At 42.1% G+C, this 53,695-nt stretch overlaps 1 protein-coding gene across 1 annotated transcript; it reads left to right on the forward strand.

Annotated features, from left to right (window-relative positions):
• The first annotated feature begins 2,176 nt into the window (after positions 1–2,176).
• C6 (complement C6) lies at positions 2,177–40,314 on the forward strand. Its single transcript, XM_054033094.1, has 18 exons — positions 2,177–2,304; positions 3,497–3,656; positions 4,641–4,797; positions 7,173–7,317; positions 8,070–8,211; positions 9,059–9,197; positions 11,279–11,479; positions 17,030–17,270; positions 18,179–18,301; positions 19,595–19,761; positions 21,008–21,233; positions 23,350–23,521; positions 25,206–25,317; positions 26,544–26,676; positions 27,785–27,976; positions 31,653–31,743; positions 33,995–34,236; positions 39,303–40,314. Exons 2-18 carry the CDS (start codon positions 3,514–3,516, stop codon positions 39,482–39,484), a joined length of 2,808 nt encoding a protein of 935 aa, XP_053889069.1. The 5' UTR covers positions 2,177–2,304; positions 3,497–3,513; the 3' UTR covers positions 39,485–40,314.
• The last annotated feature ends 13,381 nt before the right edge of the window (positions 40,315–53,695 follow it).

Below are 53,695 nucleotides of genomic sequence, written 5' to 3' on the forward strand. Positions count from 1 at the left end.
GTGCCTAACACAATGGAGCCTCAATCTCAACTAGGGCATCTAGGCATTACTGTAATATAAAAAACAACAAAGGGGTTGTAGCAATAAAATTACACTTTTCTCTAGTTAACTGCTCAATTCCAGAGATTAACTTGGATTGGCAAGAAAGGGAGCCATGGAAAATGAGCAATTGGTGGTGATGGGACACGTTCACCTCAACTATTCAACACCTCTTCTATATTAGTTCTATTATCCAGGCACCTATGAGCCCCAGTCATGAACCAGGACCCCTAGTGCTGTACAATACAGGACAAAAGGACTGTCCCTGCCCAAAATTGTTTACAATCTAGTGCAGTCCTAGGACCCGGAAGGAGCTAGTCTGTGATAACCAGGATTACAAAGGTACTAAGGCCCCTAAAGATGCAGATAGGCACTCGATGGGATTTACAAAAGTGCCTAAACAGGTTAAGCACCTAAAGTCACGGGCATTAAGCACCTAGGGAGGCTATTGAAAATCCCACTAGGTATGAGTGCATCTTTCAGTGCCTTTGTAAATCTGGCCCTAAGTGACTGCTAGAGTGTGATGGTTCTACTAGGGAGGATGTAGCTATTGTTTCTGGTGTCTGGAATGAAGGTTACTGGTGGTTCACTAGCAGCAATCCCTATCTCTTCGGTGTGTTCAGAGCAGCCATCACACCCTCCCTCAGGAAATTGTGCTTTAAACAAACCAGATAGAGAGCTCCATCACAAAACTCATCAGTCTACCCTTCCCTTGGATGTAGTCATGAAGGAGAATTACCCATGCCTCATACTTCCCTCATTAGTCTTTGTGTCCACCGAAGGTCCAGTGGAAGCAGTTCAAGACCAGATGCAAAGAGGCAGTTTAAATAATCTCAATCCTGGAGTAGTCTGCCTGTTTGGTCTTTGACTTCTTTGGGAGATCAACTTTCCCTCCACGGCCTTCTGGAGAATATACAGGATTTGATATTCTTTGTTGGATTGGACCCTTATGTATTATAGTTTGTGTTTACTAATACAATTTATTATGGAACTTGTCACGCCTTAGTGGAATTTCACTAGCTTTCTACCTAAACCAATTGTTCTCAAATTGGGGGCTGAATTGTATGGAGATATCATCAGGCATATCAAGGAGATCTGCAACACTTGGCATTAACTTGACTTAAGTAGGAATCAGGAACTGACATCCTCATGACAGAAGTAGCAGTCCAGGAATACCAAAAAAGAGTAGTAGCTATTCTGTCATGTATGGGCAGGAGCATTAGTTGCTGCCCCGTTTCTACACAGTGGGATATTTTTCTGAGATGTGGAGGTTGATTGTTTCATTTCATAACTCTGTGTAAAGAAAAGAGCAGACTTTAACTTCCAGTAATGCTGTCACCGTATTTATTTAATGGATGACAGTCTCTTTATGGGAAGAGAGATGGGGAAGGATGTGTCTTGCTAACTTTAATTTTCAATGCTTCTTTATCAAAATCCAGAGAAGAGTGCACGTAGTAGGCTTTATTTTGTTACTGGTGAAATATAACAGTTTTACCAAATCTGCCTAAAAATATCTCACTATAAACTATGAAGGACCAGATTCTCAGCTGGTGTAAACTGACATAATTGGTATTAGGCTTATGCCAGTTTAGAGCAGCTGAGAACCTAACCAGACAGGTTTAAAGTGATTCTTTAAAGGAAAATATATATATTCACATGTGGCCATATTTTCTTCCTTGTTATGTTTGACTATCTGTTTAAATAAATCATCCTATGTCTGCTTTTCCCTGGGTTTTGCTATTAATATTAAAGATGGCCATGCCCCATCAGCCTTCCCACAACCATGGTAATGTATCAATACTGCAAGATAAAGTTCATTCCTTTCTGTATATGCACAGTGTTATGCAAATAAGTATTACTCAGCCTCCTACATTGTAGGAAAAGTGTGTGTGTGTATCCATGGGCATATGTATGTTTCTGAACAACCACTTTAAAATAATTGCATATTCCCAAAGGTCTACATAGTATAAAGAGAAATTCCTAGCACAACACCAAAGCATAAGATACATTTTTAAAGGTAATCACAGAGGTGCTGACAGTCAGCTGGCTTGTCTGAAAGCTATAATACCACCAGCGGATCTTTGATTAAAATGTAACTACAACAAACAGAACCTCTGCACCTCTTGAAAAGGCTTTGAAAAACCTTTCAAACCTGGCTGAGGTTACATAAAACTGAAACTGACTGACTTTGCAGCCAACCATCCTGTGGTAAATTAGCCAAGTGGGCTTTTTTGCTTTTGATTTCAGTGTATTTGAAGCACCAGGGTAAGTCTACTTCTTTTAAACGGATTAATTCACTTTTATAGTGTGCATAAACTGTATATAACTTTGGTAATTGTCAGCATATTTATTATAGATACTCTAGCAGATCAGAACAAGTAAGCCTTTATCTGCACACAGGTAAGGCATGAACAAAGTAACATGAAAAGAATTTCAGTAGAGTTTGGTCGTTTTTAGGTGGGAAGTACCATAACTGGATTTAGTAGGGGACTGGGAAGCAGGGATTCAGGAAAGCCAGAATTTCTAATCTCTGCTTTGCTACTTACGCACTAGCAAATCACTTCTGTGTTCAGTTGTTCCATCTGTTAAATGTGAATAATACTTTTATCAAAAATCAATCTTCCTTCCAGGGATTAGTCGTCGATGTAACACTTTGAAGAGCTTTGTATATTTTCTAAATATTATTTTCCAAGGACCATTCTGTAATCTGATCACTCATCAAATACATATTAATTGATATGTAGGAATTAGTAGTGGGCCAGCATTCATCCCTGGCTTCCTTCTTTGCTGAGCCTGGCATAGTGGGAGTTTGTAGCAGCCCAGTGAAATAAAACAGGAATTGAAATGTATCTGATGGTGCTCAAGGTAGCAAGGAAAAGCTGTAGAAACAGTGGCCCCATACAGCAAGGCACTTAAGCAAAATGGTTCATTTTAAGCCTGTGACTAGTCCCATCGAAGGATTAGGGTCAAAATGTATCTGATCTTGGTTCGTTAGGGGATAGTGTTCTATTGTTTCAGGCTTAATTTGAAACAACCATTGTTCCTAATCCTGTTTTTATTCAAGCAAAATACCGATTGGGAATACCCCTGAGTAAGGATAGCAGGATCAAATTATTATTGGTCACATACATGAAGATTTAGACAATTTCTTAATCAGAAATGGTGTTATAAATATTCATTTAGGGCTCAATCCTACTCCCATTCTAGTCAATGGCAAAACTCCTATTGACTTGTGTGACACAGGATTGGTTCTTAAAATATTAACAGATAAATCTCTTGAACAATAATCGCTTTCCAGAAGTCTCAGTCAGTTACATGGTATTTTGAATGAGATCTCTGCCTTACTGCACTTTCAAAATTAAGATAATGAAAAACAAATTCTTATTAAGAGATGGGCACAAAAATGTGTATGTTCCAATGTATATTGCTCTTGCGCTGTATGTTCATTTTTGTGTAGCTGGACACCTTCAAACTATGGACAAGAGTATATTCGTGTGCTTTATCCTCCTGGGCATGGCGATTCAGAGCAGCCAGGGATGCTACTGTGAACATTACCCCTGGGGTTCATGGTCAAGCTGTTCAAAAACTTGCAATTATGGAACCCAGACCAGGCAAAGGTAGGTGTGAACTACCATATTGATTTTACCTCTTCACTTTTCTGTTTCAGGTAGACTGTTAGGAAAATATCACTTTGGGGTTGGCAAATCTAAAAATACCCAAGGACTTGCAGTATGCTGTGTAAAAAAATCCTTATTTTTCTTTTGGAAGTTGTTGCATCCATAACCTATAAGGAAAAAAGAACAGTTGGCCTGTCCCAGTCTTTAGATGATGAATAGATATGAAAAGTTTAAAATCTCATCACAAAGTACATTTAAAAAAAATTGAGATGTCTCCAAGTGAATCTTTCTTGCTCACGAACCTTGTAGTGAGGACATAGAACAGCCCAATATTAATTTATTCTGGTAATGATGGGTTCAGTCCTGCATTGCTCCAGTAAGCAGTATATATGTGACTGACCCACCATCATCCAAGCCAACTCCGGAGTGATACTGATGAGCTTCACAGAGTGCTGCGCTCCTTGGCTGGAAGGTCCGGCCATTGCAATGCACTGCCTTTGAACAGATATAAAGGAGTCAAACTTGGCAGTCTCAAAAAAGCTTGTCCCGTAAATATTGAATTCTGCATCAGTGTTTTAATTCTGCAACAGAAGGTAAATCGTGCCTAACTTCAGAGGTACAGGTTTCCTTGTTACATTGGTATATCATCCAACTGGATTCTTCTCTTTCTTTCCTGCACAGAAGCCGCTCCTTATCTCTGGGTATTAAAATCTGATCTTTTTCTGTTCGCATCTGCTGGCACCTTGCCATAGAGATGGACCTGTTCCATTAAACTCCTGAACACTGAGGAAGTTTGGATGGGTTGGATCCAAATTCACAATTGTCCCTAATCATTATAGTGATCGGAACCCAAAAACCTCAGATGTGAACATCTCCCACCCCAAAGTTGGAAGAAGCTTGCCCCTGGATCCAAACTTTGAAGCCAGTTCCCACTTTTTAAAAGGGCTCTAACTAAATTAATCATTTTAACTTTTTACATTTTAGGCAAATAAAAGTGGATGATTATTATAGAAAAAACTTCTGTGACCAAGTGTGCACAAAGCAGGAATCCCGGGCATGTAACGAGCAGGCATGTCCTATCAACTGTCAGCTTGGAGACTTTGGTCCTTGGTCGGAATGTGACCCGTGTGTTAAAAAACAAGTAGGTGAAAAATAAATTTGATGGGTGAGTGTGAGGAAATGACTGTTTGATTTGCATTTCAGATACTGAACCACATGGCAAACTGATTTGCACAGTCCAAGGGAACAGAGGAAATCAATAATAAATTGGCATCAGGGCAGGAATAGGAGGGAGTCAGTTAAAAGAAACAGCTCAGAATAGAGAGAGAGGTAACATGTTGGGATAACACAAATCATTGTTACACACATGTTGCTACAAAAAGGCATCAAATCTGCCAAGTCTCCTTTCTCAAGGGGTAGCATCATTATTAGGAACAAGTCTCCCACAGATTTAGTAAATTCTGCCATCAAATTAACAAGTCTCTTTGGGTCACCCCAAAATGGCAGAGCTGTATGAATATTCCACAGTATTTGTCAATACATTTTAAAATGGGGAATAATTATATTGATGGGGTCAGATCATCCACTCTAATGGGATTTAAAAAAAAGATAAAAAGAGTGCAAATACTGTCCTAGTCTGGCAGTGGGAATTAAGACTGCTTCTTTCAACATTCATTCCAACTCTGCTTCTAAAGGGAAGATTTTCAAAAGTATTTAGGCATCTAATTAAATCTTTAAGGTCAGATTTTCAAAGGTATTTCAGAATCTGATGAGACCAATCCAGGTAGCTAATTCTTAAGAGAGCCATGCTGCCGAAATGCAGTGTGAGTCCAGAAAGCATATAATGGCTTGCCCATCTCATGGATGCCCTGAGTCATGTAGGATTTCCCTCACGGAGGGCAGATTATCCCATTCAGGGCCGGCTCTGGCTTTTTTGCTGCCCTAGGCAAAAAAGCCACCCGCTGCCCCCGCCTCCCGCCCCCCTGAGCACGGCAGGGGAGGGCGCCAAGCCCGGCTGTGGGTCCGCTCTCCCCGGCGACCAGAGTGCCGAGAGCAGGGCGGAGAGCCCGGCCGGGGCTCTCCACTCTCCCTGGCGGCCAGAGCGTCGGGGGGAGGGCGGAGAGCCCTAGGCGGACAGAGCACTGTGGGGAGGGCGGCAAGCCCGGACGGGGCCCCGCTCTCCCCGGCGGCTGGAGCGCTGCGGGGAGGGCGGCAAGCCCAGTCGCGGCCCCGCTCTCAGGCCAGAGCACCCTGCCGCGCTGCCCCCCTCCAGGCGCCGCCCCAAGCAGATGCTTGGTGGGCTGGTGCCTGGAGCCGGCCCTGATCCCATTGTGGCATTTTACACCTTCCTCTGAAGTATCTGGTGCTGCCATTGTCTGAGACAGGATATTGGGTTAGATGGGCCATGGGGCTAGTCCAGTTAGGCAATTGGTATGCTCTATGGAACTTCAGACATCTATGTGCTTAGATAGTCATGATTCCTGCAGCTCCTCAGGCTACCAAACTGCTCTGCCCAAGTGGGATGTGTGGGGAAGCAGGGATGTTTTCCTTAGGAGATGATTTAGCTCATGTGGCATTTGTGTGGAGAAGGTGCTCTGCCATCAGTCTGCCCCCATCTTCTCTCTAGAGCCAGGCAGAGCTGGTACAGAGAGGGACAGCAGGAATTGAGAAACGCAGCAGCAGCCCCACATACAAACACCAAGAGCTTCAGGGAGCAATAACTCATATCTTCACTGTGCATTTTTTTAAACTGTACAGAAAAGGGGTACTGGAATAATTTGTAGAGTGGGGGTGTTCAGAACCACTGAACCAAGCTGTAAAGCCAGTATATGTTGGAAACCACTTCAAGCCAGGGGGTGCAGCAGCACCCCTAGTATCCCTAGTTCCAGCACCTATGGTACAGAACCCTCAGCCTCTCTTGTTTACTCAGTTTTTGTTTAGAAACATGTATATGAAATACTGCCTTGTTTTTAATCACATAGATATTGACGGAGTGTATTTTTCTGTTACAAGCTAAAAAATTGGCTTGCATTGATAATCTACTCCACCCCACCCCCATCCACGTTCCCCTCCAGCCTTGTACAAATCTCTCTCTCATCTCTGGATGATGCTTGGCAGCTTTATATAAATGACCTTGAAGACAGAAGGGTGTGATTTCCAAAACAAATACAAAGATAAGACTAATTAAATTCCAAATGATTGGAAAAGATGACCTGGGCAGAGAGATGGTGCATAGAACTCGGCCTAGTTAATATAGTAATGCAGTTATGGATCACAAATAATCACAAACAATGAAGCCTAGAAGGAAACATAATCTTGACCGCAGACAAAGATACATAGTGGGTCTGATTCTGCTCTGCCTAACCTTGGAGTTACACCCATGCAATTCATGCAACTCCAGTTCTAGTCAGCAGCAACCAGCTGTGTATAGCTCTGCCCACTGCTCATTAATACTATCTAGCTAGTGAATAGGTAAACACAAAAATAACCCTTTGTTTTTCCTCTGTTTCCTTTCAGTTTCGTGTGAGGTCCTTGCGGCGCCCATCTCAGTTCAGGGGACAGGCCTGTACTGAACAATTGGTGGATTCCCGGAGATGCTTCCCAACTAAACTTTGCAACATAGAGGAAGTTGACTGCAGGACTAAGTTCCAGTGTGAAAATGGTAATGGTGCTATTCACTCCATAACCACTAAATCAGAGGTTCAAATCAAAATAATAAAGGTAATAGGCTACTTATTTGAAAAATGACATGCTGTATGTACTCTCCAAATCCTTCATATGCATTTGTGGATTTTTGGAAAGAAGTTAAAGAGAACGGATTGCCAAGGCATTTGTGTGCAAAATAGGAGCTTTATATCTTTGTGCTGCTTCCTTCTGTCTTCATTGTGTTTGCAAGAAACTTGAGCCAGGGCAGATTGTGGGCGTGAGCTCTGTTTACTGAAGAACAGCAATGCTCTAACAAGAAGAGATTCTTTGCATGGGTTCCTCTGTATGTGTACATGGCTCTTTAGAGTTTTAAGACTTGTTTTGTACCAGTTTAACTGAACTAGTGCAAAGTTCTGGGTGGACACTCTTAAGTAGATTTAAAGGTGGCTTGTGTAGGTTTAGCTTTGGCCTGTTCCTCAATTAAAATAAGCCCAAGTTAAACCAAAGACAATATGTTCACATAGGCTTTTGGCAAATCTTAAATTAAACCAGGGCAATTCTGCATGTGGACAACCATTAGAACAAGAAAAGCTGCTCCCAACTAGAACAACGAAGGCATTTCTGTTATTTCCTTAGAGTTCTTTTCTCCCTGCAGACTCATACCCCCTAATTATTGAAGCATTAGAAACATCTCTGTCTTACCCTCATTCTAATGGACAGAGCTATAGTACGAAAAATATTTTTGCTTCTGCGGTTTCTCTGGAACAGGTCGCTGCATTGCCAAAAGTTTGGAGTGCAATGGAGAGAACGACTGCGGGGACAACTCAGATGAAAGGGACTGTCGGCGGATAAAGACCGTGTGCAACAGGAGATATGAGAGCATCCCCAGTGTACAGTTAATGGGCAATGGGTATATTGCTTTTGCTTGCCTTTTTAGGGTTATGGTGTTTTTATCTCATTAACATTTACATAAATGAGGTAGTTACTATCTGAAGGCTGCACTGGTACTTTAGTGAATCCAACTGCACCAAATACCTGGTATCTTTTTATTAAGAATATCAAAAAATTATAAGAATATAATTAAGCACAGAGGCACAGCATTCCCTTGTTTCTTATACAGGATGCAATAGAGAGAGCACTAGTCTCTGGGGGGTCGGGGCCCACCCATGGGTCCTCTTGACAGCCTCACATCAGAAATGTGCAGTTACATTGTGTCTGAGCTCTTTTGTCGGTTGGAGAATGTTTCCCTAAACATCTCTTGTTCTGCACTACATGTGAATTTCTTTGATTAGATTTTTACCCAACATCATTTAAAGTTATGTTTTGTTTGCTACTGTCAGCTGAAAAGAACAATTTTACTGGGTGACTGTATGCAACTCACTCTTCTGCCATAGAGTGCTTCTAATCCAGAATTGAATCCAAAGACCCAGAGCATAGCACAGAGGGGATATATGTGCAGCCTCTTCAAACATTACAGCCCTAGGTATTCCAGTTCCCCAGTGATGGGTGTGACATAGGGTCCTGGATCAACAGAGAGAGAGAAGCGGGAAAGTATAGGTGCATTTTTGAGATGCATTCTTCATGAGTTCAGAACTCTTGTAGGAAGAATTTCTTTCAAAGCATCAACATAAAATCCATTGATTAGATCCTTAGTTGATGTAAACCTACATTCTCTTCAGCTATGTTGATTTACACCAGGTTTTAGCCCTATTATTTTTCCATGTCTTTTTAACTTCTGAAAATTACTTGCTTTCTAGTTTTCATCTTCTGGCTGGAGAGAGCCGAGGAGAAATCCTTGATAACTCATTCAATGGAGGAAAATGCACAACTGTAAAAGGCAATGACACAAGGAAATCATTTCGTGTTCCTGCAAATCTTGAGACTATCCGCTTTCAGGTACTGTCTGAGGAGTAAAGCCACTAAACAACAGCTCTGCTATGAGATGTCCATATGAGATATATGGGTGTGTTAAGTAGTGATATATTCTAGATTATGACTCAAGAAAAGTATCTAAGGGCTATGACCAGGGTACAGTAACTCTTCACTTAACGTTGTAGTTATGTTCCTGAAAAACTTTAAGTGAAACAATGTTAAACTAATCCAATTTTCCCTTAATATTTAATGTAAATACAGGGGGTCAGGTTCCAAGGAAAATTTTGGGGGGCAGACAAAAGGCATTATATACTGTACAGTACTGTTGGGAAGTGCCCCTGGCTTACTCCACACAGGCACAGCTCGCTACAGGCAAGGACACTAGGAAGCACCTTCGCAGCGGCAGCTTCCCCAGAGAAGAACAGGCGCCGACTTTGCCGGGGGATGCTCCAGGCCTGCCTCTTCCTGTCCCCACTCCACTCCTGGCCCACCTCTTCCCACCCCTGCTCCACCTCCTCTCCGGAACAGCCGCATCCCCACTCCTTACCTCCCCCCCAAAGTCCTTAGCACCGTCAAACAGCTGTTTGGCGGTGCTTAGGACTTTCTGGGAGGGAAAGAGGGAGGGAGAGGAGCGGGGAAGCACCGCATCTCCACTCCTTCCCCTCCCTCCCAGAAAGCCCTAAGTGGGGGAAGTGCTGGGAAAGAGGCAGAGGAGGCAGAGAAGAGGAACTTGTGCAATGTTCCTTGTAAAGTCACTGCTCTTCCACAGAATCTTACAAGCAGTAGACAGAGCAGGCAGCCAAACAACGTTATAAGGGAGCATTGCACAACTTTAAACGAGCATGTTCCCTAATTGAGCAGCGATGTAACTTTGAAACGACGTTAAGCAGGAGGATGTTAAGTGAGGAGTTACTTTACATCACTTTGGAGACAGATCACTACAGATCTTTATTGATATCAATGGCAGCTCTGTCGATGGAATAAGGGCAAAGTGTGCAACAAGGTCCACGCTATGGATGAGATCCACATTGCAGATTTTGTCCTAACTGCGGCCATATCTTTTATCAGTGACACAAGAGGTGTGATTGCACAAAGACCACACTTCCAAAGGCACTATGTAAAGAGTTTAACTGGATTTGCATGTACACAGCTTGTAGATTTAGTAGCCATCCAGGTTCAAGTGTAGAAGAGTGCAGAAATGTTTAATTATGGGAGAAGCAAATTGTTTTGCTCCATGTCTCTGCAAAGCTGTCCTCATGACATAGTGAGTTTTCATCCACCAATAGAGATTAGCAAATTAGAGAAGGTTTCGAGGATTGTGCTGTATGTATATCTGGATCTATATATACACGTATACAACATGCTTTGGGCTGGAAAGGTCATTGGACCAGAATCTCCCTCTTAGGTTCCAGTGCTTTGTAGTTTGAAATAGGCTAGAGATTCTATGAGAATAACCTTGCTCATAGTACTCCAGTTCTTTCCCTCATGCTCCCCGCTTAAATCAGAGAGCGGAGCAGTGTGCAGAACAAGAAATGGACAAAAACCCAACCAACTAACGTGAACTGAACTTTTTCCCATTTCCCAAAATGTTTTATTTTGGATTTGCTTGAGTTTGGGCTGAAAATGTGGATCATTTCTTATTTTACGCAAATCAGTTGTCTCATCCCTTTTATGTACGAAGTGACTTGCAACTGCAGAAGGTCTGAGCTCCTTTGAATAGCAACAGCTTTGAAAAGCATGTTGAAAGTGGGAAATAGTGTTAAGGCTTTTCAGACACATTTTCAAATTCTGACATGTCAGTTGCACTTGAAACCTTGTACATTCAAATATGTATTTGATATATAAATGAATAACTGCATGCAAAAACACCCATTTGACCTATTTTCATATCCAAATGCCTTTCTATGCATATACCTTTTGCACATTTTAACCATCAACTTCTAAAAGCAGTCCCTGGTGTAATGAATGGACTTTTTTTTTGTCATTTTGTCAATTGTTAAACATTCAAATGTGTTGCTCCCAGAAAATTTTAGAACTTCATGATTTAATAATAATCTAATGAACAACCCTTTGGGTGAGCTTGTTTTGCATTTCTGCCTCTCTAGGTGGAAAATGAAGAGGATGATGTGGCATCGGATTTCTATAAGGATATAATTCCTCTACACACTGAATCTGCTAGTGATAGTTCATACACTGGTTCTGGAAGAAGCTCTTCTGGGATCCCAGGTCTCTTCTCAAGAAAGAGACGTGTAAAAATCACATCATCTTCCTCCTTCAGGGAAGCCATTGAAGCCTCATATAAAAAGGTATAATAAACTAGATCTCATATTCTATTATTTCTTTCACTCTCCATCTGTTCAATTCCAGGATTGGCAGATCTTCAAAAGATTACATTTTATAATCAAGCTAGCACAAAAAACTTTTCTATGCTAATGAGAGAGAGGAAAATGGGTACTCAGGGATTAAATGATTGTCAAACCCAGATTACCTCTTAGTTTAAGAATAGGCAATTTTGTTCACTTGAGTGAAATATAAACATTGTTTTTTCACACATGGGTTATCACCTTGCCCTTTAAATGACTTCTAGAAGATAGATCCACATTTTATACCCATAAAATTCCATTGGACTTACATATAAATAAGAATTTTTTCTTCCTTATGCCACAAGAGATACCTATAATATACCTTTAAACACATACAATTGTGTGGAAAAGTACCGTGTCAAACATCATAGGATACCTCTCTTCTAAGAGTATATCAGAGTTGAGACTAACAGGTCAGGTAACCCAACCCCTCGCTCCAAGCCTGCACAGTTGGTTGAGAAAATGGCCCAGAGGAAATAAAGTTCAAACAGGATTTGTGATTTTATAAATATGGGAATAAATCCACATTATTTTTCACCTCTGGTTACTCTCGCCTTATAATACCAGAGCCTTGGAACTGTCAAGTTATTGGTAGTCTATCCAATAGTTATTGAACTAGAGCATACCTTGATTCAAAGATTTCCAGTGATACAGAATCCCTGGTAAATTGTCCAATGGTTAATTACCCTCACAGTTTTTTTAAAAATAGCACTTTATATCTAATCTGAATTTGTCTAGCTTCAGTTTCTAGCAAGTGGATCTTGTTATATATTTGTTGGCTAAACTGAAGAGCCTGCTACTATCAAATTTCTATTTCCTGTGAATACACTTATAGACAGCAATAAAGTCACCCCTTGACCTTCTTGTTGATAAATTAACTAGATTAAGCTCCTGGAGGGTCTTTCTATAAAGCATTTTTCAAATCTTTTAATCATATTCATGACTCTTCTCTGACCCCTCTCAAATTATATAACATTTATTACTTGTCCTATTCTGTATGTTAAATTTAGGGAGAGCCATGGCAAAGTTATCTAGCTTTCAAAGGCAAAAGCAGAATATCTTTAAGACCATTCCTTGTGAATTAATTGGTTAATAACTGCACAGCTCTTTGCATGTTCAAAATGCTATACAATGCTAAGTATTTCCATTATTTTTTTATCACTGAACTCCTACCCTGCCAATGAAAAGGAACATTGCTTTGAGACCAATTGATTGTCAGGATGTACCAGAAGTATTTCGCAGGTCAATAACTGCTTGTTCTAAAGTCCATTGAAATCAACAGAGAGACTCGTTCTGATTTTAATGGATTTTGGATTAAGCCCGTTTGCTTTGACAGGTGATCCTGGTACACTGGGCAGCCATTAACTGGTTAAGATTGAGTTTGAACTACTTAATTCAAGAAACCATTCTCCACAAATACAGGGTAGTTATCAATGTGTAGCAATTTTCTTTGCTACTTATATATGTATTTGAATCCAAAATGAATGAACACAAAATCACAAAAATACTGACATTAGCATATCAAATAAAACATGTGGCTTATGATGTTTTTAATAAAAGGATAATTTCCCCCCCAAAATGAAAAAAAATATTCATAGTTGTTTTTAATGTCTGCAGTGAAGTGATAAGCTTCTTCCAAAAATTATTATTTTTTCATAACTTAACAGCTGCCAAGAATCTTATTGAGTGGCGAGGGAAGAGTTTAATAAGAATGTATCTGTATGGTTTTTCATGCATAAAGAGTAAACAAGCACTTCTTTTCAGCCAGAATGTCTGTAATCTTAGGTTAAGAACCACAGACCAAGAAAGAACAGAAGTAAAGTCCCCACCAGAGAATACACAGTGTGTGTTTGCCATCTCTGACAGTCTGTATTGAACTGAATGCAAAATGACTGCTGGCCTCTGCAGATCAGAGACACCTTAGAAATTTAACAGGACAGTACACAACAGAGAAAACAGAGAGCATAGTTAAATATGCCACAGTGGTTGCTGCTTCTAATCATGATTAGAGTGGTGCAAAATGCTAGCAATGGATCCAGAAACCTACCTGGCTTTCTGGTTTCCTTACAAGATTGTCAGAAGATTGTCTAAGATTCATGAGTGTTAACATAAGTTTTAAAATTTAACCTAGTTTGAGAAATCCTAGCCAGTTTGTTTCACAATGGAATCTTTTTTTTTTTTATTTATTTAACATTGTATGGTAGTTCCTAAGGGTCGGTCAAGAGTGGGGCCTCATTGTACAGAGCAGTAGACAGTCCCCGTCCCAAGAAGCTTGCAGTCTAATAGATAAAACAGACATAGGGGGAGGAAAGGGGTAAAGCACACAAGCACAGTGAACAATGTGATGGTGGCAACTGTGTCATGTTAATTCCAGGATATTTGGAAGGGGGGTTACTTAAGAGGGGAGCAGCTAAATGGAAAGGAAAGGAATTAGGGCAGGGGAGAAGAGCATATGAGGGGCAGTAGTGGAGTGAAGCTCTGGTGAATAGACTGGGAGGGGAGTAGAAGGTTTGGAGTGATGAAAGGGAGCAGGGGGGTTGGAGTAAACAGCCAGTCAGGTACGGGACACAGAAAGCCCAGTCAAAACTGTAGAAAGTTCTCTGGATGTCTGAAGGTTCCTGCTTTGGCTGCTTCTGCTCCTACCAGATGGAGTCTCTGGCCAGCTCCTCTCTGCAGTTTTCTCCTATGCCCAAACTGGGAATGGGGGGGAGGGAGAGGCACCACCTGGGTCCTAGTGCCCCCAGAGTGCAGGGGATCACCTCTGCACTATTGTTGATCCAAAGCAAGTAATGGGGACAGCGGTGGCCCCAACTTGGACCCATTTCCCCCCCCCCCCCCCCACCAGGGCAGCAGTCCCTGTTTTGGTTGCTTCTGCTCCTACCGGCTGGAGTCTCTGGCTGAAATCATGTGAATCTCATGGGTTCAATGTACAAACAGGTGAAATGCAGTCGTTTTGACTTCACTTTGAGTTTGTCCTTATTTAAAACTCAGGGGGATGAAACAGTATTGCTTGAAATCAGAGAAAATATCCACATGTAAATTGTATATCCCTTTCTCAATCAAAACTGCCGAGTTTCACACTGGCCAATTGTGCTTGCCTGGGGTTACACCACAGTCAAGTAAGTAGATTGTGTATACTTTAATTGAAGTCATTGAAGTTTTATTCATGTAACTGAGCAGAATTTGGCACAATATCTTATTAAATAGTCTACCCCGACCAAGACAAATATTTGTAATAATATTTAGTGCTGATATTTAGTACTCTAAGGGATAAGTTTACTACTGGCATAAGTAGGTTTTACTGATGTCATGAGGATCTCTACAGTTTTATAGGGGAAGCATCTGCCCAAAGATAATTAGATTTAAGATTTCCAAGTTGCTAGAATGATTAAATATCTTATAGTGCCAAAAATTCTGAGCCTTTCTATGTCTGAATGTAGTAATTATTGGGCAGATATTAAATTTCTGGGAAATTGTTCTGCAAATAATTACTTGTCATAGACATTTAGAAATACATTTTCGAGTAGAAAATGCAGATACGTGATACACATGTACAATACAAAAGACAGCTGAATTGGACACAATTAGAAAAAATATGCTTTCTGAGCCAAGTGAAGGTAAGAACAAGGATGCAAACATTCAGTGGAAACATGTGGAAAGTACCTATGCCGGATAGGTACAAAGCCATAGACAAAGTCCAAGAAAAGTCCTAAGAAATATTAGGGAAATGAAACTTTTGGCTAAATCCTGATGTTCTAAATCATGCAAAATTCCCATTGAAATTAATGCACATTTGGCCTGACTAAGCATTTAGGCCAAAATTTTCAGAAGTGGCCATTCATTTTGGGTGCCCTGCTTGAGACATCTTATTATCAGAAAAAAGAACAGGAGTACTTGTGGCACCTTAGAGACTAACAGATTTATTAGAGCATAAGCTTTCATGGGCTACAGCCCACTTCTTCGGATGCATATAGAGTGGAACATATATTGAGGAGGTATATATACACACATACAGAGAGCATGAACCGGTGTGAGTTGTCTTACCAACTCTGAGAGGCCAATTAAGTAAGAGAAAAAAACTTTTGAAGTGATAATCAAGATATCCCAGTACAGACAGTTTGATAAGAAGTGTGAGAATACTTACAAGGGGAGATAGATTCAATGTTTGTAATGGCTCAGCCATTCCCAGTCCTTATTCAATCCTGAGTTGATTGTATCTAGTTTGCATATCAATTCCTGCTCAGCAGTCTCTCATTGGAGTCTGTTTTTGAAGTTTTTCTGTTGTAAGATAGCCACCCGCAGGTCTGTCATTGAATGGCCGTTGCTGACTTTGAGTTCCCATTGAATTCAGTGGGTACAGGATCAGTTCCAACTTCAATAGGAACTTGTGCTACCAAGGGTCAGTTTGAGTATCTCAATATGTCCTTAGGGACAAAAGAAACTACTGGGAGGAAAATAAGCAGCAGACAGAAACAGCTGAAGCAGGAATCTGCAGCTTCTGATGATGTCATCAGTGCCACTTTTCATATATATATATATATATATATATATAATTTTTTTTTACTCTGGACATTCTCTCCCATCTACTGATTTGTTGTTTGCTCCAACATCATCCTGCGCCCCCCCTCAGTCTCTTTTTTTCAGCCTCATCCACCTGCTTTCCTCTCCCTCCCTTTGTCTTTCTATTTAGCGAACAAAATCCCAAGCATGCAGAAACTGTAAGTCAGGCGCCCCGAGATCGTGAGACTGGTTTCGGAATCATGAAATTTTCAAAACAGAGTTTTTTTTTTTTTTCTTTGCCTTCTGGTTTCTGATCCCTATGGGTGCCCTTGCTTTGTGGTTTCAAGCTTTTCTCTGCCACCCTACGGGCTAGAAACTTAAAAGTCGAGATTCTGACGCAATGTCTTGATTCCAGCTGTGGCTGTAAAAAAAAACACCAAATACTGTGAGACCCATGATAAAATCATGGGAATTGGCAACACTGACCGAATCCCCTACCTCCCCAAACCACCCTGAAAAAATTAAAATTAAAATGAATCACAGAACTAACATGATAGTTGCAAACCATGGCACCTACCACTCTGCTTGCATGTTACATTCCTTCCTCCCAGCTCTGTTTGCCACGTCTATGGGCTGTACAGTCTTCAGAACACGGACTGTCACTTATTCTGTGTTTGTACAGAATGAATGAAAGGGTCCTGAGCTCAGCTGTGGTCCACACTAACATCATACAAGTAATAATTAATAAGAATACTTTTTGTCTATCATGCAATGAGACATATCCTCTAGAATGTAACCAAGTGCTTGTAATCTCAAGTGGATTGATCTCAGGTTTCATTTGTGCTAGTTTACCCATGACCAAAGAAACATAAAATATAATGTATTTGACCCTTTTTACAATATACAAAGGGAAATGAATATATTCTCAGCCTTTTTGCTTCTTGTTGTCAGAGAATAAGGGTATTTAGTGTCTCATTTTTTTTTTCTTTCTAGAATTCCAACTTTATTAGGGTCCATAAAGTGATTGCAGTTTCAAACTTCACAATGAAACAGTCAGATCTGCAGCTTTCAACTATCTTTCTAAAGGCACTTAACCACCTGCCTTTGGAGTACAACTATGCTTTATATAGCAGAATTTTTGATGACTTTGGGACTCATTACTACGCTTCTGGATCAATGGGTGGCACATATGACCTTCTTTATCAATACAGTGCTGAAGAACTGAAAAATTCAGGTATGTAACCTTTGTGAGAAAAAAAGCCATATGATCTATTTAGTAGCATATATATATATATATATATATATACACCTATCATTCTGCTAATAGTGCCTGTGAGAAAAGCACTGCCCCATATTTTCATGTTTTAGCGTACACAACTCAGTAATCCTATATGGCTCTCACACAAAATAATGTCTAACCTCACAAACTTACGTAGGTCTAGGCTTTACCAAGGGAAGTGATGGATTCTCCTCTTGATGTCTTCTAGAACAGATGCTTTAGTCAAACCCCACTTATTGTTCTCCATGCAGGGGTAAATGGGTAAAATTCTATGGCTTGTGTGCCTCAGGTCAGACCAGATGAACTAATGGTTCCTTCTAGCCCTAAAAGCTATAAACCTATGAAAATTATTAGCAATTACTGTTGGAAGTAAATTCTTTAGAAATATAATCAAATCATTAAAATGGAGAGAGCATTCTACAAAAGCTGAAAACCTAACTTCTCAGGTTAAAGGCTGTGCTCCTGAGTTATGGTACTGTTAACTTGCCTGGCCACTGCTGGTTAATAAAACAAAGTGTAGTCGGGTGCGTCAAGGAACTACCAGCAACATCAGTACATACTTAGACAGGTATGGTAAATATGGCTCTGTCTAACATTGTTGGTACATGGGGGAATAGCCGGATGTCTCATGAAACAACAATGAGGTGAAGGAAGAAATCCACAATACCTAAATCGTCTTCAGGATGTAACTGGTGGGGATGAGAATCTCAGACATGGAGGAAACTAGTGAGGTGTTCTAGGTGAGGAATGCCATGAAATAGATGTAGACAAAAGGGGCGCCATGTGGAAACAGGGATGCTGTTTAGTGTTTTGTGTATAATATTTGATGCTTAATGCCATCATTGCTGTTTAATATTTCCCAGGCTTGACACAGCAAGAATCGACGGAATGTGTCCGGGTAGAAACAACTAGGCGTGTGTTTTTCAGAAAGAAAAAGAAAGTACATACGACGTGCACCACAAATAAACTGACTGAACGCCATGAAGGTGATTGTGATGAGAACTAAGCACTGTGCACTGTTATTTACCATGGGGGATAGTATCTGACAGTTATTGGGGTGAAACCCTAACTTCATTGGAGTCAATGGCAAAACTCCCATCAATTTCAGTGGAGCCAGTTTTTCACCTTTTCCTGCCCAAAGTCAAGCATTATGGCATTGTGGCCCAGATCCTCGCCCCTGTTCCATCCTGGCACATTTTCCCAGCTGAGGAATCTGCTCTCACAAAACTATATAGCCATCTCCTATGCTACCTCTCTCCACATTTTCAATGTAAGGCCATGCTGGAGGTGGGAAGGCGACATGTCAGGACTGCTCTGGCAAACCCGCCTGGTGGATGATCATTTGAGGACTATTACCAGCTGTCAGAGATTAAAGCAGCCCCCAAGCTGTTCTCAACTTTTCCATGGCTGAAGGTGGCACAGAATCAGACAGAGAATCAGGAATCCATAACTAACTTCTCAACATCCCCCTCTTCTCTGGTGCAACAGAGACTCTACCCTATGCTTTTAGTGTACTTCAGGTATATTAAAAGAACAGTTTATTTTCTTCAAAGTGTCAGGTAGTCATGCATCCAGCATAAATGGAAAGAACTCTTTGATCATCTCAGGCCAGATATGCCTTCCCTCTCTCATGTGAGTAGTGCCATATGAAAGACAACCAAACTATTGAGATGTGTAAAGAAAGCAAGAGTTGACACTCCTGTCCTAGCCCATTCTCTAGCCAGCATGGATTGTTCCATATTATATATTTTCTACTCATATTGTACTATGTCCTATCTAGTTTTAAATGTCTCCAGGGAAGAGGCTTTCATCCCCTTCTTCTATGAGAAGTCCTCGAGATTATTCCACAATCTACTAAATTTCCCCATTGAGATATTTTCTTTGTGTTCAGACTACATTTTTCTTTCTTAATTTCATAACATTACTCCAGTTATGCTCCTTGGATCTGGATGAGTAGTTTCTCTGCACTGAGTTGTTTACACCTTCAAGTATTAGGAGAAAATTATGAAGGATCCCTTGGTCATTCTTGCCAGAGTCACATAAATGCCAGTCGGACTACCACTGTCAGTAGCAAACTTTCCCTTGACTTCAGTGGGCGTGGGATGGGAGAGAGAGCAGGAGGGATGACCATCTCCCTACCCTATAATTTGGTACCCCTGTGTCACCAGCAAATCCTATTGGCTCTTCTTAAAAAAACCCCAATCCTTGGAGTTTGCATTGTATGCAATAGAAAAGTTGTGGTTATGTTTTGAAAAACCTTAATTTTAATCTCATTTTAGGATCATTTTTGCAGTCATCTGAACGGTCTATTTCACTGGTAAAAGGTGGAAGGGCAGAATACGCTGCAGCTTTGGCCTGGGAGAAAAAGGGGTCTTTCCCAGAGCATACAGTATTCACAGACTGGGTGGAATCAACAAAGGACAATCCTATTGTGATTGATTTTGAGGTAAGAAAAAGAAAAATACTAGCAAGAAAATAAAGGCCATCATCCTTTAGGGGATCAAAGACTAGATCTGGGGTTCTCAAACTTCATTGCACCGTGATCCCTTCTGACAACAAAAATTACAGTAGGACCCCAGAAGGGGGGGGACCCAAGTCTGAGTCCACCCAAGCCCTGCTGCCCTGAGGGGATCGGGGGGAGGGGGGAGTGGCAAAACCAAAGCCTGAACTCCACCACCCCAGGAGTGGGGGCCAAAGCCCAAGGGTTTCAGCCCCAGGCAGTAGGCTTGTAACCTGACTCCTGCTGCCCCTCAGGCTTCGGCCCAGGGTGGTGGGGCACGGGCTGCGGCCCCAGGCCCCAGCAAGTGTAAGCCAGCCCTGCAACCCACAGTTTGTGAACTGCTGGACTAAGACCCTTCGTTCTTTTTCATCTTGTTCCCTGGAATGAGACTGGGGATTATTTCACATATACAAAATATTTTAGAAAGTTTTGTAAACATTTGCTAGAACTACTTTTTGTATCCCTCAGCCTGTTAAATTAACTCTCCTTAGTACTAGGCGTCCAAATTGAAGGGCGCTGAACAGCCACAGGAAGTGAGGGGAGTCACTGGGCCTATTTTCAGACATCATTGGGAAGGAGAAGTCCCCTGGAGCTTGATAGTAGGAAGTGGTTGTTTTGGGGAAGAAGGAAAGCAATGCACTAGCTGTGTGCAGAAAGTTAGCTGACTTCCTCATTGTGCAAACTCCACAACCACTCCTAGTTTGGAAAACATAGACTGTAACTAAACAGTAAATGTAATATTGGTCCCATCACATTGCTCACCCCTGTATATTACTGCATCTCTCGCGAGCGTACATGACCTCCATGTCTTTGTTTACACCATCTTACCAGGTGTGATTTTTAAAGTGTATGTTGCTAATTCTTTGCCACTTGCCCATTAGGCCCTCACCCCTGTGAAGAGGAAAATATAGATATGGGTGATCTATATGTAGGGAGTTTTCATGTCCTGTTAAATACCAAGAAATTGCACCATGCACCACACTCCCAGTATCTTATGCACATAGCTTTGTAGGCTCTGATGTCTTTAAAAAAGATGCGTTTTTTTTTTTTTTTTTTTTTTTTAGCTATTTGGGATATGTTGATGCCCTGCAGCTATCCATAGCAAGAAGTCAATACAGCTAACTCTGTACTGCAAGGAAATTTTCACTTTATCGTTCATTATATGATCTTCTGCTATGTGCTTGTCTTTTAGCTGGCCCCCATCCTGGATTTGGTGAAGAACTTCCCCTGTGCAGTGACTAAACGGCGCAACCTCAGAAGAGCGCTTATTGAATACATGGACATATTTGACCCTTGTAAATGTGCCCCCTGTCCCAATAATGGCAGACCTGTGTTGTCTGGAACAGAGTGTCTGTGTGTGTGTCAGGCTGGAACCTATGGGGATAACTGTGAGAAACGCGCACCAGATTACAAATCAGGTATTTACAGTATTGCCATAACAATGCAAATGTGCTCCTTCTTTCTAGCTGCACAATTTAATGTTAAAAGTTAAAGGTGGTTGGAATCTGGAGTTCACAGTCCATGAAATTCCAAACTTTCACATTTCCATTCCATCAGAACAAAATATTGAAATTTCAAAGTTTCCCACCAAGGAAAATTCCACAATTTCATTTCAAACAAATCAAAATGATAGTTAGTTTTGACCTTTATGAAATGTTTAATTTCGATAGGTGGAAGTAGTTTCATTTTGATAAGATTAAAACATTTCGTTTGGACTTTGTTGGCTTGACTTTTATGTTATATTATAAATTATGAAAGTTGAGACATTTCATAATTTCGTGTTACTCTTTTCATGCCATGTCAGAACAGTTGAAACATTTCAACTTTTATATTATTAAATTATATTTGTATTTTATTTTGTAAATTGGCAATTGATTATAAATTGGCATTCTTTAATTAGTAAGTGATAATCTTAATGATAAGTGTTGAAGTGGTTTGGTATTTCCTAATGTAATGTGTATAATAAAAAAATACACAGTTTATTTTTTATTCTGTATTTTTATTATACGTATTACAATAGGAAGTTGCCAATTACTAGACCATTACAAATGACCAGTTACTCCACCAATTACAAAACTAATTAGAATACCAATTACCAATTTCAAAATAAAAATAAATCAGGCAAGACAGGCAGTCAGCCAGTGGCAAGCCAGCTGGCCAGTGGCAAGCCAGCCAGGGAGCCAGGTGGGGAGCCCAGGGAACCATGGGAGCTGGGTGGGCAGCTAGGGCCGTCCAGGGAGCCAGACATTTGGGAAGCTGGGAAGCCCAGGGAGCCAGCCACCCAGGGAGGCTGCTTACCATGGAGTTTGCTGCCCAGGAATTTGGCAGCCTGGCAGCTGGCTAGCCAAGGACCCTACTAGGTGGGCATGTGGACAGCCTTCTCCTCCCACCCACCCCCACCCCCATCGCAGGTGGGTGGGTGGACAGGTAGGAAATCAAGCAGCCTGCTAGCCTGTCTTCTCGCCTGGCATCCATCAGAAGTGAAATGTTTTGATTGTATCAAATCAGCGTTATCTAGTAGAAAACTATTCCAACGGGAAATTTTCTACCAGCGCTAGTGGAAAGTGCTTCTATCAATGTCCTGATTTAATCATATCCATATTGTGAAGATGCATTTTGAAAGTGAAAATCTATATTATGACATATATGTACATGTGTGTATATAAGTGTGCAATCTCCTGTTTATAATAGCATATAATAATCTGGTGTCCAACATGAATCTGTATTTATAATATTTTTAAAATGTGGTCCTTGTACAAGTGAAAGTTTAAGATCCCTGGCTAGATCTAAGAATTACTGCTTACGAACCCCACCTGCAAATTCAGTTTAGTGCTGATTGTAACTCTATTCCAATACTCAGCTTTTTTGGGCAGGGCTAAATTGGGTTTGGGGTTTGTGACAAGGACAAATGCGTACAAGGGTTTAGCAAGGTACTACTGTATTTATTTTTCATTCATGACCTGTATAGCTAGGTATACAGAAGCAAAAAGACATTAACCCCATGTATTGCCTGCAGAGATATAATCTGTAGATTTCAAGGAAAAGCAAACTAAAAGAATTAAACAGAAGATGGGCGAAGGTGATGGCAATTTAATTCTGATTTGGATCTGGAGTAAATTTGGGATTAGGGATATCTTGGCTCTGGAATTCAGGTTAGGAGTTGGATTTCAAGGCACTAACATCTCATGAGCTGTCTGAAAAGATTTCTAGCCTCATGGAATCACCAAATGGCTGCATATATGGTGGAACTAGAAAATAGGCATCATCTGGTTTTGGATATGACCTGGGACCAAAACTGTGTAAAGAAAGGAATATTTAGACTCCCCTGAAATTAAAAGTTCAATTTTTGGTTTGGCCCATCTCTGTTTAAAATTTAACTCCATAAATAACATGTTTCTCTGCTAGGAAACAATGCAAATACTTTTAAATTGTGACTGTTAATCAGCCAGACTTCCTGTTGTATACAGAGTAAGGAAAATAATGCAGGTAGAGTGGAGTTGTCAAGTGGCTAGAGTTTCCTTTCATCTGTTCTAGTTGCAGTAGATGGTTACTGGAGTTGCTGGTCTGTCTGGAGCTCCTGCGATGCTGCTTTCAAGAGAAGAAGGACCCGGGAGTGTAATAACCCTGCACCACTGAATGGAGGGAAGCCGTGCCAGGGTGAACGTGAGCAGGAGGAGGACTGTTACATCTCAATGTTTGTGGACAAGTAAGAAGATGGTAGACTGGAATTTCCATTTCCTGATGGGTTGGGATTGAAGATGCCTGTTTGGTGACTAGCAAGGATAGGGAATAGTGGATAGGAATCTCCTGCCTGTGTTTCTGTGGATGGGTCTGTTAGAGGAAAATGTCTGAAAATTGATACAAATTTGGTTTGGTTTTGGTGTTTCTTCCCAGAGAATTCCAATAGCATTACCAATATGTTATTTTTAAATGTTTTGTATGACTCCGTCTGACGTCATACAGAACTCAGCAGTTTCTTTTCAGTTGCATACACATTCCTGTCTTCTGAGCTACATGAATTTGGATGTTGCCTCCTCTTCCCACAAGCTTTTGTTCGCTTGCTTTGTTTCTTTGCTTGCTTTTAGGTTTGAATTCAAAATCTCAAAAAGAAACGTGACCAAAACTACTGAGGTCCACCTGGTTCTGCTTTGAAACATGAATTTTGCAAGGTTTCAATGTAAAATCATAAATCCAACCCCAGCCTGGGTTTAGTTTCTCATTCAAAGGCTGAGTCTTGAAGAGCAAACTTCATAACCATAGTTCACCACTGGTGCATTTTCTCTGGTGGTCACAACACTGGTAACTATCAGTGGAAGCTGCAGAGGTGGGACTGGGAGTTGTATTGTCTCTGTTGTAATGACTATATAGGAGATCCTTTACTGAGGCTGTTGGACACATACAGACCCCCTTGGCTACCTAGCTCCATCACTAAGTAAGGTAACATAGCATGTGCTTCCTCATAGCTAGGCTTGGAGGGATTAGATTTGTATTAGTAAATGTCAGTAAAGATCAATTTCACCGTATACACCCAAACTGACATAAAAATTCCCATCAGTGATAATCAAAATTTACACTTAGGCAAAGTAAAGTTCTATGTGAGAACTTATTAGAGTTTGATTTAAGGATATTTATTTTGAAATGTGATGCTGACAGTTTGTGTTTTAACAGTTATAAAGCTTTACATTTTAAATCTCAATGGCTGCCATTAAATAGTCATCAGGTGTGTCCCCCCCCCCCCACATAGTTTTCCACAACTATGAAAATTTAGTCAATAAAAATTAAAAAGTGCTTAAAATAAACATTGATATTCACCAAATTGTAAAAAATATTTAAAATCTAGTTCTGCCAAGCCTACTCATATCCACACACTGGGGGCCTCCTTAGTCCTTGCCTGAACTAGGTAGTCAGGGAATAGACTTTTGACTACCTTCCATATGACCCAACCAACTGATGATGAACCCTAATACTGACCAAACCACTTGAGCTCACAGTCACCTTTTAGAGGTTCAGCACCATCTTCTGTCCTCCTTGCCCTGTTTCTCCTAATTCAAGAAAATTAAATGGGTAAAATTCTCTGCTAGTCCAGGGAGTTATGATGTCAACAGAGAATTTGGCCCAATATCTGCTTCTCTGTTCCTTGGGCTGCTTTCTGCTAATCTGGCCCTTGTCAGCACATGGTACTCTTTCCCTTAGTTTCAATGGGTTATAGTAGGGGAGAGGAGGAGGAAAGAATGCCCAGCTCCCCCTTGCTTTCCCTGGTTTGCGGGAGCAGCATTCCCTGCCAGCTTCTCCTCTCCCTTGGCTTATGTTGGGAGAACTCTCCCTACTGTTTCAATCTACCTTAACCACTCCTTAGATTGCATCCTTAACTACAAACTCTTATTTTTCAGAGGGGCTCCATGTATAAATGACAATGAAGCAAGAAAGGAAGTGGACGTTTTCATTGGTGAACCAGAGTCTGGATGTCTTAAGCCATCCCCACCAGAAAATGGATTTCTCAGGGTGAGAGGGTTGTAACGCCTGGGATAAGGGTGATGTGCAGGGATGGAGAGCTTCAAGAAGCTCCAGGTTTGCAAGCCTCACAAACTCCTTGCTGGGTTCACAAAACTAATTCACATTCTACAAAACTTTGTTTCCTTTAATTGTAGCCAAATATTAGTACATGACACCAGCTTGAACAACTTGATTCCACTTTATTTAATAAATACATTTTTTAACCGATTAGAAGCTGATATTATGTACCACTATTTGCTATATAAAACATCACAAAAGCTAGGCTGGCATTAGTAGGTTCACTTTTAAATATAGTTTTTTATTTAAATTTTCTTTCTTACCAACTTTACTCCTTTTTTTCACCAAAGTCTTCTATATTTGGAGGCTTTTTTCCTACTGATTTTCTTTTCCATGTTTTTTTCATTGACTGTTTTCTTTCTGCTCCTAAAAATCCCTTCCCCATCTCTCAATAACTAAATTCATATTTCATCTTCACTTTGGACTTGTTGGGTTTTGGCTACATGGAAGTGATAGGACAAGGAGCAGCATACTATCAGCTAGGTGTTGGAGTGATTTATGAGAACTTACTGTTTCCTCCAGTAAGAGCTTAACAGAAGAGATTGAATATACAAATCTACTGCAAAGAGAAAAATTGAGAGAGATTTAAAAGGCAAGGGAAGCACGATTGTTGAGATACTGATGCATGTCCATGTATGCGCCACAAATGGGTAGTAGAAAATCATGCATATGCAGCACTAAAAATTGTATTTACATTTCTGGGATCAATATTTTTATGTTGACTGACAGTTTCTTCAGTAGACCTTTTACCATAAACATAGAGATAGATCTACTGTATCTTGCATACCTGCTGTGTTAGCAATCATACTGCTGAATATAGGGCAAGCTACAAGGCTCCCCTTTGTGTGGGGGCTTTCTCCCAATCACAGATCTGTAAAAGATCTCAGCAACAACTAAAACAAAGGATGGGTGAAGGATATAGGACCCAATTCACACAGCATTTTTTGTGAACCCTAGTTTTGTAACCAATGTGCCCATACTAATGGGGTGAATGCATGACAATATTAGCGCCTGGATGGACAGACAAATGGGATGCATGGCTTTCACGTCAGAGAAAGGGAAAAAAACTGTTATGACAATTGCAGTACTATGATCCTGAGAATCTGTTTCTTATGTCAGTGAGTATTCCACTTACAAAGGATTTGATTTAATTGTAGAATGAAAAGAATCATTATGCATTTGGGGAAGAAGCTGAAATCGCCTGCATGACTGGATATGATCTCATTGGCTATCAGTTCCTCAGGTGTCTACCAGATCATACCTGGGCACAGCAGCCTGTTGAGTGCCAATGTAAGAAAGAGGAGAACAGTTAGGCTCAACAACAAAATTCAGGAGGAGAATATATGTAATAAACAATAGAATGGTTCCATTTTTAATAAAATAATCTGTAATTGTGTTTTAAGAAGAAATTAATGATTGATAGAAGTTAGAAATCGCAAAAACCTACTGGGTCACCATATTTGTTCCCTTTCCAATGCGGGATTGTTCCTATAGCATATTCTATAAACAATAAGATACTATCCTGCTGGGTATTAGAGAAAGCCTGAGGACAGATACTTTCTAGTTCCTTTTCTAGTCTGATTTTAAATGTCTTCAGCAACAGTACTTGCATTTCACTTCCAGACCTATCCAAGGGAGCTGTAAATTTTATGACTATCAGATTGAACAAACTAGCATTCTCAGGATTGGATAGACACACAAGTTACATCGGATGAGATTTCCAAAGCAGTCTCTAGGGTACTTACACATACCTTTTCCATTAATTTCTATGGAAGATGTGTGTCTAAACCCCTAGACTGTTTTGGAAATCTCAGCCATAAAATCCATATCCTGATGTGCTTGCAGTGTAATCAACAAGTAAAGCTAAAACAACTTCTGAATCTATCAATGAGAGAGATTCAAATAGCTGGCAAGAACCCAATGCATTTGCATTGTTTTGAATCTTCAGGTTGTACTTTTCAGCATGAATTTCTTATTGAATATATTTACAACCTTTCTAGCACCATGCACTTTATTAATAATTACATATTGTAACTAGTTTGATAAGATTCTCTAATTGCCTGTTTTTAATATTTGTAACATGCTGTACCAGCATTCTACAAGTTTTATTAAGCCATTAGGCATACTTTATTATTCCTTTTTAGTAACTGATAGACAAATGTAATATATGGAATGTTACCATGAGAGCAGGTCAAAATTTTCCAAAACTCAAAATTATGTTTTTTTGTTTTGTTTTGTTTTTTTAAGCCAAATTTTAGAATATCAGATGACAGAGGAGGTCAGCGTTATTGTGAAAATGGTCACAACATTTTTTAAATAGATCCATTTTACCCACTTTAATTACCGTGTTTATGATCACAAAAATGATGTACTTATTTGAATTGTCTTTTTACTATAGCATCAATGTGCCCTAAACCATCAGTATCTGAGGGCGTCACAATCTCCCCATTTAAAAATGAATACAAGGTTGGGGAAACCATCCAGCTACGCTGTCCAGCTGGCTTCATTGTCACTGGTGAAAAGCAGTACACTTGTAGGAAAGAGGTATCATGGACACCACCTATACTGAGATCACTTACCTGTGAAAAAGGTTAGTACCCCTGTTCTGCCTGTGACTAATATATTTTCATTTCAGATAACAGGGTGGGATCAATAACTTTTTTTTAACAGTGTAACTCAGATCTGATTTAACTAACTGTGGAGCATTTCATGATGTGTGGCAAATTTTAAAGCCAGAAAGGATCATTATAATCATCCAGTCTGACCTCCTGCATAACACAGGCCATAGAATTTCATACGGTTATTCCTACGTCGAGTTCATCCTTATGACTGAGTTATAACCGATCACTTGTTAGCAGTGAAGTTGTTAGGCTGCAGATGGACTTTTTTCTTCAACTGTACCTACTAGGCATTGTGAAAGCTAGGAGATGGTGGTATTTATGTTTGATGCAAAGGAAATGTAGAACTGGATGTCACCTGCATGGTGCTGAAACCTCAGCTTGTGTTATCTTACCAGCTCTCCCCATAGCTTCATATAGATCAATTCGCCCTTGTGAGACTGTGCACATGCAGGCTTTGGAGGTGAAGGAACAGTTGTCCATAATGGCCCTCTGCTTTGGATGAAAGGAAGCCCCTGAGTCATTTTTGGGTTCACCCTTGCAGCTTTTGGAGGAAGTACAGGCGTATGTGGCGATCACCCATATCAAATGCCACAAAGATGTGCTTCCACTGCGTCTGTGGACAAGAGGAGATCATCCCCCACAGCAACACATTCTTTAAATACCATATACCATGCCTTGCCCTGAAGCCTGACTGAGAGGAGTACAGGTTACTGGCAGCTGACACTGTTTTGGCTACCTTTTCCACTAGCTTGCTTGTAAAGGGAGATTAGAGACTGGGCTGTAGCTTACAAGGTCTCCAGCACCATGCAATAGTTTCATTAGTATTGTCTGACTTATTTCATATATTATGGTGTGTGGTACTCCCCTAATCCTCACTCATCCCCAGAAGTGTTCTTATGGAGCTTGCCTAGTCTGGAAAGCAAACGTGCTATGAAGCTGATTGCTTACTGTCTGGTTCACCATTCTCCGCTGCACATTGTTTTGTCTCTCTGGCCACACCAGACTGCTCATCATTTTCTTTACATGCTCAGCAACTTTTCTTCTCAGCCAGGCAAATTCCTTTGCCAGGTGCTTAGTGCTGTCCAACAGGGTTGTGTTACTGAATTTTATTTCACGCCATTTTGCTCTTCCGATCTCTTCAAGGGCACTTGTCTATTTTCTTAAACAGGGAACATCATCACCACTGACCCTGTTGTAAGGATATGTTCTTTTACATCTAACCCAGATCCTTGCAGGCTGAGGAGCCTTGAACGTCTTAATATTTAATGTGGGGGGTATTTCATGTGACATCTAATATTTAGAAGTGCATTTTTAATTGACATCTAATATTTAGAAGAAATAAGACCTGTAATTATAGAAACATAGAAATGTAGGGCTGGAAGGGACCTCGAGAAGTCATCAAGTTCACCCCTTGCTCTGAGGCAGGATCAAGTAAACCTAGACCATCCCTGACAAATGTTTGTCTAATCTGTTCTGAAAAACCTCCAATGATGGCAATTCCACAATCTCCTTTGGAAGCCAATTCCAGAACTTAACTACCCATATAGTTAGAATGTTTTTCTTAATATCTAATCTAAATCTCCCATGCTGCAGATTAGCCCATTACTACTTGTCCTACCTCAAGAGGACATGGAGAGCAATTGATCACAGTCCTCTTCATAACAGTCGTTAACATATTTGATAACTGTTATTATGTCCCCCCTCAGTCTTCTTTTCTCAAGACTAAACATGCCCAGTTCGTTAACCTTTCCTCATAGATCAGGTTTTCTAAACTTTTTATCATTTCTGTTGTACCCGTACGGACTCTCTCCAGTTTGTTCACATTTTTCCTGAAGTGTGGCACCCAAAATTGGCCACAATACTCCAGCTAAGCCTCACCAGCACAAAGTAGAGTGGGACAATTCCCTCCCATATCTTACATATGACGCTCCTGTTAATACACCCCAGAATGATATTCACCTTTTTAACAACTGAATTTCCTTGTTGGCTCATATTCACTGTGTGATCCACTCTAAATCCAATATCCTTTTCCACTAGTTCTACACCTCGCTACTTATTCTACATTTTGTAGTTATGCATTTGTTTTTTTTCCAAACTTGTTTCCAATCAAGTTAAAGCCTTGAAAGTTAAGCCTAGCCCTGGCCCACATCCTGTTCTTGCAAAATGGTCTAAGAGTGAGCCACCCCAAATGGCAATTATGGAAGATGTCACATGGCAAGTTATATGGTTAACTGGAAGCCTGCCATGAATAATGGTTTCTTTCCATTCCAAAGGAACATCTGCGCTTACTGTTGCTGTTGCCTGTGGCTTCAAAGAAGCTGTAGCAAAGGTTCTGAAAGTAAGCGATTAAATGAACTGGATCTTTCCCTTTACTTTTTAGCTTCTTCCTCGCATTTCTTGCTCTACAGTTTTCAGATAAACAGGAGAAGACTATTGCACATACCTAGTTGTAGTTCTCAGACAGCAGAGCTGGCCCCAAAATTTCAACTTTTCCTGTCTGCGAGCTTCACCACGGTTAACTATCCCTTTGTCAAGACATGGCCTGAACATTTTGAAAAAATCCCATGAAACAAGCTTTCAAGACCTTCCCCAAGGTTAACCAACTTCCATCCATCGAGCTCACAGCACTACCAAGCCAGACCATTGTAATGTGCTCTTTACCTTGGAATCTACTTAAGAACCCACTTGGAAGTATCTTGAACTCAGCAGAAATCTGCTGCCTACCTCTTCGGAAGTGCAGACTAGAGTAGATGCATGACACTTGCATTCTTTGAATTGAAATGGTTCCCAGACAACTTCTAGGTACAGCTCAAAGATTTTATCTTCTATAAAGACCTGAAGGCATGGCCATCTTGGGGACTGCCTATATCTTTTTATGCCAGCTGAGTTCCACTGGAATGCCCTTCCCTGTGTCTCTCCAGAGAGGAAGTCCGGCATATGGGCAGGAGGGCGTTTTCAGTGGATAGCCTTTCATTTCAGAATTTGCTCTATCCTACAGTCCATCAGAGTCTGAGTCTGAGGATTTTTTGTGAGACGTGCTTGTTCACTCCAACTTTTGCTTTCTTTATCTGTTCAGTGGTGAGAGTGGTAGAGGCAGTTTGGTTTGTGCCAGTTGTTGGCAACGGTCATGCATGTTAATTTCTGTAATTCTCCAAAAATACCACAGTGATGAGAACAATGTAAATAAATATATTCAAAAATAACCGTAAGTCTTGTAAAATAAGCCAATAGATAATAACAGCAAGGGAAAATGGCACCACTATTTGGGTACTATTTCAGCTCAGGGGAAGATTCTTTTGGCTGAACTGACTTTGTGCTTTACAACTAGGTGTGGAAAAGCTCTTTTATGTTTTCTGTGTAGGTGCTGAATACAGAGCCCCCCATGTCCCATCCCCTTCACCTTTCAACTTTTTGAAATTCTGTCCTTTGTGTGGCGTGATTTCTATTCACACTTGCATTGTTTTTTAAGATTGTTTTTAAATGTTGGAATTACACTTGGGTGTCCCTGCTAACTGAAGAACAATATGTATCACCTCTTGTTATGGGTGGTCAGGCTAAATTAAAATAAACCCTTTCTAGTTTCTGTTCATCTTTTTATCAGTTATTTCAGGGAGTAGCTTTGACAATACCGTCTTTCTTTTTCAGATGAGCAAACTAAAGCTAGAGGTAACTGCAGCCCAGGACAAAAACAGGTTGGATCTCAATGCGTTTGCATGTCTCCAGCACAGGATTGTAGGTAAGGTATATACCGTATTTGGATATAAAGCCACAGTCGTTCTACAGTGGAGTGATTCATTGTGAACAAACAGGGAAAGTTAAAAATGAGAATAGCCATGGCATTCTTGCAGCCTGTTCCAGACCTTAGCAAAACAGCCACAAGACAGAGTCCAAAATACAGCCATTTTTATAGCTTATAAAATCCATGAGCTAGCAGCTGTTTTCCTGCAGATCATCAATGGCATCCGGCGGTCAGCATGCCACAATGCCATCTCCCACCATCTGGACCCGCAGGCTTCCATTTTTCCCTCCCCCTCACCTAACTTCTTTCCAGCCACTGACTTCTAAGAGGTCAGCCATCTAGCTTTCCTATCAGCCTGTGTGGAGTCTCACCAGGTCTGGTTTTGATAGTTGCCATTGGGTCAGCTCTTTGGTTTTATGCCTCTTGTGTTTGGGTCTTCCAGTGTATTCTGCCCCACACTCACCTGATGAAGGCCTCAGACTCCAGGGAAGTCTTGGGTTGTGCCACATTTGAAGTCAGCAGCCAGACTTGCTGAACTCCTGTGAATTTTTGCAGGGATAAGTGAAGGGTCTTCTGGTGATTGATTTGTTTTTTTTCCAAACCAGTTTGCCCCATCTTCCTAAGGCCAATTATATGAATACAACACCTGTATTCCTTCTGGATTTTCCCAAACATATTTGGTGTGAATTGACATGGCTCCCCTGAGGTCCGGGGAGATGTATTGATTTGCAGCAGCTGAGAATCTGGCCCGGTGATGATGGTTCACTTAGACTCATAGACTCATAGACTTTAAGGTCAGAAGGGACCATTATGATCATCTGGTCTGACCCCCTGCATGATGCAGGCCGCAAGACCCTTCCCTGGACTCTGCCGTTGAAGTCCCCAATCCTGTGTTTTAGTGACTTCAATCGGCTGAGACCCTCCTGCTAGTGATCCCTGCCCCATGCTGCGGAGGAAGGCGAAAAACCTCCAGAGGCTCAGCCAATCTACCCTGGAGGAAAATTCCTTCCCGACCCCAAATATGGCGATCAGTAATACCCCGAGCATATAGGCAAGAGTCTCTAGCCTGACCCTTGTTGGCCATTATGCTATTCATGTACCATTGCTTGGTCTTCCTTGGCTACTATGTTTTACCATTAAACCATTCCCTCCATAAACTTATCCAACTTAATCTTAAAACCAGACAGGTCCGTCGCCCCCACCGTTTCCCTCGGAAGGCCGTTCCAATATTTCACCCCTCTGACGGTCAGACTGATTAATTTGAGTATATCCAGTTTGGCTTATTCTAACTGGCTAAAAAAAACAGTAACCACCTCAAACTTTGTTAGATAGATGTGTTTGGTCACAGGAGTTTTTTTACTTACTGACCCTTTTATAAACTACTCTGATGCCACATTTGTTTGCATTTGGAGGAAATCACTTGTGCTGCCATCCCAGATATAAATAACTGTGGGCTTGTTAAGCCATCTGTAGGAAGAGAGGACAAACAGGGAGCCTCTACCAGCTCCAAAGAGGAATCACAAATCAGGGAATGATGGTGTGGAGAGCAAGCCACTTTAGAAAAGAAATGGGGAAAAAATGGATTTCCCCTGAACTCTAGACCTAAACTTTAATTTTTGGAACATCACCATACCACAAAAAGCATAGAAGAGCACCAAGCTTAAAGTAAGCCAAGAACAGTGCTGATTTAGTTTTAGAAAGAAATGCTGTCTGTTTATACAACATCAGCTGTTCAGGCCCCTGAGACACCAAGGGAACAAATTGTTATCTTGAAGAATTTTTAGCATCTAATTATTTGCAAGCTAGAATAAGGATGTCTGTGTGGTGGACTGGCATGGAGACACTTAAAAGAGGAAGGATTGACCAGTGTTAGAGCACTAGGTAGGGCCATGGAAGACCATGGGTTCAATTCCTGCTTTGCCACAGATGTCTTGTGTGATCTTGGGCCAAGACTTTCTGTGCCTCAGTTTTCCATCTGTAAAATGGGGAGACTAGCACTTCCCTACCTCACAGGAGTGTTGTGGGAGTAACTACATCAAAGACTGTGATGTGCTCGGATACTGTGGGATAGGGGGCTGTATAAGTACCTAAGATAGACATGCAGCTGTTGGTTATAATGATGGCCCTGACTTAACTGCACAGTAGCAATGTCAATGTATTCTATGTTGCTGGAATGTCTAGGGTTTGACGTATGCCTCCTTCATTTTCTCCAGCCTCCTGTAACATTTTTGTTTTTGTGTCTTGGCAGCCACTACTCTGAAGATGTCTGCGTACTACATGCAGTTTCTGAAAGGCCCTCTACAAAGCCCAGCTGTCAGTATTTAGCTGAAAAATGCCTTAACGAGCAGCCACTCCATTTCTTGCATTCTGGCCCCTGTCATGGTGACACCAACCTGAACTGGGCCATTGAAAGGGCAAAGCTTTCGACAAGTAGCTCAAAGAAAGAGCTCTGTGGATATGACACATGCTACGACTGGGAAATGTGTTCAGGTATGACTGTGCTTTATTGAGATCTTAAACTCTGAATAGAACATTTGACATCCACATCACTGCTCTAAGAGTGAGAGTCACAGTCATTCTGGTCCACATTCTAAGGTGTATCTGAGCTACTCCGAGTTGAGAAGAGCAGAGAGGCACAGGTAGCTTTCTGTCCCTGGAGTGAATTAGAGCAGACTCAGGTCTGTTCCTCAGCACTTCTCACACTTGAAGGGAGTGTAGAGCTGACCACACCAGCTGTATGCCATTTGGGGAGCCCCCAATCCAAAGGGACTCCCAAGCTGAGTCAGTTTTCTATCCCCTTTGTGCTGCCACAACAAAGGAAACAGATAGAGTAACAGGATCTGTTCCTGTGTGATTAAAGACTACAAGGCTCTGAATATTGCATACAGATGGGTCAAATGATTTGGAAACTGTAAGTATTTATTATTTACATAGTACCTTGTATCCAAGCATCATGAAGGATCAATGAGGTAAGTCTCATAACACCAACAGGAGATCCAGCTGGTTACTCCAAAGTTAAATTTGGTCACTTTTATTTTCCTGCATCCCTAAACTAGGTATGAGCCCGGGTCTCCAGCAATAAAAGGTTAGCAAATTAACTCCTTTCCAGTGGTGGTCAGGTACACAGTGAAGGGTGCCATATAACCAAGACATTTAGGGCTTAATTCTGTTCACTGCAACTTGTGTGGTCATTTAAGCCAGTGCAAAGTGGGAGTAAAACCATGCTGATTATTTTACACTCATTCTGCATTGTTGTGAATGGCTACTCAAGTTGCCGGGCAAAGAGAATCCTGCCCCTGGTTCTTGTCAATGAGAACATTTTTAACTACTGTGTATTTGCATTTAAAAACAGTAATTAAAAGTAATGTTTATGGATATAGTTCAGTACATCATAAAGACAGTGGGCCCCATCCTATTGTCCCGGTGTAATCCAGAGTAACTGTCTTGGCTTTGCTTGCCTTATTCCATAATTTCGAGGTTTGGTAATCAATAGAGTTACTCTAGATTTACTTCTGTGGAACTAAGATCAGAATCTGGCTCAGTGTAATTTATGCTGATTGGGGGGGGGTGCGAACCTCAAACTGAGATCACCAAATTCATTTCCCATTGGTCACCAAACAGGAGTACAAGATGACCTACAGGAACTTGACCTTTTAAGGCAATTCAGACCTGTAGCATTATTAATGGAAATTAAGCCACCAATATGATCCTCTGTTTGTTCTTATGATAACATAACCTCTAGTGTTGTGTTTCATGTCATATAAGCAATATTATACAATCTTTCAGAATAGCTACATTAAATCACTGTGCTACTGAGTAGCATAGGTTTAGGCAGCAATGTTTCTCTTAGTCATGACTGTATTGTTGTTTTACATAATGACTTCTTAATGGTATAATTTAAAAATAACTTACGTGAAATCCGCGTTTATTAAGAGCTTTAACGAACAGAGTCAGAGTTTGTTGTGAAATCCCTATGAGGATTAGTGTACAAACATTATTGCAACAGAGAGTCCTGTGGCACCTTAAAGACTAACAGATGTATTGAAGCATAAGCTTTCGTGGATGAATACTCTGACAAAGTGGGTATTCACCCACAAAAGCTTATGCTCCAATACATCTGTTAGTCTTAAAGGTGCCACAGGACTCTCTGTTGCTTTTTACAGATCCAGACTAACATGGCTACCCCTCTGATACTAAACATTATTGCACAACTCTGCTATTTACTGAGTAATGAGGTGATAGCAGTAGTGATTTTCCAGTAAATTTGTGAAATGTTTGTTGGCTGACACAGCACACAGAGCAGCCTTGCCAGAAAAGGGATGGGTGGCAGCCACATTCATTCCTCCACTTGCTTTCGGAGACGGAGTGCTCCAGGGTCAAAGAGCTGGAGTGGCATAAAGAAAAGAGGGATAGCCGTGTTAGTCTGAATCTTTAAAATGCAACAAAGGGTCCTGTGGCACCTTTAAGACTAACAGAAGCTAACTTCTGTTAGTCTTATAAAAGGTGCCACAGGACCCTCTGTTGCTTTATAAAGAAAAGAGACTCCAAAGCCCCATAACTGGCTAGGGGAGGGGAAGAACAGCTGGGAGGCTGCCTCCTGAGGACCCTCTTGCAAACCCCCACCAAGGGGAAGTACTATAGGCCATGTTGTGTGTGTCAGGGGTGAGGCTGTAGCACGCAGTTCTGCAGGAGTTCTAGGCATCACTGCAGCCCATAGGGCAGCCCCAGAGAGGCTGCTACAATTTAGACAGGCCCCCATAGGGTGACCAGATGTCCTGTTTTTATAGGGACAGTCCCGATTTTTGGGTCTTTTTCTTATATAGGCACCTATTGCCCCCCACCCTCTGTCCCGATTTTTCACATTTGCTGTCTGGTCACCCTAGGCCCCCATGACTGTATAAGTTATTAAAGGCACCTCTTCACTCCTCCTCTCCACTCAGAGTAGCCCAAGGACAGAAGGGCACATAGGTGTCTTAAAGTTCCCATAGTACCCCTTACCCCCGGCCTATAAACTGTGTGCTGCACCTCTTAGAGGCCCAGCACAGAATAGGAGAGCAAAGAAGGGGGAGAAGGTTGGAAGAGAAACAAATTTAATCAAAAAGTGTTTGTTTCCACTGTAAGGGCTCAATAAATCCAAGGCAATGCTTAATTGGATTAAACAAGCTGCCCCCTCTGCTCTTTATGCTATCCAGAATGTGTTTTTTTTTCTTTACTCCATCTTCTTCATATTTCTTCCTTCTCTCTGCCCCCACCCAGATCTCTTCCCCTTCCCTCATCTCCCAGTACCCTCAACCTTTACTCACTGCTACTAAAGTTCCAGATTTTCAAAATTAAAAATCACATACATATTTACGTCTTCTCTGGAGAGTCACATGTCTCCGGATGAAGGAATGCAACTGTTCCGAAATCAGCTGGGAACTCATCTCCCCATGTGGCAGATTTGAGGCTGCCCTTTCCAGTCTGACCACAAAATGGCAGTGTGTCGGTGAGAGTTTGGGGTCGGGTGAGGGAACAGAAATATCAGGGGGAACGAGAATTGTTGAGCCAAAATCTGGTCTCAAGCCCACTGATGTAAATTAAGAGTAATTTCATTATTTGCGATGTAGTTACTTTGGATTTACAGTCTTATAAAAGAAATTGGAGTCTGGTCCATAGGCTCTGACTCCGAGGGTGCTCCAGGGCTTGAGCACTCACTGGGGAAAAAATAGTGGGTGCTCAGCACCCACTGGCAGCCCCGCGGATCAGCTCCTCCCCTTTCCCCAAACCCTCCCGCCCACTGGCAGGCCCCACCGATCAGCAGCTCCCTCTCCCTCCCAGCGTCTCTTGCCCGCTGCTGAACAGCTGATTGCGGTGGCCGGGAGGCACTGTGGGGGAGGGAGGACAAGCGGGGGTAGGAAGAGGTGGGGCAGGGGCTGAGCAGGGGCAGGAAGAAGCAGGGCAGGGGTGGGGGCTTGGGGGAAGGGGTGGAGTGGGGGCGGGGCGGGGTTCGAGCACCCCCTGGGAATTGGGGAAGTTGGTGCCTCTGGTCTGGTCCATTGTATCTTAGGGTATATCTACTTTGTAGTCGGAGGTGTGAGTACAACTCGAGTAACATACTTTAATCTAGCTAGTGTCTCTAAAAATAGTTGTGAGGACACAGCACCATGGGCTGTACAAGCCTGCCCAGAACGCTGGCCCCTCTACATGCATTCCTAGCCCACACCACACTCTATGCCACCACATCTTCCCACACTAGCTAGATCAAAGCTTGGATATGCACAAGCTGCAATCACACCTCTGATTGCAGTGTAGATGTACCCCTAGAGAAGCTGAACCTTAGAAATGCAGGGCCAGCCAAGAAGTGATTTATATAGTGAGGAAGATCGCCAAGCAAGGTTGTGGGTACTGGGAGATGAAGGAAGGAGAAGAGATCTGGGCAGGGGCAGAGAGAAGGAAGAAATATGAAGAAGATGGAGTAAAAATGAAAACCTCACTTTCTGGATAGCATAAAGAGCAGAGGGGACAGCTTGTTTGTAAAAGAAGGACATTCAGTAAGACCACAGAAGCAAACTATGGAGAAGTCCTATGAGAACATGACAGCCCATCATTTCTTCACAATAAATTCATACAGAATAGGTTTGGCTGAACATCTCAAACTGATTTGGGTTAATAGGTTGGCTGTGGATAGGCACAAAAACCCCTCACTTTCCAGAGATATTCAAACCTTTTGTACTTAAACATTTCCAAACCAGTTTGGCTTGTCTATGCAGTAGAGACATTAAAACAGATTATTTTGGTTAAAATCCTTAAGAATGAATTATGTATTCATGATAGTGCAGCTCTCTCATTCCACTAGTTTTTGAATAGTAACTGTAACTTAACCTTCATGATGGTGAGTGTTACAATGAGCATAAAATAGATATAGGATGGAGGCCAGCTTTGGTATTCTTGAGGGTGAGCATTGGGAATCACTGCAGAGACAGAGGATATGTAAATAATATATAGAAACAAATAAAATGGGAATAAATGAAATTTACATTTTTAAGTGAGGAAAGGGAGAACTATTTTCTTAGATGGAAAATTTCTGGGGTAGAATGTCAGAAATTAGAAGATGTTCCTGTTAAAAATGAGTAATGAAATCACAGTCACCTGTATGCCAGTAGTGGAGAGCCTAGGATACATAAAAGGAGGTTTAATGAAATATGAGCAGACACAACAGAAGTTTTAAGCATCCATTTCACAGCACTGCTGCATTTGAAAGTAATTGGAAGCGTACAGTCAACATAATGTCTTTGTTCAAAACATCCAGGGGCTGATAAAAACTGGCCAGACAAACAAATGGATCAACGAGGTTGACATTTTACTTGCTCTTGAATGGACCAATGTTGTGAAAATACATGCTTAAAACTTCTGTTGTGTCTATTCCCACTGCACTAATATCCAAAGCTGTCTGGAATTGTCATCTGTCAATCTGCAATTTCATTTTCTCTTTCTAGTTCTTTTAAATGTTGCCAGACTTTAAATACACGCACACCTGCTGGTATTTGCAACTAAAACTGAAACTTGTCTATTCACAGATTCGCAGTCACAATGTTTCTGCCTGGTACCCTACCAATGTCCAAAGGTTGAGAGCCAGCTTTATTGCATCCAAATGGAATCTACAAGTAGAAAAAGGACAGCCAGTCTCTGTGCACTGGGAGCAATGAAATGTGCCGGCATGAAAATAGCAGTACTGCATCAGGGGAACTGTTTGAATTAACATATTCGGGCCTTATGCAGCCAAAAATATACTTGGCCTTATGCTTCAGGCCATGCAACATAGGACAGCCTCTCCTGAGGAAAGATTGGCTGACTACCCAAATAAATCAAAACAGCAAAAAGCCCCAGAGCATTGTGGCTGGGATTTACAGACTTGCTCATCGGTTGATGAGGATCTCATGTAAATGAGCCCTCTACCTCCTACACCCTACTACGCCCAATTTTACCTTTGTCTCTCTCTCCACCTTGCATGCAATGCATGCACCCCTGTTGGGCTGCAAGAATTACTCCCATAGGCTGCAGTAAGATTCTTGTGTGGCTCCTGGAGAAAGGGATGGCAATTGTCGTATTATCTGTTCAAAATTACCTTGTGCTTTGGGACTGAGGGTCTTTCCTACTATCAACAGCTTTAGATAAGTGGTGGGGACAGGGATTCTGCCTCTTAACTCCTGTGATGCTGTTTGGGTTCTCTGCCCTAGTTTTTGGGACTCTCCCCTCCCCAATCCTGAGGGGATTTGTTGATGGTAGAGGGCTGTCTCCTCTGTCCCTGCCCGCCCAGTGCCCCTGTCTTCTCACTGGCTGAGCTCTATACTGGAGTTCTCAGACAGGAAGGGGACTCTGGGTGGCCCAGCACCTTTACTTTTCCTTTAACGATGGTCAGTCAAACAGAAAGACACTGCCCCCAGTGTTGAAGACCTTAAACAATGAAATGAGCAGTATACAGCACTTCCAGTTGCAGTCATTCCAAAATCCTGAATCAGGCCTCCCCAAAATCATGAGATTGGCTGAACAGTCAGGTATTTTTTTTAAATAAATGTGCAGTTCTCTTTATTTGCCTTCTAGGGTTTTTGTTTGTTCATTTGTAGTTTTATGTTTAGCCTCTAAGGTTCACAGCCGCAAGCTTTCCTTTCCACCCAAGAGAGCTAGAAACTTACTTTCAAAACAGAAAGAGCTGAGTTTCTAACATAATCACCTGACTCCGTGCGCTGAAGCTTTGAGAAAACCAACTAAGATCATGAGACTTGCCAGTTCTCACCATTTTATGCCACTCTGATGCATCATGCAGTATGGCTCCTATATCTGGCCATTCGGCTGGGCTGAGTTCCAGACTTCATCCAGGAACAGAGGCATGTTTTAGTGGGCACTGAGGCTAAACGTGGCATGGCAGTTTTGCATCTAAGGAGGCACTGGCTCCTAAGAGCAGGGGAGCTGTGGAACCTCAGTAGCCACTAACCCAGTAGTGGCTGCGTAGAACCCCAGGGGAAGGAAGGGAGGAATCCTATGCCAAAATAGACCAAACTATTTTGTTGTGGTGTTAAAATTTATAATAAAGACAATTAAAAATAAATACTTACATATCTTGACCTCGTCTGTTTCCAGTTTGTCCGAGGTGTCTCCAAAGTCTCAAGACTTTCCACAGATTTCCTATTATTACTAAGGCTGGTTGGCTCTGACTGATCACAGATCCAGTGATCTTTTTTTAAAAGAGCTTTGTGCTTTTTTTCAGACTCCAGGGGGGCTGCTGCCCCTACCTCCTGGACTCTCTATAGGGGGTGAGGATCTGCTGCTGGTGTTTCTGTCTTTTTAATCTTAATGCTGCTCTTTCTCTATATAAATCTGACCCAGGACATTTTTTAAGTGAAATGCCAACTTGCATTTTTGTTGTGATTATTTTTCATGCTTTATGTGTTGACAACCACCTGCCTCATTTATTTTCTTGCATTTCTAAAATATTTAGGAGCTCATACACTGTTAGTCTTGAACTTGTCTAGCACCTTCCATCTCAGCATCTCAAAGTGCTTTACAAACATTTGTTAGTTAAGCCTCACCCTCTCTTTCTGATCTGTGTAACGGTTGTTGAGTCCATTTTACTGATGGGAACATCAAGGCACAGAGAGGTTAAGCGACTTGCCTCGAGATACAGAGGAAGTTAGGGGAAGAGCTACTAATAGAATCCAAGGGTGAAATGTTGGCCTTTTGAGGTTTGTGGGAGTTCTGCCATTGACTCCAATAGAGTCAGGATTTCACCCCAGTCATGCTGAGTTCCAGTGCTGTGCTTTAATCACAAGACCTTCCTTCTTTTCTCAACAATTGCCACACAATGCTCAGTTTTATTCTTTCCTGCAACAGGCATCTCTCTTCTTTTTTGGAAGAAATACTTTCTTTGTAATAATTTTATATTAAGTAACTAAAGAGGCAGTTACTTCCCAGTCAGTAGCAGAAGAAGCTTCATTTACTTTGTCATTGTAAGCTCCAGATAAATGTCTGGTTTGATGGATTGGTGCCCAGGGGCCTACCTTATAGTTGGGCATGAGGAAGAACACCTGGAAAGGCAGCACATAGGAAAAAATCCATCAAGATGACAATGGATTCTGAGACCTAGAAATTCGCAAAAGGGTAGCTGCCCCAAAACAGCAGCTTCACCATTGCACAGAGAAAACCTACCTGAGCATCACTAATGTAGGAAAGAAGGGTAAAGTATTTTCCAAACTAAATGTAAGGCGCCTACAGTAGGTTCACCAGAATATCTTTTTGTTTGTTTCTAAATTTGTATTATGACAGTACAGGTATAATACATGGAATACAGTTGTTATCACAACTTAATTGCTTAAAACGAGGAATTCACTGGGAAATTGGCACAGTCCATCACATGTTTGAGTTCTATATAAATGGTAGATCCCTCTAGCAGGACATAGGAAAGAACTGAATAATATTTATTTTTTGTACAGCTCCAGGAAGTGGTCCCCCAGATAAGTTAAAATCTTGTAGTCTGGAATGAGGATGCAATGGTCACCATTTAAAAAAAAATGCACATTTGCCAACAAGCCACCACATCGTTACCACAGTTAGTGATTTTTCCCTATGCCTAGAATATCTCAGATTGTGTAGTAACCTTGTGAATGCCCGACTTTTTAATCTCAACCACTGCATATGGGACAGTGGAGGTAGGTGTTTTCAATATAAGAATATCAGAGAGAACAGGAATTGTGACCAATGGCTGTATGGCTACAATATATGTGCAGACGTGCAAGGTTACCTTTTGCAGCAAATGCAGTAGACCTGTTCTGTGATTGTAATGGAGGGCTGCTTTTTACTGGCGTGTGATAAATCTGTTGCTGTAGTAGACATTAGTCCTACCTTGATTCCCTTTGAGCCTACTCAGTTTCCAATGCAAAGCTACAAGCCGCACTCAAGAATCTCCATTATTTTTTTAAATACAAGGTCTATGGCATTTAAACTTGCTGCAGTTCCGGACAAGCTAAGATTTACATATTCAGTTGACTGGAGTGGTTCCTTAAATCTTCCAGTTCAGCAAGAATGGCTTTTATGTCCTTCCATAGATTCCTGTCCAGCACACTTCTGCTTGTGGCCTAAATAATATGGGCTTAAAATGCACCTCACTTAGTGCTGACTGTTGACATTGCTTATGGAGTTAAATTGAGGAAGGAAGTTACAAAACAATATTTTTGTTCAGTTAAATCTTAACTAAAACAAACAAACCATCTGATCAGAGGGGTCAGTTACATTTCTTGATTTGAATGGTTGTTTTCAAACTGCTCCCAGAGCTGTGTAGGGTTATGTATGCCTGTGAAACTGCATTCCAGTTACTTGGCAGGCAGCCATCTCCTTTTGTAAATTGTCCAGCAGACTTGATGTTCCATGATTTCTCACAGTCTCTGTGAAACACCAGGGCAAGTCTGCATCTTTTAAATGGGATCATTCATATGCATTGTGCATGTGGCGGATAATGGAGCCTAAGGGAGTTGGGTGCCCAAATTCCATCCCTTAGTCCAGCGGTTCTCAAACTGTGGGTCAGGACCCCAAAGTGGGTCATGACCCTGTTTTAATTGGGTCGCCACAGCTGGCTTACACTTGCTGGGGCTTGGGGCCGAAGCATGAGCCCCACGGCTCAGGGCCAAAGCCAAAGCCTGGGGGCTTTAGCCCTGGGTGGTGGGGCTCAGGTTATAGGCCCCCAGCTGGGGCTGAAGCTGTTGGGCTTCAGCTTTGGCCCTCCCGGGGTGGCGGAGCTCAAGTGGGCTCAGGCTTCAGTCCCCCCTCCTGGGGTCATGTAGTAATTTTTGTGTCAGAAGGGGGGTCACGGTGCAATGAAGTTTGAGACCCCCTGCCTTAGTCTCTTTTGAAAATCCCAGCCTATATAGTTAATCATGTGTTTTCACACCCTTTCATATAGCATGACTAAACCATTTAAGAGCAATGACGTTTTGTAGTGAATATGGTGTCTATGCAAGGTATTTTCCAGACCTAGTAGCTGAAGCCACAGGATTAGTACAATAGAGAAAGCATTAGTGCAAGTTTACTCACACCTTAGCTACCTGATCTGCAGGAGCCACATCAGAGTAAAAGAAAATAGGTTGTCTCTGGGTTCTTTCAGCCCTTGGCCTCTGCTTGGACTGCTAAATAACTAGCGTGCTGGTTGTGATGGTGCTTCTTGTAGTGCACAAACCTCAGTATTGCAGTGCACAAATCTCAAGTCAACCAGGTCATTTTACATAGGCCATTATGATAGTGTGTCCACCCCACACAGGACTGGAAGGGGTTAAGATGGCCAGTCAGGCCAATTAATTCCACAGGCTGCACCTGGAGGAGAAGTCAGGGAATTGATTGGAAGCAGACTCAGCTGGAGGGGCCTAAATAAGCCAGGAAGTTGGCAACAGATGGGGCTGGAGGGAAGGAGTATCTAGTCACTCCCTGGGAGAAGGGAGGTTTGTATGGGGCAGGAGGCACAAAGCCTGCTCTTACTCCCTGGGAGGGGAGGGAGAGTGGCTTAGCAAGCTCAGAGAAAGGGGAGAGCCAGAGAGTTAGACAAGACTGAGGGGGAAAGCAGCAAGGTATGGGGCAAGTCAAACCTTGGTTGCCAATGTCCTGAACCAGGGCTTATGTCCCTCTAGCAGCCACTGACAAAGTGACACCGGCAGGGCAGTAAGTAGGAAGACTGCCTCAGCCTGTTTGTGAAGAGAGACTTTCCTACCCTGGAAGGGGGAACGCTGGAGTGACCTGACTGGAGGGCTAAGTCACAAAGAGGAAGCTGCAGTTCCTAAAGCAAGAGGGGTTCAGCAGACAGAGAGGACGATGGAAGAAACACCACAAGGGGAGAGTGCAATGCCTGGCCAGAGCTAAACCCCAGGGACTGCCAGGAAAAGATGCCACAAGCGGTGAATGAACCTGGGACAGCTTCTGGGTGTTTGACTTTTGGTGTCATCCAATGGAGACTGAACTGAAACTAGTGATAGGGGCTGCGTTTACAGATCTGACTCATCCAAAATGCCCACTGATTTCAATGGGAGTTATGCATGAGTAAAGTCTTCAGGATGGGGCTCCTAGAAGTGGAAGAGGAATCCTTTAAAGAATAAGAGAGAGAGCAAGACCTGGGATTTATGGTCCAAGTTTCCTCCCAGGCTGATTTTTGTAATTGGGTGAATAAAACCTGAATAGATTCATAAATGCATAGATTTTAAGGCTAGCAGGGGATCTTTATGTTCATCTAGTCTAATCCCCTGCATTGCACACATGAGTGTTTCACCCAGTAATTCCTGCAACGATTTTGATTGAGCTAGAACATGTCTTTTGGAAGACTGTCAATCTTGATTTAAAGATCTCAAGCGATGGAGAATCTACTACACATGTCCCTAGGTAAGTTGTTCCAATGGTTACTTAAACAGAGAGGGTAAGAAACTGTACCTTGTTTCTCATCTGAATTCTTCTAGCTTTACCTTCCAGCCACTGGATCTTGTTTAGCCTTGTGTTTGCTAGACTGAAACGTAAAGCTGGGCATAAAATTTCTAGCAAAACAGGATTTAATCAGAAAATGCTGATTCATCAAACTCGCCATGTTTTGCAGAAGCCTGTATCAGCTTTGACAAGCTACAAGCAAAGTTCCTTCAGAAACCTGCCAGGTTTCCTGCTAGCTCACCTGGTGGGCTGCTGGTAAGCCCCAGGTTCCCAGGGTCTGCATCTCCAGGGCAGCCTCACTATGTGGGCTGTCCCACAGTTGGGGATTCCAGGGCTTCAATGCTCCCTGCCTCAGAGCTAGCAGCCTGGAAACCCTGGGGGTTTTCAGAGCTTCTAGGGTCCTTGGCACAGAGCTGGGAGCCCCAACTCCGAAGCTAAAAGGCTCCTGACTTCTAGGCTTCTAAGCTCCCGTGAGCCCCAGTGGACTGACAGGGAGCTGGGAGCCATGGCTGAGCCAGAAGCCTCACAGCTTCGGCTCCCAGGGTCAATTTCATTTTGAAATTAAACCTTTTGATTAGTTCAAAATGAATGTATTATGGATTTTCCCTTCCACGGAAAATTCTACTTTTTGTTCTGAAATGGAACTAATTTTTTTCAGAATTTCAAATTTTCCTGCAGGATGGAAATTCTGACTTTCGGCCAGCTAAGGGCCATCTATTATTAGAAATCTTCTTCCTCTGTAGGTACTTTTAGACAAAGAGAGTAATACAGCTTAGAATGAAAACACTGATTAAACTGTAGCCTTCTCAACAAGCGGAAATACCCAGGGTTCCATTTATGACAATTAATTATTTCTCTACTGCAGAAGACCTGGCAGACCCAACACAGCCCCAACACTTTTGAATGTTTGTTCACTTACATGTGGCTCCTTTCCCAGTCAGTGTGAGCACCTGGGAATTCAGGTATTCGGTGAGTGGGCCGATGGGCTGTTAGTGAAGGCCACTGCCACTAGACTTCCCTATTTATAGTGAGAAATAGATAAAAGAAATGCCACTGGCATGGCCACTCAGACATGGAGAGGAAAAAGAAAGCTAGCAAGCTAGTGGTCCCCTCAATGGAAGATAAGCAGGTTAGGAAGAAGCAACTATCCTTGAAACAAGGAACTGAACCTGCTATGCTGCTTTCTCAAATTATTCCTTTAGTAGCAGGACTGACAACCCCACCTCTCTCCAGCCCTGACAAAGGGAAAAGGTTTGTTGTCACTGCATTCCAAGGAGCATAAAAGAACCACAGAGAACACCCACCTGTTGGGCAAGTGACCCAGCCTATTGCTTCTTGGAGACCAGATCTACAGTGAAAAGAACAAGCCTTCTGCAAATCCGTTCTTGTTGGTGGGGGGGATGGAGATCACAGAGCCTATTTTAGGAATATTACTCCAACAGAGGCTCTACCTGAAGAGAGCCTGGGTAGAGAACTGATCTGAACCAAGTGGCTAGCATGGCTGGGGCCTTGTGGTGTAATTTGGTGAGACCACTGGTTTTTTTGTGAGACAGGACAGTTGGACCATGTGGTTTGCTTGAGTTGGAAGAACAATGTAATAGGACTAGGCCATTTAAATAAGGGCTACATAGCGCTTTCGGCCCAAGCTATTTGTGCCTTTATATTGTGAACTCTTTGGGGCAAAGACTCATTTCTATGGCACAGTTTACTTACTATATATAGTTATGTACATGCACTTACAGAATAAACAATGAATAGTCATATGCCAGAATCTGTCATACTTCCTCAGATTGGACAGTACATATTCACATCATTGGTTTTGATGGGACACCTCCCTTGAGAAAGCACTACTTCTGTATGATTGAAGATGACCATTTGTATCATTGTTGCTATCACTGATCTACAGTTGCAACTAATCTTATACAAAGTATGTCATGTTAAGGAATCAATGGCAAAGTTGTACTCTGCCAAGTAAAACAATCCTGTTTATATGCATGTATCATCTTTGTATCTGAAGTTATGAATATTTGCTATGTATTTATATCTCAAACATGTGTTTTGTTCTTGGGTGACAACCTCAAGATAGTTTTACATCCGTCTAGCCAGCCCAGTCGTGATGAACCATTCAATTGTTGATGGACTATTGAAGCTTGATGGGCCATTAAGACAAATCAAGTCTCCAGATATCTCTTCCTGCAGATGCTTCAGACAGCAAGGAGCCACCCTTGTGATTCAGCAACACATGTAAGGACGTATGATATGGACATGTGACCTTGGACTCCATCTTTGTCAGTAACTTTCCATACATAGGGGCTGAGGGCTTCGTTTGGGAGAGTAAATTTCCATGCACATGGCAAAAGATATAAAAGACACCTGAGACATCTCCATGTTGCCTCATTCCTGCTCCAATTCTCTGAACTGTGGATTTACAACTAAAAGAAGTATTTTGAACAATGGACTGAGGATTTTTGCAAGCCAGCTGTCTATTCCATCACAGCTATGATCCTGACCTATGAACACTGAAAGTCACTTGTATGTATATGATACTTTAACCATTCAATAAATCTCTTTTTTTTTTCTTTTATTAGTAAAATCTTTAGTTAATTAAAATGTACTAAGAACTGGCTGCCAGCATGCTATTTGGGTAAGATCGGAAATACATATTGACCTGGGGGTGTCTGATCCTTTGGAATTAATAGAACCTCACATCTGGTGAATTGAGTTTTCAGTTACCTCTCACTATATTAGACCTGTTTGTCTGGATGGGAGCCAAGGGCTGGAATACCTTAAGGGGACTGTTTGGCTTTTTGTTAACCAGGGTGGTGCTACAGAAGCTCTTTTGATACTGGCTTGGAATCTAACTATAGAATAAACTGCCAGTTTTGGGGGGATTGTCTACTCTGTTTCTTGCAGTCTGCCCTGAGTGTGGCATTCTCAGTGTGGTCCATCCCGGGCACCCGTCCAAGAGACCATAGGAAATGGTGGACTTGTAGTAATAATTTTATTCACACTGTCATAATTCACATATCAAATAAATGTTCTTGTGTCTCTGAATAAGATAGAGGAGTTCCAGCTCTATCAGGCACCAGGCACTCTTCCCTTAGGAAAGAGTGCGCATCACCTTCCAGAGGAGTTCAGGGCATAATGTTCAGTTGCAGCATTGGATAAAGAGAAAGGAATGTGGCAACATTTCATTTTTAGCTGTTGTTAACAAGCAAAAATGAAGTTAAAAAGCCTGTTTGTGTTTTTAACTTGACTGTGTCTCAACTGATTTGGAGGGCATTTGACATGTTTAACAGTTTCTGAATTTCAGAATACAGTGAATAACATATATTCATATTCTGTAGTTGGATACCTTCAAACCTATGGACAAGATTATGTTAGTGTACTTCAGCCTGCTGAGCAGTCCTATTGTGACCATTACCCATGGAGTTCATGGGTCAAGCTGTTCAAAAACCTGCAATAATGGAGCGTAGAGCAGAGAGAGGTTGGTCTGCGCTGTTCCGTTGCTTTGATGTATTCGGACATAATAGGCCTCTAGAAAAATGAAGTTCACAGTCAGGGAAGTAATTGTTCTGGCATAGGCAAGCCTAAAAGAACCAGAGGTCTGTGCTAAAAATCTCATTTTCCCTTTGGCAATTGTTGCTTCCATAACCTTCCTGATAAAAAGAACTGTTCGTTTATCAGAATACTTAGATGGCAAATAAATTTCAGATCCTCCCCAAAGCATATAAGACATTTATAGATTCTCATGAAAAAGAATTAGAGTGGGACATAATTAGTAAGTGTGTTGGCAAATGCAGACTTGTTAATGATTGATTAAATATTAATCTGTACATTGACCTAAACGTGATCACCAAGAACTTGTTATATTTCTCTTTGTCTCTCCCTTAGAAGCTGATGAACAATGAAGCTGGTTTACAAAACATGGCTCTTTTTAATCTTGGCTCCCACTGTGAACAAAGCACATATACTGTACTTGATAATAATGCCATAACTAACTATTCTTTTACTTTTCTGACACATAAGAAATTATACCTACTATATACAAAATTCTTGTGGCCGACTGTGCAATGTGGGACTCTCAGGCATGCAACTAGCAGGCTTGTCTTATCAACTACCAACTTGGAGACATTGGTCCTTGGTCAGAATATGACCCGTGTGTTAAAAAACATTAGGCATAGTGGATGTCAGCATAGCACATTATAAAAGCTGTATCCAGGCCTGTGTGCCTTGGGAAATGCCAGTTTGCTGACTGATGATGATGAGAATGAGGAGGGGGATAACTAACACTTTAGGTTTTTCTGTAAGGGATCATGTGAGTATATGGATGCTCAGACACTCATTTTATATTGTGGCTATCCCACAGCAGCTTTTCTTGTGCTATATCTTCACTTCTATTTCCAGTCCTCCTGACTGAAACCAGGAAGCACAGAAGGGTGCAAACGTCAAAGTAAGACCGATTTCTCAAATGCTAAGGTTTCAGTTCAAGTTTCAGATGATGGAGGAGGCTATTTTTGTATCTGTGTACCTTAATCTGTGTATTCATTGTTACTGTGTATAGAAGTGGCACGACTGCGGAAGGTGGGAAACACAAACACCTTGGCCCTGATCCTGCAAACTGAGCTGCATGAGTGGACTCCCACACATCCCCATTGAGGTTATTGGGGCATGGCATCTAAGATATGTATGAGGCCCCTCGTTACCGGGGTAACGGATTGATTGCCTCACAACCTTTGTATTTATGAACACCCTTCTGAGGTAAGGAAGTGCCATTATCTGTATTGTACAAGGAAGGAAATGAGGCACAGAGAAGCTAAGTGATTTGCCCAGGGAACCACAGGAAATCTGTTATGGAGCAGGACACTGAAGCCAGCTTTTCCAAGTCCCAGACTAGTGATCTAATCATTGGACAGACACACATGCCCCTTCCTCTCATACATGAGAACAAAGGTTTGCTTGCTTAGATCAACTTTCAGGGTTGTGGCCTTAAGAGACTAGTTTTGTGGTTCTGTTTCTTTAGGTGGAAAATCAAGAGGATGGTTTTCAAACCTGGGAGGGAGGGGGAGATCCCGAGCGGCCGCTGCGCGCGAAACAGCTGATTCGTGCGCCGCTGCTCTCCCTCCCTCCCAGGTTTGAGAGCCTGGGAGAGAGGGGGAGACTCCGAGTGGCCGCGGCGCGTGCGCCGCTTCTCCCCCTCCCTCCCTAGCTTGAGAGCCTGGGGGGAGGAGGCAGGGCTGGGGATTTGGGGAAGGGGCGGAGTTGAGTCAGGGCCGGGGTTGGGGTAAGAAAAAAACGGGGGGCGGGGCAAAATTGTTTTTTCTTGGGGCGGCGAAAATCCTAGAGCCGGCCCTGTCTCCGCCCTCCCCCAAGTGCCTCCCCCAGCTGCCAAACAGTGAACACCGGTGGCTGGTGGGTGCTGAGAACCCACTATTTTTTTTCCATGGTTCTTGAGCCCAGAGCATCCACAGAGTCGATGCCTATGTGTTAAATACATGTTTGTTTGCTAGGTACAGTGCACACAGAATTTGGTTGTTTTGACTGCAAAATTCCTAAAAGAGTTAGTATGTCAACATTTATTGTGCAACTCTGCTATTTACTGTGTAACAGGGTGATAACAGCAGTGAGTTTTCCTGTAAACTTGCAAAATTTTCCTTGGATGACACTGTGCACAAAGTAGTTGTGCCAGGAAAAAGGGTAGCAGGCACACTCTTCCTTCACATGGGGCAGGGGGCAGGAGGGATGTTTGCACTCACAGATGAGAGAGACACTTCATCAAAAGATGCCCCTCAGAGTGTGCAAAAATTCAAATTGCTTAACTGACATTGCATCCTCATAACATGTCCAGAAAATAAGGGGATATGTGAAAATCAAGAATCCTGTGTTGCTGTATGCAACAATACTAGTGTGCAGAGCAAGTTCCTGCATCCCCTTGCGAGATTCAGTTCCAAATCATCTTTCCTCTCTTGTACTTTATTTCTTTCTTCATCAGTGCTGACACCTGCTCTTCCTTTCTTCTAAGTACATCTCTGAGGGTACATCTACACTACAGGGGGAGTCGATTTAAGATACGCAAATTCAGCTACGTGAATAGCGTAGCTGAATTCGACGTATCGCAGCCGACTTACCCCGCTGTGAGGACGGCGGCAAAATCGACTTCTGCGGCTTTCTGTCGGCGGCGCTTACTCCCACCTCCGCTGGTGGAGTAAGAGCGCCGATTTGGGGATCGATTGTCACGTCCCGAAATCGATCCCCGAGAGGTCGATTTCTACCCGCCGATTCAGGCGGGTAGTGTAGACCTAGCCTAAGAATACCCAAGTCATTATGCTTTTTTGAGTAGGTGCATCTGAAAAACATTGAAAGGGCTGCTGTGCACATCATGGGCATTTACAGGGTTAAAGTTAAATACCTCTACCCTTTTAGAACCACTGTCACAACCACTTCTCCATATGTTAGTGCTCAGACATGTATTTTCTCAATTTACACATAGAATGCCACTAACACCAGTGAAAGCTTTTGTAACAATCATATCTTTTTGCTCATGCCTTAATGACAGCCCCATGGATTAATTGCCTGGTGAAGAAAGCTGAGACAAACCCTTTTGCAAAACTGGCTTGCATATAACCTCCAAACTCTTCCATTCACAGAGTCAAAGTGCCTCTGCCTCATGCCGTACCGGTGTCCAAAGGATGAGAACCAGCTTATCCGAATGGGATTTGCTCGCAGAAGGAAGAAATCCAACCTATGTGCAGTGGGAGCAATGAAACGTGCTAAAATGAAATCCAAAACATTGCATCCTGGGAAATGTTTGACTTAACATGTCACGGAAGCTAATAAAGAATAACTCGTCCTCATTGAAGAAATTCCGGCCTTCGCTTATAACGGTGTTACTTTACTTAGAAATATTGTCTTCAGAAATATCAGTGAATGCTTGTGGAGGGCCTAATCCTGGAACCTTAATTGAAATGAACTTACCCATGTGCCAGTGGGATTTCTTGTTTCTCCATCTAGGTACTTATATGGCCCTCATCGACTTAATACTTGAGCACATGAGTAAGGTTGCAATATAAAGCCCTAAAAATGTAGAAATATTACATGTTAGCCTGCATGGAGTTTGTGTTTACACAAGTAAAGGCCAATGGTATAAGCATATTGAGACATATGAGTATAACACGTGTAGTTATTCAAGATCATCATAATAGGAACACTTCAAAGAGCTCTAGTATAACCTCTACCTACAGCATGCTGTAGAAATGTTACTTTGTCACAGAAGCTGGCCACATACTCATGGTAAATTACTGCAATGCTCCCAGGCTGCTTGCCTCTTGCTAAATTAATTCTGTACATTTAATTGTAACTAATTTTTTTTTCAAAACAATAAATACAGCAAAAATAATTTTATAGCAAACATTACCAGTGCTAAAATGAGTCAACCGTTATGTCTGCTCCTGTCAGGGCAGAATTAAGCCCAATGACTTTACAGAACCTAAACAATAAATGGGAAAAAAATCCCTAAGGAATACACAGAGAGAGAGTTCCTGAAATAGAAATCTGAACCTTAAATGAGCTAATACTTCTCAAGAATTCTGTCAGAAAAGAATCCAATATGCCTCACCCTCACCCCCCCCAGCCAGGGCCAGAATCCATCCTTTCTGTTGTTAAGCCAAATCTATCCCCTCTCTGGTAGTACAGAGAGAAAAAAATCAATGACATTTTATTTTACTTGGTCAATAGCCATGTGCAGTAATTACTCCATAATTAATTGCAAGAGTGGAGCATCAAATTGCATGGAGAAGTAAATGCACAGTCTGAGAGAAGTGGAGCTGATATGTAACTTTATGAATAGCGAGATATAACAATTTTAGGGGCACTGTATGTGACCGGGTCAGTGAGGGGGAGTGTAGCGAGGTGAATACCCGCTCCAGCCCTGAAGGGGTTGGAAAAGCCCTGCAGAGGGCTGTGGCTGTGGAAGGGAGCAAAACTCCGGCTGATTGGCGGAAGTGTCTGCAGCTGGGGCCATGCCCCAAACTGAGCAACTAGGCCTTATAAGAAGGCCAGGGCAGCCAGAAGCTCAGGAATCTTGGTCTGACTGGAGAGAGGGGGGGCTGGCTGCTGGGGAACTCACCGGGGACCTAGAGTGAGGCAGGGCTGGGGAAAGGCCTTGGGGGTAGGGAAGCCCTAGGCCAGCAACTCCCAGGCTGCAGGGCCTGGTTCTAGGCCCACATAGGTTATTGGGGTTGCAGAGGGGCAACCTGAGGGTGGGTAAAGGCAGCCAGTCCAAACCCCTTGTTGCCAGTGATGATTGGCTGATAGACTGCAGTCTGCCCCAGGGCGTGGGGGCTAGATGGTGACTGGCAGTAGCCATGACTGAGGTGATGTGGGGGTTCCCCTGGGTGGGGAGACCCAGAGAGAGAGTGGGGTACTGCTGGGGGGGGCAGCACCCAAGCCAAGGGCACCGGGATCTGGGAGGGACACGGGGGCCAATGACAGGCAGGCCACCTGGCCTGCAGAGGGCGCTCTG

The sequence above is a fragment of the Malaclemys terrapin genome, chromosome 6 (genome assembly GCF_027887155.1).
Source record: "Malaclemys terrapin pileata isolate rMalTer1 chromosome 6, rMalTer1.hap1, whole genome shotgun sequence".
Lineage (NCBI taxonomy): Eukaryota > Metazoa > Chordata > Testudines > Emydidae > Malaclemys > Malaclemys terrapin.

Excerpts from the sequence above, each read along its gene's own strand:
- C6 (XM_054033094.1), top strand. The coding sequence starts at position 3,514 with ATGGACAAGAGTATATTCGTGTGCTTTATCCTCCTGGGCATGGCGATT. Across the intron at positions 8,212-9,058 it reads GTACAGTTAATGGGCAATGG|TTTTCATCTTCTGGCTGGAG; the intron begins GTATATTGCTTT and ends CTTGCTTTCTAG. Across the intron at positions 25,318-26,543 it reads CAGAAAATGGATTTCTCAGG|AATGAAAAGAATCATTATGC; the intron begins GTGAGAGGGTTG and ends ATTTAATTGTAG.